Source organism: Acomys minous (assembly GCF_964271855.1).
Source record: "Acomys minous genome assembly, chromosome: 14".
Classification (NCBI taxonomy): domain Eukaryota; kingdom Metazoa; phylum Chordata; class Mammalia; order Rodentia; family Muridae; genus Acomys; species Acomys minous.
Genome location: NC_140496.1, coordinates 46,135,999 through 46,196,946, shown reverse-complemented (window position 1 = coordinate 46,196,946; position 60,948 = coordinate 46,135,999). Strand labels below are relative to the sequence as shown.

The following is a 60,948-nucleotide window of genomic DNA, read 5'->3' as shown; positions in this document are numbered from 1 at the left end:
AGAGGTTTATTAGCAATACAAAGGCAACTACAACAAAAGGCAGCGGCTAAGGCTCCAAGGCCAAGCCACCAATACCATTTCATTACACTCTTAAAACTATCCTAAAACTATCTTAATTCTAATAGGAGTAGCATTTAGCATCTTATAACATCAATGTTCTGGGAGCTTATGCCATTAGGGTATACGACCTGATATCGCGAAGTTCTGCCGAACAGGTTCGCTGCTGCGACTTGAATCGGTTCTCGGGTTGTTATCTGACAGCATGTCTGTCTGCTCCGTCCTGGGAGAGCTGGTAGCATTTTAGGTAATCATGGTGACAGCGAGAGAGAGAGAGCTAGCGAGCGAAGAGAGCGAAGAGAAGAGCTAAGAGAGCTGGCTGCTTCTTCTCAGGGTTTTTATACTTACTTTAGCCTTACCCTCTCTAATTCACACATCTAGCTTTCTGCGGCACTCTTATCACTAACTTGCAGTCCTGGCTGCTCCTAGGTCAGAACTTACTACTAAGGTTTTATCTATCACTCACACATCTGGTCAGACGTCAGCTTTTTGGGCTGTCAGCTATTTTCTACGCTGGGCTTTGAAACAAGCCCTGACATGTAGCTGCTTCCTACACTGGGCTTTGAAACAAGCCCTGACATGTTTATTACACAGCTTCTGCTTTGGTTCCTGTTGATACTTCTGTGTAGTGTGTGTCTGACACACAACAGATATATGGTGACGTCCCAATGACTGCTCATGGACAGTGATTTGGGTTTTCTAGGGCTCTTCTGTGGGAAGGACTGTAAGCTTTGTCACAGGTGAAAACAATCTTGTCGGGCACACCATGGATACTCTCTGAGATTAACCTTGAGATAGACTAGGTGGAGCCATCCTGGACCTGGGGACTCCACCTGGACTATTGTTTTCTAATCAACCCTCAATGGGAGAAGGAGACCGCCCCTTGCACGTGACAGACAGGCAGGCGGAGAGGCTGGGCTTGAGCGCACTTGAACAGCCACGCAGGCCAGAGACACCAAAAGACTCGTCCCGTGGAATGGATACCGGAAGGTTCATTCTTGTTTCCCTTTAACCTCTTTTCCCTCTTGTGTGAGCTAGTTGGGTTGTATAATAAAGTTTAATTGTTAAGAAACAGAGTCAACACTCTTCCATTCCTGGACAGTCTGTAAACCAAGTGCAGTGACAAATCCATTTCTAGCACTTTTTGTGTGGGTGTAAATTTCTTCCTGGTAGCAAGCATTTTCCACCATTGGCCTGAAGACCTTTCCATCACACAGAACAAACATCTGAGGAAAGTTCTCTCTCTCTCTCTCTCTCTCTCTCTCTCTCTCTCTCTCTCTCTCTCTCTCTCTCTCTCTCTCTCTCTCTGTGTGTGTATGTAATGCTGCTATCCTTGGCTTGGATAAGATGCTCATGTATTTGTCACTTTGTAGTGAGAATTCCCAGTTTCTTTAAAAAAACATAAAAATGTTGTGTATGATTTTGTTTTAATCCCAGTTATGGGATATGAGGCTGCCTCAGACCCACCACAGTAGGTAACTATGATTTGTCTCGTGCTGTAGCAGGGGCATGATTTTGCCGGCTGAGAGTAGTTTGTGTTTGGAAGTCTGGGGACTCTTGATAAATGCCAGAGGCCCGAGAGGCACAGCAGCTCTTGTTGTCCTGATGCTCTTTCAGTATTGGTAATTGGAAATCTCCTGTGGAAGATGAAGCTTGCCCCAAGGAGCTTGACGCACCTAATCAGCAGGAAGTAATCTAATGAGATAGATGTCCTCTCTCCCCTCTATCCTTCTTCCTCCCCTGTGTTGGGGCGTTGGAAGGCATGGGGTAGAGAAGGGCAGTAGGAAAAAGAACCCAATAAACTAGTCATAAGTCCTGTTACAGGACTCGGTCAGTCCCCAGGTGGTGGCGCTCTTTTGGGAAATAGTGGCACCTTTAAAGGGCAGGGCCTAGATGAAAATGGGCCACTGGCTAGGGACAAGACTTAAATTCTACAGGCTGCTCCCACTTGCTGCTCTGTCTTTGTTTCCCAGAGTTGAGCAAGAAGCCTCAAGCCTCTAGAGGCCAGAGCCATCTGCACAACCATGCCTTCCCATCCACAATGGCCTGCCTTGTCAGACTGAGTCAAAGCAAGTCCATCTTTGTTTACGTTGCTTGTTCAGTGTTTGTCATCAATAAATACAATAACTAATACTTCTAAAAATTACTTCCTTTCCACTTTGAAAGTTTCCCAGGATACATTCCCTGGGAGTTTTTCTTTCCATGTTTTTTTGGAGGTCATTTTCCTGCCTTCTAGCTTGTGTGCTCTGACAGCTCTTGTCTTTATTGAGTCAGTTTTTGTATACTCTGATAACTATGCTATTGACAATTTGCTACAAGCACTCAAAGCTGCCATCATAGCACAGAAACAAAGACAGTGCGCAAATCAGCAGGGACTAGTGTTTCTTTAAGTCTAGCTTCGTGAAAAGGTGACAGGAAAGCCCTGATAGTTTCAGATAGTTTGCTGAACTTGGGTGCATGCGTGTTTTTTATAGGTGCTCTACGATTTTCTCTATTACTGTTTCTAAGTCACAAGAAGGCAGTGCCCTTAGTGTATTTCATGGTCTCTAGCCTTAGTTAACTCTTGTACCTTTCATCTCTTCTTTTTCTTTACATTTAAGCTTCTCATTTGCAAATTCTCTCCTTTAATTTTTGGATTTAATAGATTTTCACCTGTGAGAAGATGTCTTCCTGACTTTGAATGGTAATTTTGGTCATTATGCATTTACTTTCCTAAATGTTTATTCTTGAAAATGTTGACCTTTGTTCTACTGCTCACAAAGTGAACTAAGTATCTGACACTTTCAGGGTTTACTCTGACCTGTTGCTGAGTATAAAAGATCCTTTAGTGGGGCTGGAGAGACGGCTCAGCAGTTAAGAGCACTGTCTGCTCTTCCAAAGGTCCTGAGTCCAAGTCCCAGCAACCATATGGTGGCTCACAGCCATCTATAATGAGTTCTAGTGCCCTCTTCTGGCCTGCAGGCCTAATGCAGGCAGAGCATTGTATACATAATAAATAAATCTTAAAAGAAAAAAAAAAGATCCTTTAGGGCCAATTCCCCTCTACTGTTAAAGCTTCTCCTACTTGACCAGGAAATAGTCACTGAAAGCGGGGGTGGGGAGGGGTGGGGAGGGGTGGGAGAGAGAGAGAGAGAGAGAGAGAGAGAGAGAGAGAGAGAGAGAGAGAGAGAGAGAGAGAGAGAGAGGACGATGGTATGATGCACCAAGTCTCACGTACACAAAGGCCACGTATGGGTGATATGCCCCCCAGGTAGACCGGTGGACAGTGAGAAAGGCTTCCATATTGCTCTATAGTATGCGTGCCCATGTCTGCTGACATACCAAGCAACAAAATAACAGAACCTCAGAATGGGCCCAGAACACGGCTGTGGCTGCTTCCGGTCTTCACGGAACTCTCTAGGTACTGCCAGGCCTCCCCATCGTGACAGGCAGGGCCAGCTACCTCAGAGCTTGCGTTGATTCACCAGTGGTCCAAAGGCTGTATAAAAATGCTTGCTGCTGTACAATAAAAGTAGATCTGCACCTAGGTGCAGGTCTCCGGAGTCTGCTTCCTGGGTTTGTGACTCTGCCTCCCTCACCCCCTCCTGGGTCCTGGTTCCCACATCTAGGCAGACTAGAAATGCTCCATCAAACTTACTGTGAGCCTTTACTAATATGTGGTTCTGGAAAGTTCTGTTTAACTTATTGTATCTCGTTCTACGAGTATTGATGATAGTTTTGAAGACTAGGGTAAAATCTTCAATCTGATGTTTGTGGGCACAAGGCCACTACCCAGCTAGCATGAATTAAAAAGCAAAAATATCTGTCACTATACAGCACACAGGGGAACACTTAACATTGCGCTAATTTCCCTGGGGAAAAGCCCTAGGGAGATGACTCCTCCTCTGACTCCAAGCTCTCACCTCAGCCTACACATTAAAACCATATATCCTCAAACACAGATGTCCAGTGACCACATAACCTAGTCTGGGCTGAGCCATGAACAAAGATGATTCCTAAAAAGCTTTCCAAGTGATTTGTGGTTTTATTTATTTATTTTTGAGACAGGGTCTCTCTGTGCAGCCCTGGAACTCACTCTAGATGAGGCTGGCCTTGAACTCAAAGACCCACCTGCCTTTGTCTCCTGACTGCTGGGATTAAACATATGTGACTTTACACCTAGCTTCCAAGTGACTTTAACATGAGTGCAAATGTGCAAAAACAACAAAAACCAAAACCCACCATCAATTAAGAAAAACTTGTTGATGCAGCGAGTGAAAGCTAGTGTTTTCATAACCTCAAATCAATGCAGAGAGGTGTGTATATGTATGCTGGTGTGTAGCACACAAGGCAAAATGTATCTATTAAGAGCAACTGCAGCCTATAACAGACACTGACAAGAGCTGGCAATACATTTGGCTGACTTCTTAGATTCTATTTTTAATGTCAAACCCACACTGGTTACATAACATTGGGGCTAAAGGTTTTACATAATGACTTCTGAGTGCCTGAAACTTCGATTGTTGACTTTATAGAGATGCTGGTTCCATGTCTTGTCTTTGAAAATTACTTCTGTAGGAATTTCTCCTTGCCTGGGAAAGCTGCAGTTTAAAAAGCTATTTTTTTTTTTAAAGCACTGTTTACTTTTGAATTTTTTGGAAAAAAACCTTTCTACTCATTTTAAGGTTCATTCATTTCTAAAAAAGGACTCTGTACAAAAATTAACTTAGCCAAAGGAAGCGAGCCCAACAGTGAAGCAGGAGGCAGTTGGGCTCATTTGCTCAGTCCGTGAACAGCTTACTGTTTTTTTCATTTAGTGTGTCTTCTAATCCCAACTTCCTTGTCACTGCACTTAAGACCTCAGTTATGGATGCCATCTGAGTTAACACAGATAGAACAGTTAACACAAATAAAACATAGATAACTGTTTCCACCTCAGGAATTATTTCAGAAACCCAAACTCAGTAGAAACAAAAACACTATAGTGAAATACCTAGAGCAGAACTTTTTTTTCTTTTTAAAAAGATGGTCTCATTTGTCACAGGCTGGCCCTGAGCTATGTAGCTGAGGATGACCTTGAAATTTTCTCATCCTCTTGCCTCCACCTCCAAAGCACTGAGATTAAAGCCGTGGGCCGCGAAGACTGGCTTATGGGTGACGCTTGGAATAAAACCTAGGGATTGTGCATGCTAGGCAATCTCAGCCAGATGACTACAACCCTAGTCCTAGAGTATAGCATTTTTTTTTTAAGATTTATTATGTATACAGTTTTCTGCCTGCACGTACACCTGAGTGCCAGAAGAGGGCACCAGATCTCATTATAGATGGTTATGAGCCACCGTGTGGTTGCTGGGAATTGAACTACGGTCCTTTGAAGTGCAGCTAGTGCTCTCAAACTCTGGGCCATCTCTCCAGCCCAAGTATAGCATTCTTGAGAAAAGATGCTATGTACAAACATACAGTATCATTTTCTTTGAAACACTCCCTTAAAAAGTACTCTATAGTATATATAAACTATACTATGTAATGTACATGCCTTGAACAAAGGAAATGTCAAAGAGGTGACTTCCAGTAATGGGACAAGCTATATCACCTTTTTCCCCCCCTTTCAGTGTGCTGGGCACAGAAGAAGCATCAAATCTTCATAGAAGTATAACATTAAAGGGGTAGTATGTGAAAAGAAGTATTTTTGTAGACAACACCATCATAAAAGCACAGTTAAATGAACAAGGAAAACCATACATTTTTATTTCTCGTGTGCATGTGTGTGGAGTTGTTTCTTTCCCCCGTGTGGTCCCTGAAGGTTGGAGTCATGTCCTCAAGCTTGGTGGCAGGCGACTTCTCATTCACATGGACTTCTCAGTGATACCCAAAAGTACAGATTTAAGACTAAAAAAAATTTTTCCCTAGATGTGATAAGATGAACTGCTTGAAACGTCAGAAGAATTTCAGAACCTCTAAGACACACTGAGAGAGTCTGTGTCTCCACCAAAGGACTGTAATGGCATCTTTAAGGCATAGAGTCTCTGCCTATTCAAATGGAAGTTGATACTTAAAACCAGGATCATTCCTCCAACTGGCTACATAAATGTCAGGACTCAGACTTTTACACACTTACTAGCACGTATATTAAATGGGCTTGCAAGATGTATAAAAATTCCCCCCTCTCCTTGCATATGTTTTTTCCTTTGGGAAAATATTCAACTTTTTGCAGTGTATGAAGAGACATCTTTCCAAGGCACAGACTTACCTGTGCAGCTTTAGATTTTGGTTTGCAGTAAAGCCTAACACATGTTCTCTTAAGCAGTTCCATCTGAGCTAACTGTCCTGAACAGAAATAACAATGGTCCTCTGGTCAGCCTTCAGGAGACGTCAGCATTTATTTACAGGGAGCGTGAGGAGGACACAGGGGAGCCCTTGTTGGTGTGTAAATAAGGCAACAGTAACAGACGTGAGGGCACCGCTGTCTGGGGGACCCCATATTACATTCAGCTGGCTGGGTTTCTCAATGGGGCTCTCTCTCGTTTTTCAAACATATCAAATCTAGCAAGCCATTAATATGATACATTTCTGATCTTAAAAGAAAGCCCTCAACTTTGGTATTGGCTTGCCAACTAAAATTTGAATAATCCCAGTATTACTAGAATTTATACTTTCTCATCTACATTCAACACACATTATTTGACACACATAAAACTTTGGAAATATTTGATAGTCACAGGGAAAACTGGGGGCTTACTGCCTTTGTGGATATTCTAGAAGCACAAATTTTAATCCAAGTGTTGAATGATCAGTTTCAGCAGATACTAAGACTGACACAATCCAGTTTGTGGCTAATAGGACCCAGTGGGACCCAGGCAAGCACCATCAGGACCGGAGGAAGCCCATAGTCCTGCTCACTCACCGGGAGCAGCCTTCCCTCATCGGTGAGGCATCAGGCTCTGGACTAGCCTGCTCTCATCGGTGAGGCGTCCCGGCTCTGGACTAGCCTGCTCTCAGTCTTCCTGGTGACTGGAGTCAGGCCCGGGATGGGAGCAGCAGGATGGAGATGAGGACTTGGTTTTAGTCACTGCCACAAAAGCTTGGGAAAAAGATAAACCTTAAGTCACCAAAGACCATTATTTCCTTACAGTGTTTTCAAAATAAACATGTGACCGATCTTCAGAACAATAGATGCTCATAGATGTGTTAAAGCTGCCAGGAAGGAGGATATTTGGGACGAGACCTCAATGCTACATAATCAAGACCCAGGAGGACAGACATGTTTCCAGTTTCCTGTCAAAAAAACAAAGCATGCGCGCGCACACACACCACACACACACACATACACACACATGCTTTCTCTCCCCCCCCCCCTTTCTCTCTTAGCACCTTCAGGACCAAAAAGGAAAACCAAAAAAGGATGGTGGGGATGGTGGGGTGTGGCATTTTAATATTTTATGAAGCAGAAACTGTGTAAGGCATGTGTCTCAAACAAAGGAAGAAACCCCAAATATACAACTCTAAAAATGTTATCAATGTTTAATGTTTTGAGGATTAAGTAACAAATCAATTGAAGATTTTCTTTTTTTACTTAAACTAGCTTCATTTCTTCTGAATTTTTCTAAGAGTTAGAAATTTACCATTACACTTACTGGTTTAGAACCATCAGATTTTACTTCTGAAAAATCTAATACCTTTAAAAAATTATAATTTTACTGTTAGCACAAAATTACTTCCTAACGTTTTGTTTTAGAAAACGTTCTGTAGCCAAAGGTAGCCTCTTTTGAATTACAGCTCTGCAAGGCACATACAGGACTCAGCTCCTCTGAGACACACAGGAGTTTAACGTCCGCGACAACTGGAAACACTACAAAGGTAGGTTAAAAACGCTGCCCCACAGCGCCATGCATCTCCTGCAGCTCACGCACCCTGCGTGTGGCAACACTCTAAAAGACACTTGTTCTTGAAACTAAGAGCGATGCTGAGCCAGCATGACCAGAAGCCCCGAGACTGGCAGCTGAGGTCACAACGGTCACGGCCTCCATAGAGACTCATCACCTCTACTATTCTCAAAGGCTTGAATTTAAAAATGGGGTACTCAGACCAGAAACAAAGATTTTCATTTTTATCAAAACAACATATATATTGAATCTCTAGCATCACTTTTTTTTTTTTAATAAAGAATGCTAAGTGAGTTATTTTCGTTCAGTAAAACTGAAAATACACCACTTAGATCTCTCTACCTAATTTAATGCAGCTTAATTAGGGACCAGGTACACTCCTTTCCTCTCAACATTTTTGGTCAAGCATGTCCAACCATAAATGCAATGGAAGTTTAAGAGGTAGATTTTTTTTTTCCATGATGCATTTTATCAAGAAAATAAAAACAACCACTGAGTGTGTTTTCTGAAAGTATTCGGGTCTAATGAAAAGAAAAATAAATGATAGATAATGCTATCGGTTACAGCCTGACATTTTAACAGCCATAGTATTGGGTGTTTTGTGACCAGATGCATTTTCAATTCTCTCAGGGTCAAAATACGAGTCTGCCAACTGTATTGAACCCTCCCCCGCCACCCCCCCCAGTCGGCCCACAGCTCCCCGGTGGATCGTTGTCGTCAAATCCATTGGGCCGAAACGAACATGAAGCAGAGGCAGCTTGCAGAGCCCGGGCTCGAGCGTTCAACTCTTGTTCCTAAAGTTAAAAGAAATGTTTATGAAATTCAAAAGCTAAGAATAATGGCTGAGTAAGGCACATCTACAAATCTTCTTAGTCTTTCTTTACCAAGCAAGCATCCTTCATTGCCACTGTTTAAAAACACTGACATCAGGCACATGCCTTTAATCCCAGTACACAGGAGGCAATCTTTGAGGCCATCCTGGTCAACAGAGAGTTCTAGGACAGCCAGGGCTACACAGAGAAACCCTGTCTCAAAAGAACAAAACAAAACAAAACCAATGCTGACATGTCTCTTTGCTCACCCCCACTGAAGTACATAAGCACCTTCAGAGCAAACAAGGCAGAGAGGGCAGATTCCTCACGGATCTCCAGAGTGGCCCACGCTTTCCAACAGAGGGCAGTGAAACTCGTGCAAAATGCGCTAGCGCACACGGAATGGGATTCTTTACAGCTATAATCTAGTTTGGAAGTGTGTGAGAAACCACTACCAATGCCTGAATGACAACTGTGAATAGTAGTAGCAGATTCACACTGCAGGGTGTAAGACTGCACCCAACACCAACAAGGAAAAGAACGGCTGCTCATGGTCAAATACCATGTGGTCAGAGGGAGGGGTGGGTGAGGCAGACCGTGCAGATCCACACTACACTCCAAGTAGGAGTGGCTGCGGCTGTAACACCTGCTTGCCAGCTCCGCCGTGGAAGGCAGCTTCCTGTCTGATAAGCACGGTGAACACTGACAGTCTGTTTACCTCAGAAGGGAGGCTGTCCGGGGCCTTGCAGTGTGGGTTTGATGCTATCCACTTTCCTATTTCAACTTAGCCCTCTGCTCTTTACCCCACCTCTCCAACCGCTAAACACTGTGGTGATTTATAATGTTAAGTGAAACCAGGCCAGGAAGAGATGACTGCGTACATCTATTCCGTTTACCTGGATATTAAAAGCCACCTGAATGAGCAATAATGGTAATCAGTCCAGTTCTAAAATGCTAATTACTTTGTAAAGCTAATTAATTTTTATAACATTCTAGAACATTGCCATACCCTCTTAAAATCAATCATGTATCATTGTTTGTACACTTTATAATTCAGTACATTTGAAAGCCTTTGAAAAGTTTTCCATAAAAATCAGTACTAATGGCTCATTTTTCTCTTTTAGTATTTTATGAGTTCTGTGACTTTCATACATAAAACTTTAAGAAAGTTATCATTTAAGCTCATGAACTTACTTGAACTAGCCAATTACTACTCCTGTAATTTCATCTATAAGTTACTGCAGATCCGCTTTGTGTTTGGGGGGTAGGGTCTCCTCCAGCCATCCTCCTGCCTCCAGTCCTTTTGTGCTAGGCTTGCTAGCATGCACTCACTACCATTCCTAGCTGCTGCTGGCTCTTTTCACTGCAAGTTGGGGAATTTCACACAAAATTAACTTGAAGAAAGACTCTGATTAACATTAAAGGAAATAGTTTCTTGAAAAAAAATATATTCTTGGAAAAATATAGATAAATTCATCTCCTATGAACCTTTTACTCCCCAGCTTTCACTTGGTGTTCTCCACCCCTTGGCCAACACAAACATCTTTCACATATTCACCCAGCTCTTCATCTCATTCCTCGGAATGTCAACAAACTTTGCTTAAAATATTTGCAAAAAGAACCTGCAGGAATTAACATCAAATTTAGTTGAGGGGTGCCAGGCACAGTGGCACATGCCTGTAATCCCAGCACTTGGGAAGCAGAGGCAGAGGCAGGCAGATCTCTATGAGTTCGAGGCCAGCCTAGTCTACAAAGTGAGTCCAGGACAGGCAGGGGCTACACAGAGAAATCCTGTCTCAAAACAAAACAAAACAAAACAAAACAAAAGTTGTGGGTTGTTGATGTGGTTGTGTGTTTGCTGTCCAAACATGCAGGGTCTGAGTTCAGCAGAACCACACAGAGGTAGGAGGACAGAACTGACTCTATAGAGCTGTCCTTTACCTCCACACGCGCACCACCACTCCCCACAACAGATAAACATTGGGGGGGGGGGGCGGGGGGAGAAACAGCACCTGTTTTCTCTGCAGGTGGAACGAGGCCAAGGCAAGCAGGGCATTTACATGCCACTGACCTTTCTGTTTCTGTATGGCAGGATTCGATAATCTTTTCTAATTAAATGACATTTTTTGCAGCGATGAACAACTGGGGCAGTTTTGTAGTTAAAAACCAAGTCATCTATATTGCAGATAATTGGCACCTTTCATACTACATTTATGATGAGTTGAAATAAAGACATCCAGACTTAATGTGTCACAGTTAAAACTAGAGCGTCAGGTTAACTTCCTAGTGTTTATCCTGTCCAGAAAGCATACTCGTGATTGCAACTCACCTGTAAGTACAGTTTGTTGTCCTTTGTTATAGCATCCATCAGCTCCTTCTGTAGTGGGGGATCGCCACTGACCCAGACGCCACTGGCTGGATTGTCACTGTGTAAGCCATTAGCGCTGCTCTGTTTTTTGTACAAAAGCACGTAAGCTGTGTCTTTTGGAAACCTACTTGTGATTTTCTGGACTGACTGAAATGAAGTGAATGTCACTCTGCTGTCATTAAATAAAAACCACTCTTGGGACATTTCCTTGTTTTCCGAGTCCTGCTCAGTGACTGCGCTGGGGCTCTCCCCCCCCAGTAAGCAGCTCTGGGAGCGCGCTACCGCCAGACTTTCAGATTGGGGGCACATCTGCTGTGAAGACCCTGTACCCGCTATGTTTCTGGCGTACGAATAGTAATGCCCACTTTCAGAGGACACACCGGAGTGCACCACCACAGAGCTTAACAGGTAGGGCACTAATTTGGGGCAGAGGGCTTCTTCAGCCCCAGAAGGCTTTAATTTTTTAGCTAGGTTCTCATTAAGGTCAGTGAAGTCAACATCTACAGACCAGCTTTCCGACAAGGAAGTGAAGGAAGCAGTTCTTTTCACTGGCAACTCCAACACCAGCGGCAGCGACACATTGTCTAGGATTTTTCTTCTCACGTGGTACTTCTGGTCATACGAGAACCTCAGGAGCGTGAGGATGAGGTACTCAGGCTCCTCTGTGACTTGCATAGTTTTCTCAGCGTTCTGCAGAGAGGCACAGTTTTCACAGTAATACTGGTTGTCACCAGTAAGGATCTCTGGAGCCAAGAAATAGTTCAGTAAGTCAGCTACTGAAGGCGTGCTCTCGCCTCCTGGGTTCTGAGGTACATCTTTACTGATGAGAATCTCTGCAGATTCACTGGGGACAGAAGTGTTTTCTGCGCAGTGAAACTCAACAGGACTGCCCAAGAGTCTCGGGTTGACAACTGAGTCACAGACAAAGGCAGCTGTTGCTGGGTTATAAACAACTGGCTCTTCTTCTTCTGGATCTGCAACACTGGTTTGCATTAGCCCATCATCGTGTGCACCGGGTATCGAAGCTGGATCTTGGAAAGACAAGTCTTCCACAGAAGGGGAAGGGCAGAAGGCTAGTGAAAGGTCAGTGAAAGCCTCCACCTTCTGTGAGGTACTCCTGCAGTTCAGGCAGCAGACGTGAGTCTGGAGTTTCCCTCCGAACATCTTCTCTATCAGAGTCTTCTCACCCACGTCCCCTGTGCTGGGAGACTCTGTTGTTGGCACGGCTACCTTACCGGTCACGTCTTGTAAAGAAGACCCAGAGCAGCCCAGACCTTCAGGAGGCTTGTGTGAGGCCTCAACTCGCAGGATTTTCTCTTCTTCATGGAGTCTGCAAGAGGGTACGTCAGCACATAGCAAAGGGTAATGTCATTTATATTTTGAGATCTTGGTGGCTTACATAAACATTAATTTAATCAAGTAAAAAGCTTACTTTAAAGTCATTTTTTCTCCTTTAACCAAAAGTATTAAGAGGCAGAGTCTAGGAAAGCCTTAGAACACTGTGTCCACTCTACACAGCCGTCTCACTGCACTCACTCACAGCCTGCTGAACTGTCTCACATGTATTTCCACGGGCTTGGCATCTCAGTAGCCTAGCACCAAGAAACCAAGACTAGCTGAAAAAAGGGAGGCTGTACAGGGTGACTAGCCTTATTAGTTATTCAGAAGGGAAGAGAGGAGAAATATGGAGCTATAATAGGTTTTATTAATAATTAAGTGGTAAAAAAAAAAAGACACCATGACATACGAAGCCCTTAGAATTACAAACTGGCCTTTAAAGATTTTGGTCTTAGGGCCCCTTAATAGTTGTTTAAAACAAAACCAGAATGAGCATTATTGAACCAGAGTCCCTAGCTGGTGACGTTGTTCTGGAAAGCCATGGGATATCCAGCCTCACTGGAGTACAGTGCTGAGGGCAGGCTTTGAAGGTTTTACAGCCTGGCCCCCCGTTTTGCTCTCTCTCTGCTTCCCAACTGCCAGGCTGGTCTTAAACTCCCGCTGTACTGCCTTCTCTGCCATGACAAAGTGTATGCTCTCTGAAACTCTGAGGGTATAAATAACATAGTAAAATAAACTTTTCTCCTCTGTGTTGACTTTGGCCATGGTATTTTATCAAGCAATAGAAAACACACACACACACACACACACACACACACACACACACACACACACACAATTTCCATTTTTATCACAGATTAGTTTATAGCATTTTTAAATAAGTGGCATTGCTTTATACTTTGGCTTCACAGAAGATGGCTGGACACTGCTATCTGTGCCATATTCTTTATTGATATCTGCTGCTTTTTATAGATGAAATCTGTGAAGAAAACCTGAGCTCCTAAAGATATGGAGTTAAAAGGGAACTCAACTGATTTCTGAGGTTTTGGTGGCTCCTTAGGAACCCTGCTACTATACTTTGATAACAGGTACTCTGAAGTGAAAGCATCCAGAAGAAAAACCAAACAAGAACAAGTAACACAGGCTGTTTTAAAAATCAGCCCTGAAAATGTGCTTTAAAGCTAAAAATCACTATTAAGGGGAAGTACTGAAGTACTAAGAGAAAAATACACAGTTCAAATGAAGTTTAAAATACTTTATACCTGTCCAGCAGAAACCTGAGGTACTCAGAGCAGTCTTGCTGTGACCTGGGAGTAAACCACGGAGGTCTGGAAGCCTCAAAGAATATCCGAGGCGCATACGCTTCCCTCTTGACGGCAGAAAGGAAAATGCAAGAAAGTGACTTGTACAGTAACAGAACCTGCTAAAGATACTTGAAGACTATCCTGCACTCCATTTCCACCCAGTGTGCTAGGCACAGGTGCAACTCAGAGGCAGAGACACCTTAACATGACCAACCTCCAGTCACAAGTGAATTCTGTATAGAACTGACAGCCAGACCAGCCATGGGAGCTGCTCAGATCAAACAAGCAAGTGGCCAGCAGGTGTGATCACAGCAGGACTCAGATGTCCCCAATTCTTGACATACTTACTGTGCCTGGTACTTATCCCTCTGTGACACTCATGTGTTTGAGTCCCTGAATTTGCTGAAAAGCCCAGTGTGAGAATGATGTTAACGAATGAGAACTGTGTGTGTGTTGTGCAGCGCTAGAGCAACAGGAGCCACGCACATCTACTTTGCTGACAGTTTCTGTCTGGATAAGTCACACATGTATGGATTGAAAGCATGCTGGCTGAGACCCTGATAACATTTCACTCTCTATTGCTCTCTGCTTGCTTCCTTCTTTCGTTCTTTCTTTCCCTTCCTTCCTCTCTGTCTTTCTTTCAGAAGTATGACAGCAGTTGGTAATGGACTGTAGGGTCACCCAGGCTCAAAGCCCAGGCATTTTCACAAGCACTGCACAGACATATACAAGGACCTGATTATGATCGGAAAAACCTGGATTCTCTCAGTATTTTCCATATGTGTGGTATAAGCAGCAGTCAGGTCAGGGCTAGGGCTGCTCTACTGAACTGTGAGGGGAGAAGGGTCAGCATCCTAGTGGTCCAAGCTCAGGAGAAGCTCATTTTCTCTCAGCCGACTCGAAACATATTTCTATCAGTAAACACTGCTTTTGAGGATGAAGAAAGAAAAGACTTTGCAAGTGGGCTAGAAAAATGTTAATGCTTGGTAAGCAAGCATCAGCTTTACTAATAAGAGAAAAAGTCTTTCAAGTATGTGAAGAAATCCACCTACCTAAAGTAACCACGCTGTTGTGCTACCCAACAAGGGCTCAATAGTGACAGAACTGTAGTCAGGCTTTCTGGGTAATCCACATCCCAATCCCTGCATTTTGTTTTGTTTTTTATTTGATGCAGGGTCTCACTACGTAGCCTTGGCTGTCCTGGAACACAGTGTGTAAATCAAGCTGGCTCTGAATTCAAGATCTACCTGCCTCTGCCTCTTGAGTGATGGCATTAAAGGCATGTGCTACCTTGCCCAGCAATTTCTTTTCTTTTTGTTGGGGTTTGTCTGTGTAGTCTTGGCTGTCCTGGATTTGCTTTGTAGACCAGGCTGGCCTCAAACTCACAGAGATCCACCTGCCTCTGCCTCCTCAAGTGCTGGGATTACAGGCGTGTACCACTACCGCCCGGTTCTTCTTTTCTTAAAAGCATGGAACACTCCTAAGATTTTCTTTCCTACTAGTTCTGATATAGTAAGTAATGTACACATATCTGCACAGAGGCACATACATGTTTATGTAAAAGTAAATACAGACTAATAATTTGTAAATCAGTAGAAGACAATAGGAGAGGGGAGAGAGAGGTTTTTGGTTTTGGTTATGGTCTAATACTGCTTTTGTGGTCATGATCGGCCTAAGATTTTTGTCTGATGCTTTTGTCCCCAGAAATGTGCCATCACAGCTGGCTAAGAGGCAGTGTTCACTTCCCCGGGTCCTGACATGTTAATCTGCTGACATGTTCTCCAGGCGGGCAGCAGCTCTCTGGCTGTGTCATCAGTTTGAAGCCATCACTGTCATCACATCCGTGCCTTTATTCTTTCCATTTAAGACACTAATTTCAGCTCTAACAACTGCCCTTTCTTGACGACAGGTCACACTGTGAGACCATGGCAGTTAGAGCGAGCCAGCCCTTTCCTGACGACAGGTCACACTGTGAGACCACGGCAGTTAGAGCGAGCCAGGAAAACGATGATTTATGTTCTACGAGTAACACACACAAATACTATGTATGCCCAAGCCTTAGCTACACATTCCTTGGAAGCAGGATCCCCACTTGATTCTCAACACAGACTACACACAGAACCTCTCAATGTGTCTGTTCAACGAATCCACTACATGACGTTTAGCCACTGCAAGTTGACTTCTCTCAATTAATTTGTGGGTATAAAGGACACTGCAAAGTTTCAAGTTCTAGAGCTTAAGATATGAATAATGATCTATAATTGCAATAAAAAGATACATAAAAGAAAACAGAGAAAAGCTGAGCAGTGGTGGAGCACATCTTTAATCCCAGCACTTAGGAGGCAGAGGCAGGAGGATTGCTGTGAGTTCCAGGACAGCCAGGGCTACACGGAGAAACCCTGTTTCAAAAAACCAACCAACCAAAACAAGCAGACAAACCAAAACAAAATCCTCCCCACCCGCCAAAGACTCATTAGGACAATATGTAGTTTAAAGCACATGATCATGCAGGTAATGTGTACATATCACAAACATACTCACTTGTGTATGAGCCAAAAAAGCAAATAGATGTTGCAATTTTTTCATTAATGAATTACACCCATTTAGATTTAAAGATAATACTTGTCTTCTGAAACTGAAAAACAACAAAACATCATGTTATATACGTATATATGCACTTATTTTGAAAAAGCTAAAAGGAAACTGATTTAAGAATTGATTATCCTCCATATTACCTGACTCACAGGATAACTATTTTCCTAACAAAGTTACTAGGACACCTGTATGGTAAAAGGGCAGGATGACAATAAATGGATGGACTCTTGCTACATGGCCTGGTCTACGGCTGTCTTATTTCTGTTTTCTGGGTTAGCACATGTAAATTGGCTAAAGTACTAACTTTAACTTATAAAATCAATTTTTCAGTTATTTCAAAATAATCACCAAGTACAAAATATTCTTCTATCAAAACACAACATAAATCAGGGTGATTTAAAAAGAATAGGAGCGTGGCTGGAGAGGTGGCTCAGAGTTAAGAGCATCAGTTTCTTTCCCAAAGGACCTGGGTTGAACTCGCGGCACCCACATGTCACTAACAACCATCTGAGTTCCAGGGGCTCTGATGCCGTCTTGTGGCCTCCACAGCACCAGGCCCTAAAGTGGGGGCACAAACAGACAAGCAGGCAAACCATCAATACAGATAAAATAAACAAGGCGGCCCAGAGAGAAGGCTCAGCTGTTACAGGCGTCACCCGTGTCAGGCAGCTGACAGCCACCGGTAACTCTAGCTCCTAGGGATGCTACAGCCTCCACGGGCATCTAAATTCATTTCTCTCTCTCTCAAATTAAAAGTAAGTCTTAAAAATAAAAATAAAAGGAGTGTGCTGTAAGCCAGGTCTAGTGGCATATACTGTAATCCAGCACTCAGGAGGCAGAGGCAAAATTTGAGTGAGGTCAGTCTAAGCTTTAGAATGAGTTCTATGCCAACACTGGAGGGGAGGGAGGGAGGGAGGGAGAGGGGTGAGGGGGGCATAATATGAATTTGCTCAAGTAAACAAAAAAGAAACAAACAAACAAACAACAACAACAAAAAAAGACAAACTATCCCCCTGAAAAGTATCTGGGGGGAAAACACTTAAAGTTAAAAAAAAAATTTTTTTTTTTGGGGTGGATCTAAAATCTAGACGATACAAAAATTAAAGATGTGGCCGGGCGGTGATGGCGCACGCCTTTAATCCCAGCACTTGGGAGGCAGAGGCTGGTGGATCGCTGTGAGTTCGAGGCCAGCCTGATCTACAAAGTGAGTCCAGGGCAGCCAAGGTTACACAGAGAAGCCCTGTCTTGAATAAACAAAGAGAAACAAAAACAACAAAATTAAAGATGTGATTACATAAAACAAAACTATATAAATGAAACACTATACATTTGAATTACATGACTGGGAGAAAGTAAGTACCACAAGATTATTATACAAAGTTTATATAAATAGACATGAAAAACAAAAAGCCCAAAGAAAGACACAGAAAGAAATCATAGCTCATGTACTTCATTTTGCTCTGAGTCAAGAGGGGAAAATTCTACAGTGGTCAGCAACGCTCAGATAAAAACAGCGACCGCCTGGGTGCAGGGTGTGCATCTGTGGCCCTCACCCTCAGGGGCTGTGGCGGGAGGATCATGAGTTTGAGGGCAGTCCGGGCAAGACCCTACCTTTTTTAAATTAAGAAAAGAAGATATTAGCCAAACTGTGCACAATTTAAGACTGGTTAAATCAAGTGTTGCCAAAAGGTATAGGGTCACAGGTGCAATCATATATTGGCACATTGGGTCACTGTGGGCCAGAGAGACGGCCATGGGTAAGGTGAGGACTTAAGTTCATGTCTCCAGCACTCATGTGAAAGCTGGGCAAGGTGCCTCTCCTGCCACCCTAATGCTATGGGGTAGACAAGTGGACTCTGGGAGGCTGCTGGCCAGTCAGGCTAGCTGAAGTGGAGTGCTCCAGGGAGCTCCTGCCACCCATCTCCCATGTGTAAGGGAAAGTCTCACCTGTACATGGTCGGAGAAATGTTAACTATGAGCAAAACAACACGATGCTGACCAATGTACAGGGCAGGAAACATCAGGCTGGCAGACGGCTCGTGGAACAGGTGCTGGCCACACTAGCTAATGCTCTGAGCTCTCTAAGCCTGGAACCCACGCAAAGGAGGACGGAGAGACCTGACTCCACAGCGTTTTCTTCTGGCTTCTACACTTGCGTCATGTCATGCATGTATGCCCCTACCCAACATTAACAAATACATTTAAAGAAAAAAGATAAAACCATGTCCTAGTCACTCAAGAGTAACAGACCCACACTGCTGTCACTTAAGCGCTAAAAGCAAATGACTGACAAAAAAAAAATTCCAACAGGATTGCTTCCAGATGTGTGTGTACACATATTAATTATATGCAACTGTTTTTGTATTAGATAACTGTACAAAAAAGATCTGCGATGCATGTAGTTGACATTTTTGAGGATGTATGCATTTTTTTAATAGATAATTTTTTTTTTAACCATGAAAAAGAAGTCACATATCCCTTAAGAGATCTTCCTGTTCCTGTTGTGGCCATTATTGGCCACTACAATTGCTTTGGGTTCCTACTTTCCATCAAGACATGGCTGGCAAGGCGACCTCTGGTGGTGAGATACGGACTCATCTAATACCACTTGTGTCTCAGAGTACACTTTTATTTTAAAAGAACAACAAAAGTTGTCAAATACAAATGAACCAACAACAAAACTGAATGGAACCCCCAAAACCTGGGTTCTTATAACAGCTTCCATCTTTGGGTCAGCTCAATTTTAATGGCACTAAAAGATTTTTTTAAAAAAAATTTTGTGTCTTCAAGAACAGTGTGTGTGTGTGTGTGTGTGTGTGTGTGTGTGTGACAAAGCCTCATGTCGTCCAGGAGAGCCTTCATGTAGACAAGGATCACCATGAAGTGTTGCTCTTCCTGCCTCCAGCCCAAGTGCTGGGATTACAGATGTGCACCAGCAAGCTGGATGTGAGTCTAGGGACGGCACGGGCTTCGTGCCTGCCAGGCAGGTGCTCTAGCAGCCGTGCCTGCAGCCCATGCATTTTCACACCTGCTCAGGAACCAACATGGTGGCATGGAAGCAAAGCATAAATTTCCTAAAAGCAAAACAGAAGCTGCTGAGATGACCAACACCAAGTACCTAGGCTCGAGAAAACTAGAAGTGACTCTTCCAAAGACATGAGTAAAAAAAACACAGTGCAACTGCAGATGCAAAGAAACGGCAAAATGCAGAAGTGCTGCACAGCACGCGAACACTTAAGAGTGGGCTCAGTTAGTACCTCAGTTACATTACAAAATATGAAGCCATACTGACTTAAAACAAAACAAAACAGTGGCTCTGTACACAGAACACACAGTCTAACTGGGCAGGATTTACATGTTGGCATTTCAGCAGTCCTAAGCACTGAGGCAAGTGGATGGCAGACAGCTCTGTTGCAGACGTGGAAGGAGGGCGAGTCTCCCCTCTCCCAGCTCCTCAGCACGTACTCACGTCTAGTTAAACCACAAAGTCCACACTGAAACTTACTCTGTCGCCATAAACAATGCTTGCAAAACACTGTTCATGTAACATGTGTTTCCCAGGTTAATAAGACCAGTTTTCCCAGTTTCAGATTTTCCAGAAAGTCTAGACAAACAAGATGCCAAAGCATTGGATTGAGAAGTCCAGGCACTTTGATTGAGAATTAGCTTAATCTTCTCTTCACTGGGCTTAGGAAAATCCTAGATCATAAAGAAAAAACATTTTTAGAGTAAAACAACTTTTTAGAAAATCACACACACTAACAACATACTGAGGTTCTTCCTCACTGACATTTAAGCTTTCTTTGTTGGAGGATGGTCTGATGTATTTTGATGCTAATTAATAAAAAGCCATCCCACCTGGGCAAGGCAAATGAGATAGGTGTGGCTAAGGAGAGAGGGGGGGAGGGAGGGAGAGAGAACGGGAGGGGGGGTGGGGGGGGGGCAGGGATCCTGGGGAAGAAGAAAAAGATCGCCATGAGGAGATGAGGAGAGAGGAAGGCTGCCATGGGTTAGATGGAAGAGAAGCATATGGCAAGCATGGATGGAGAATTTGGCCCAGATGAAGAACATTAACAAGTATTTGGGATTATGGACGGGAGGCAGCTTGATAGAAATTATTAGAAGCAGATGGCATGGGACTGAGGCAGGGATCCCATGTCTGCCCCACTATGGGAAGTCGGGAAGTCGTTTAGAGGAATAATGTCTGCCCTGCCCCAGGATAACTACGGCTATTTTAAAATATAACAAGTGTCTGTGTCTTAATTGATTGCTAGCTCTGCATACTATAATACAGATACTTTAAAAACAGTATTTCTTTGTTCTCACTCCTTTTGTACATTACAGACAGCATTCAGTCAGCCTTTTCAAAAGAGTCAATTATACTACAGGGTGACAGTTAACTCCAATTGCCAACTTTCCTGAACTGGAAACAAGGAAGCCATTCATTGGGCACACTTTTGGGCATGTCCGGGAGGGATCTCTAGAGAGGATAGACTGAGGGGGAGCTGACCCTGAATATGGGCTCAGCCACCCTACAGGTTGAGGCCGAGGACTAGTAACAGACAGGGAAGAGGAAGAAGCCAGCTGAGTGCTGATAGTCACCTTTCTCTGCTTCTTGCTCGGCTCAAGATTTGTAGCGGAGAGCGGCTCTTGCTCCCAGGACTTGCTAACAGTGATGGAGTAGAGGCCCTCAGACGGTGAGCTGAGACAGTCCTCCCTCCTTACCAGGCTCCCTGCCACTAACTTCATCAGCGCATCCAAAAAGTTAATAGACTCAGGAAATAAATGCCTCTGAGCATCTTAAAGTGTCTTATTGATTGATTGATTGGGTGTGGTGGCACATCCCTTTAATCCCAGCACTTGGGAGGCAGAGGCAGGTGGAGCTTTGTGAATTTGAGGCCAGCCTGGTCTATAAAGCAAGTCCAGGATGCCAAGGCTACAAAGAGAAACCCCATCTCAAAAAAAAAAAAAAAAAAAAAAGGATTTTTCTTCTATTTATTTATGAGACAAAATCACACATGAGATAACATGCTTGCCGTATAACACTTTAAAAGTCAACAGAACAAGGAATTCAAGTTACATGTGCAGTACTTGTATTCAAATCCTATGATGAAAACAGAAGTTGACACTGGTTCACCTAGTACCAGCCCTAAGAAATGGTGGCCTACAGTGGGGATGAAAGCTTTGCAGAATGACCTGACTGTGAAAAGTAAAACTCAATCTCATGGTTTGCCATCTAGAAAATTACTATTACACACAGTCCTCTCACTTACTAAAGCAGGAAATAATGAAATAAAAATTTAAGTGTAAATGATTTCATGCCCGAGCAGAGCAATGGACAATAAGCAATACTAGAAAGGTTGCTTACGCTTAAAACGATTGGCTGTTCTGGACCAAGTGTGGTGGTTTGAAAGAAAATGGCCCCCTTAGGCCCCAGGGAGTGGCACTATTAGGAGGCGTGGCCTTGTTGAATGAGGTGTGTCACTGAGGGGCCGCACACGGGCTTTGAGGTCTCAGATGCTCAAACCAGTTCTCTTCCTGCTGCCTGCCGATCCAGACATACAACTCTCAGCTCCTTCTCCAGCAACCATGTCTTCCTGCATGCTGCCACATTTCCCACCATAAAAATAATGGACTAAACCTCTGAATATAAGCCAGGCCCAATTAAATATTTTCATTTATAAGAGTCACTGTGGTCATGGTGTCTCTTCACAGCAATAGCAACCCCAACTAAGACACCAAGATTACCACAGAAAACTATCGCTTTGAAATAGCATTTGTGGGTGTGTTGGGGGGTGGGGGGTGGGAGACAGGGTTTCTCTGTGTAGCCTTGACTGTACTGGATTAACTTTGTAGGCCTCAAATTCACAGAGATCTGCCCTGCCTCTGCGCCTCCCAGAGTGCTGGGATTATAGGCATGTGCCACCACACCTGGCTTTGAAATGGCATTTTAAGCTGTGTTTGTCTTGTTTTATTTTTGCACAGGCAGGTATTTCCTTGCTTTCAAGATGGACTGAATTGTTCAACATTTCTGATACTGAGATACAAAACTGATGTCTATACGCATTTTATGTAGCATACTTTCCCTAATTTCTTTAACAGCTCTTATAAGTTTAAAGTGACACCTTTTATTCACTGGCACTACAGAACTAAGAAATGTGGCTATTGACTTAGAATGGTGATAGCACATAGGAGATCATGCCTTGGCATTAATGAAACCACCATCTTAGAAATAGCTCATTACTGTAAAACAATACATTTTACCAGACTTGTCCATTGCATTGTGTGCAGAAAGCCTTCATACCTTTATTGCCTCCAGAATAGGGTCATAGAGATCTGGGAATCCGGAATAGTGGTACATCATACAGTGAACCAGCTCTGTTAATTGCACTAAGAAGGCTGTGCTAGAAGGCAGGCCATCACTTTTGAAAGAGTGAACCAAATTAACTACATGAGGGACAATCTGAAGAGAAAACAGACAATGCACTCTTAATTCACACATGTTGACAGCACATCCCCAGCCAATAGACAAAACACAATTATTATAAACACATACTTTTCTACACCTGTAGTCCATGCTTTCTTTTAAAGAAGTCAGACACTATTCTACTAGTAAGATAAATCTAGTTTATAAAGTCTCAGAATTGTAACTGCATTAAAATTTTACTTTTTATTTGTGTGTGTGTGTGTGTATCTGTCTGAGCGTGTGGGGGTGCCCACAGAGGAAGGGAGAGGGAGCTGGAGTTACAGGTGGTTGTGAGCCACACAGCTGTGAGTGCAGGGCCCTGCATCTGGTTCTCTGGAAAGCACTCTGAACTGCTGAACCATCTCTGCGGCCTCTGGAATTGCATCTAACAGGCTTCTCCAGCTCAGCAGTAAAGGGCCTGTCATCCAGCCCAACAACTCAGTTCAAGCCTTGCCAGCTATAGGTGGAAGGAGAGAACTCACTGTCAGCTGTCCTCTGACTTACACACACACACACACACACACATGCAAATAAAATACTTTTTAAAAAATAGGGCCGTAAGATGCTACCAAGCCCGAGGGATGTTAATTTGAATCTCAGAACCCATGTGGTATAAAAAAAGAACCAACTTCCATAAGTTGTCTTTTGACCTCTGTATGGATGCCATGGTATGCACCCAATCCACCTAAAATACAAACTAAATGTAATATAGGACTTTCAGTAATTGTTGCACTCAAAAACACTTTCAGCTGAAATATGCTATGGGTATTCTACTGAACAGACATTTGTTTTTAAAAAATTGTTTTTGCGTCCTCTGGCTCAAGCCTTACCTTTGTGAATGGCAGGCAAGTGCCCTATCAGTAAGTTCCACCGGCAACAGGACAATGCTAAAACTCCCACAAAAACAACACAATGAAAACCCTCAAACTGGAACTAGGGAAAGAGCTCCATCTAGTGTTAGTTTAAAGTTTTCAATTCAAAAATATATACACACTTTGCATAGCAATGTGTACTTCAAGGAAGTCTCTGAAATAAATATGTAAATAAAATTACACTCAGGTAACAGGATTATATTGTGTGATACTCACAGGAATGATAGCTTAGATAAAATCTTTATTAACAAAACAGCTACTCCAAAAATAAAGCTAATCAAAAACATCTACTTTTTTGTTTTATTTTGTTTTTTGTTTTTGTTTTGACACAGGGTCTCTTTGTATAGCCCTGGCTATCCTTGAACTCACTGTGTATACCTGGGTGACCTCGAACCTAGCTCTGCCTCCCTGAGTGCTGGGATTAAAGGAGTGTGCCACCACCTGACAACATCTACTATTTTTAAGAAACTGGAAATAAAAGTAAATTGAAAAATTTAAATGCTCATTACTGATAAAAATCTTGAGAACATTTAATATTGGTAATTGGTACAATAATGCTCTTTTCTTTAAAATTAGTCTAAAAGCCAACACTTATACAATCAAAGACTTCAAACATAACCAAAATGAAATATTCTATTTTATAGAAATGGCTGTTATCAAGATAGAATATTCTTTCAGCTAATTACTAATCATATTCTGATACTATATACACACTTCTGAAACTGCAGGTGTCTCAGGGTCCCTATGCACAGCATCTTTGCGGCCACATGTCCTGACACACTACAGTCACAGCTCCATCAGGGTTGTCTCACCAAACAGTACTAACGACAGCTGGAACTGGTCCAGTCCATTCCCGTTCTTGCCACTGCTGCCCCCAGGCAGATTCTTCAGGCAACAGTGGTTTCTGCCCTGCAGTGTCTGGATTAACTCAGTGTCAAATGCATGAAGTGCACGGTAGATTTTACGTCACCTTCTTTAGGTGACGTACTACACCTACTACAATTCTACTACAGTTTCCGATGTGGCTACACTTCAGCAGGTGTGTGAAATGCCACACTGTCACCTACTAGGTGTGTGTTCCAGAACTGGGGGTTTGGGAAGGAGGAGGCACAAAAATCTCATAGTGTTTTACATTTATGATTTAAATTTTTATTTTTTCCTAATTAAATTTGTCCTTGGACATTTCAAAAGCATACACAAACATTCTAATTTTTCTTATTCGCCACCCTCTCTCTCTCTTTTAAATTTTATTTTACGAATTTGAGTATTTTGCCTGAAAGTATGCCCATATATCCCTGGTCTGGTGGCCACAGAGACCAGAAGAGAGCACCAGATTTCCTGGAACTGGAATTGTCACTTGTGAGTCCTATGTGCATTGGGAATTAAAGCAGGTCCACCGCAAGAGCAGCTGAGCTCTTAAGTGCTGAGTCACAGCAAACCCTCTTGCACCTCGCCTGGACCCTACCAATTCCCTTAGGCTTATGATTTTGTGCTGGGCTCTGAGCTCAGACTTCCTCAGTTCCATGTGTCTGCATGCAGTGTGGACACGCCTGCTGCCAGCTTCTAATGGGATTGGTCTTGTGCCACCATGTCTGCTTTCCCTCCCTCACCCTGAGGCTACAACCTAGAGACACCAGCATCTTACAGGACCATCCCAGGCTACTGCTCAGACTGACCTATCCTACACAAACCCCTCTACTCAGTTACTTGGAGTCACTGTTAATTAACCACCACATGCTTTGTTCCTGGACCTCCAAGCTCCTTTACGTGAGCTTTGCAGGATACTTACACAGTACTAGGCCTTGGTTTTCATGTTTTACTAAGTCATATAAAAAATTTCCAATTTCAAAAAAAAATTTCCAATTTCAAACCTTGATATTTGTTAAGTAGATGAGTTAAAACTACTTTAATCCAATAGCTAAAATTTCAAAGTCAAGCATGTTATTTCAATTCCCCTTTTCAGAAAGAGAGAAAAAGCAATACAAATTTTAACAAATTGTGAAAGAAATATCAAATGAAGTGACTTTTGGCCAAGGTTTCCTTGAAACAAAGTCTGTGGATTTCCCCCAAAGGAAGAGCCCCTGAGCAGCCCACGGGAGGCCACGCCGCAGAGGCTACTTTGCTAGCTGAGCACAAGCAAGAGGAACTAGTTCTGCACCTCATCAGGGTCCCCTGCCTTGTCCTGGTGCCCGAGTGTCTCTAAGGTCTTGGGTGCTGCTGTAGTTTCTAATGCTCTGACAAATAAGGAGACCTTGGAGAATCAAACAATAAGTCAAAATTTCCTGAGACGACAGATTCCCAAATAATACTTGTCATTCCTCACTGGTAGTAACTGCAATCACACTGTAGACAGTGCAAGCAAACCGAAGGCAGCAAGCCACTGGCAGGGGTGGTAGGCAAAAGTGTGGCTATAGTTTAAGATGGAGTTGCGTACTGAGACAGAGAGAAAAGCCCTATGTCTGGAGTTACATTGTTTTTGTGCTTTCCAGTGCTGTTGCCTGTACTTTCTGCTCCTTTGAACCTGCATGTTGGTGTGGAAAGGCACCTGTGGTGACAGCTCTATCTACAGCAATAACCTGTACAGCTGCTGGCAGTGCTTGTGACTGGGGCAGTTTTGGTAATGTACAAATCTTTCTGAAAATATATTTTTTGAAAAATATATTCTTTGCCAGGGTATTTTACAAATTTAATCTGTTAAGAATTATAAAGTTACATGAGATAATACAAAGCTAACCTACAGTCTTTTCATTAAGCATACAACGTGCGGCACACTTGGAGAACAAGTGTCTCTCATATTGAGAGCTTACGCTGTACTCACCGAATGGAACGCCTCTGGAGAGTGCTGAAAGCTAAGCAGCATGTGAGAGAGAACTGCAAGAGCACCGGGTCTCACCAGGGGAAACCAAAGTCGGTTAAAAACCTGCCAACGAGACACCATCCTCAGAGCTGACAGGAAAAGCATTAGCCCTTTCCCACAGTTGATAGTTCTTTATGTCAACGTCCCCTTCTTCTCTGAAAGCCCTGTCATAATACATGATTAGGCTTTAAGAGAAGAACAAGGAAACAACCACAGGACTGCAATCAAAGAGAACTTCATGGTCTAAACAATTCCCCAGCTTCCCTCCCCCTCCCTACTATTCACTCAGTGAACTCAACTGATATTTACTGAGCACCCACTATTATTTGGCACTGTAGGTCATACGTGGTTTATGGTTGGAGGACATGTAGAAGACAAGAGAAAATAACAAACAGTAATACATGCTAAAAATACAAAGTAGCACACAGTGCCAGGAAACACTGGGTGGCAAAGGAATCTTGTCATTTTGTAGAGTGTTAAAATGACCCAGGAAAACGGAGCACCTGCGTGTGAACTGACAGGATACCAGCTTCACAGTTAGGACAAAAGCATTTATAAACAGGCAGACAGTATTGCAGAGGCTCCAGGTCCTCCCGACAACTAAGGTCAGTGTCACTCGAGTAAGAGGTGAAGGCAAGAAGACTTGGAGCTGAGATGACAAAGGCAGAAAGGAGCCCTTGTGAAACATTTATAAGGAACCACAGGCAGGAGCAAGGAAGCTGCTGAGATCAGTGCAACAAGAAATGATGGGGACAACTTTGGACCAAGGTAAAGTGGTGTAACTGGTTACAAGTGGTAGGATTCTGGGTATAATTTAAAGGCCAGTGGTTGAGAGACAGTGGAAAGAGATAAGGGTCTAAGGGAGTGGAGGCTACTTGAGATAGCTATTTATCAAGAGGCAGAGGACCAGGCATGGGAGTGAAAATCAGTAGTGAGAGTGTAGACAGTGTGACCTGAACATTTTTGAGTATAGCCTACTCACTTCTTGAGTTAGAAACTGTGTCTTTGTAATATATTTTAGCTTTCTTTTGCTGCAAAAACAAACAAACAAACAAACAAAAACAAACCCTTTTTGTGGAAACAAACAATCCCAAACACCCCCACAAGCACTCTATACCCCACCAAAAGAAAAGCAAAGCAAAAGACGAAGATCTGAGTTTAGATTAAGAAATAAAAGTGTGACAGTTTGAGTAAGAACGGCCTTCATAGGCATATTTGAATGTTCCGTCACCAGGGAGTGGAAACGTTTGAGGACTAGAAGGATTGGGAGGTGTGTCCCTGGAGGGGGGCCCCGCCACCCTAATCTGAGTGAGGATCAGGATGCAAAGCTCTCAGCTACTGCTCCAGAGCCATGCCTGTCTATCTCCTGCCATGATGACCACGGGCTGACCCTGGTCAGGGTTGTAAACCAACCCCAACTAAGTGCATTCTTTTCTAAGAGTTTGTTTTGGTCATTGTCTTAGGGTTTTCTTGCTGTGAAGAGACACCATGACCACAGCAGTCTTGTAAAGGAATCCTTTAACTGGGGCTGGCTTCCAGTTGCAGAGGTTCAGTCCATTACCAGCATGGCGGGAGGCTTGGCAGCGTGCAGGCAGACACGGTGCTGGAGGAGCCGAGGGCTCTACATACTGCTCAGCACGGGACCTTTTCTGGATGTAGCTTGAGCATAGACCTCAAAGCCTGCCCCCACAGTGACACACTTCTTTCAACAAGGCCACATCTCTTAACAGTGCCACTCCCCATGGGCCAAGCATTCCAACACACAGTCTACAGGGTCATAGCTATTCAAGCCAGCACAGTCACAGTGTCTCCTCCCAGCAATAGAGCGGTAAATGGATATGGAACTAAAGGGCAAACAAAGAGCTAAGACGTAACCCTGTCAGTCATTAAGTTAGACACCGTATATATAAAGCCACAGAACGTTTATGATTACCTCATGGTATAGAGCACTGCTGCTGCTGTGTGCACGTGCACCATTATAACCACCATCAGCAACGACAAAGAACAACAAAACTGAAGACAGTAAAGGAGTTCGCGGGTGGACTGTCTTCACAGTGTTTGAGAACAGCGCGCTGGTTTCAATGGCCTGTCCCCATGCTGCACTGGCTTTTGCTCCCTAAAACCGAGCTAAGACAGAAGCCAGACTAGAAGCACGGTGAGCATCCTGCGCACCCTAACGGGCTGCTCCGCCTCCACTTACCAGTTCTATTTTCAGCAAAGTAACATCTATCAAAATGGTAAACTTCTGGACAGCTGCCAGGCCTTTCAGGAGAGCAATTACCCACGTATCCACATGCTGAGCCAATGGCCAAGACAGCCAGTCAATCATTCTGGAAAGTGAAGGAAAACACAATTATCAGGACTAAAAATATTTTCAACATAATTAGAAGTAGCAAGAGTTACAGTAAGTAACCATTTACTTTGTGAGTCAGTTTTTACTAAGCTTCTAGTAAAAAGTAATAGGGCAGAAGTGAGCGTAACTATGACCCGCCTTCACGTATTTTCTGGTCATGTAAGCTGACAGCTTCTTCTTTTTAAGATTTATTTATTTATTATTATGTTTTCAGTGCTCTGTGTGCATGCACACCTTCAGGCCAGAAGAGGGCATCAGATCACATCCTGGTGAGCCACCATGTGGTTTCTGGGAATTGAACTTACGACCTTTGGAAAAGCAGTCAGTGCTCTTAACCTCTGAGCCATCTCTTCAGTCAATATATTCCCACAAGACTTTATAATAAATGATCATGTCTCATAAATGCCAAATTTCAAATGGATGCTTGATACAGGGATACCAAGAGCTTGTTCAACAGTAATTGTTTTAAGAGGAGTTAAAATCAGACATCTGAACTGAGATGTACGAGCATCAGCCAAAATTTGTTATGAGCAGTGTAAGCAATGTAACGCGAAACACACTGTTAAAAGACGCTACATTCGGAATCCTGGAGCAGGGGTCTCCATCTTTTTCAAAACCTACAATAGAAGAAAACTTCCAATCATAAAAAATACCAACGGTGCAAATATTCTAACAACCTGATTTTCTATCACTGTGTATTTCCTTTCTTAAATATCAAGGCAGTTCAATGGGAAAAACGAAAAAGTGCTCTGGGTTCTGACAGAGCCTCTTCTATAGCTGATATACAGCACACACTGAAGACCAGCACAAACCTATGGAGAGCAGCCAGGCTGTGCTTATGTACCCTGATAAAGAACTCTAGTTAGATGGTCAGATACTAATAAAAGCGTGAGAAAAAATTCTCAGGTTTCTGAAGTCAGAGTAACTGGTTTAAAAATCTCACCTTACAATATATTAGTTGGGAGAATCTAAATCCCTTGTCTTCTCTTTCTTACTTCCTTTTACCTCCAGGTTATAGGCAAACTTATTTACAGGGCGGGTCTGAAGATGAAATGAACTAGTAAGACTGGAAATACCCATCATGAATGCAAGCCTCTACCAAACAGTAACGCAGGGAGCAATTAGCATCTTTCTAAAGCTTATTTCTTATTATCCACGAGAAAGTGTGTGTGTGTGTGTGTGTGTGTGTGTGCGCGCGCACACACGCATGTGTGCCTTAACACACACAGGGAGGCCAAAGTGTGGGTTCTGAGAAATGAACTTAGGTTGCCAGACTTGTGCAGCAAGTACATTTACTCCAGTGAGCCATCTCTTCAGCCCAGCAATAAACACTTTGATTGTACAAAATGGTAACTACAAATACTGAGCACATAAACTTGTGACCGTAAGAATGCTACCACGACTCAGGGACTACATAATCATCTACCTTAAGACTGGAGTTTCATCTTTACCAGTCTTTATTTTTCTTTTGGCTTTTAAGACAGGGTCTCACTCTGTTACCCAGGCTAGCCTTAAACTTGCGGCAATCCTTCTGTCTCAGGCTGCCAAGTGTTGGGTTTATAGGAATGGACAACCGTGTCTTTTGTTTGCGTGTTTTGTTTTTGCTTTTAAGATTTAAATGTTTGTGCCCGGTGTGGTGGCGCACGCCTTTAATCCCAGCACTCGGGAGGCAGAGGCAGGTGGATCACTGTGAGTTCGAGGCTAGCCTCGTCTACAAAGCGAGTCCAAGACAGCCAAGGCTACAAAGAGAAACTCTGTCTCAAAAACAAACAAACAAACAAACAAACAACAAAAAAAACCAAACAAAAAAGATTTAAATGTTTGTAAAAGTCTAAAGTGAGGATTCCAAGTATACACTAACTGCCAGTTATCTGGGTGCCCTCCATACATTTTCTTAATTTTCTCCTTTTTCTGGCTCCTTACCACAGTGAGGGTTCCCGGTCACTGAGGTAGCTGCTACTGCTATTTTCTACTTTCCAACTGCGCAGGGCTGCCAGTCAGGACAACTGTAGCCATCATACAGAGACACATGTCATCACTGAAGAGTGAGTGCATGCTGGGGGTGGGGGTACGGAGCTGAGCTAGGGCAGTGCTGGCTGGGGGTGGGGGTACGGAGCTGAGCTAGTGCAGTGCTGGCTGGGGGTGGGGGTACGGAGCTGAGCTAGGGCAGTGCTGGCTGGGGGTGGGGGTACGGAGCTGAGCTAGGGCAGTGCTGGCTGGGGGTGGGGGTACGGAGCTGAGCTAGGGCAGTGCTGGCTGGGGGTGGGGGTACGGAGCTGAGCTAGGGCAGTGCTGGCTGGGGGTGGGGGTACGGAGCTGAGCTAGTGCAGTGCTGCCTGGTCTACCATGCACAAAGTGGGTTTGCCCACCAGCACTCCATAAATTAGATACAGTGGCACGTGCCTATAAACGCCAGCACTTGAGAGGAGGGTGGGAAACTAAAGATCATCCTCAGGTACCAGGAAGTTGGGGGCAGGGGGCCTGTGATACATGAGATGTTGTCTGAAAAAGGAAAAGGCAAGCTGAGTGCAGTGGTACACGCCTTTAATTCCTGCACCTGGGAGGCAGAGGCAAGAAGATCTCTATAAATTAAAGGCCAGAATTACAAGAGGAAAAAAAAAAGAGGCAAAATAAAACCTACAAGAGACCATACCTTAGTGGTAGAGTGCTTGCCCAGTGTATGCCAGGCCTTGGGTTTGTCCACAGCATTGCAATGCTCACCCCCAAATGTCTGTCCCTAGCATTGCTTATGACATGGTAAAATTGCAAAGAATGGAAACGGCCACCCACAACACTGTGGTACTGCCAATGCAGAGTACCGTGGAGGTATTGGTACCAACAAGGCTCTGTACAAACCTACCCAAGACAACGTAAATAGGAAAGTTGTGAGCAGGGCATGGCGGCTCACCTGCACTCTTAGCACTTAAGAGCCCAAGGCAGGAAGACGGCCGTAAGTTTGAGGATAGCCTGGACCACAGAGTGAGTTCTAAGTCAGCCTGGGCTAGACAGTCTCAACCTGTTTCCTTCTTCCCCCCTAAATAAGAGATCTGAGATATTATTAAATTAAAAATGAATGCCAGTTGTCCACAAATTTTGGGATTTCCTTGTTTTTAATAGCTGAGTAGTATTCCATAGTGTAAATGTACCACAATTTCTTAATCCATTCTTCTACTGAGGGATACTTAGGCTGTTTCCATGTTCTGGCTATTATGTATAAATCAGCTATGAACATGGTTGAGCATATGTTCCTGTTGTGTGGTAGGGCATTTTCTGGGTATATTCTAAGGAGTGGGATAGCTGGGTCTTGAGGAAGCCCTATTCCCATTTTTCTGAGAAAGGACCAAGAAGAGACTCGATATTCTAAGAGCATATATAGGGGTAGGAGGTCTCCCTCAATCACAGACATAGGGGAGGGGAGAAGGGGGGAAGTGGGAGGGAGGGAGGAATGGGAGGAAACAGGGGAAGGGCTAACAACCGAGATGTAATATGAATAAATTAATTTAAAAAAACAAAAAACAAAATAAATAAATAAATATGTACATATTGATATTTCATATTAATTAACACTGAAATAGGACAAAATTTAATAAAACTAAAAATATAAAAAAAATGAATGCCAGTAAGCTAAAAACACCCAACAACTTGTGTAAATGGAAATATGCACATGAAAATGAGGTAGTGTGAGCACTTCCCTCTGGCTCTGTGGACTCGCTGCCTTGTGGACAGCTGCCCTGCCAGAGCACATCAAATGCACTCAAGGCCAGAGCCTTCACTTCAGTGTGAAGCCGCATGGAAGGAGGTGAAATGTCCGCTTGGCAATGGGCAATGGCTCTTTATTACTATTAATCTGCCTTTTCCCTGAAGCCTCCTCTTCAAGCTTCTCATTTTATAATAAGTCTCCATTCCACCTTACCCCAGACATTAGAAAGAGCAATGGTCTGACTGTCTGCATCTGCCTTATCCTCATGTGCTGAAATCCAATCCTGAATTGGGAAGGAAGGCCTCCGGGAGGTACCAAGCATGACGGGGCTCCTTGTGACTGGATTAGTACTCTATTAGTGTTAAAGGTGAGTGTCCTGCACCTTCCACCACACAAGAACATGTAGAAGGTTCCACGGTGTCTTGAGCTCAGACTTGCAAGGATTGTTAAATTACCCAAGATAAGGTTTTTTTTTTTCTTTTTTCTTTTCTTCCAACAGCAGCCTAAACAAACTAAAGCAGAAGCCGTCCATGAGACAAATATTGAGTGTGTACTCTATAGCTAGTAAGGAATTAGGTACTGAGAATGTTATGGTCAGATGTGCTCTCTGCCCTCAAACTGGAAGGAAAGGTGAGGAAGTCTGTCACCTGCCAGCAGTCATCGTGCAGGGTTACTGTGTAACGCAGCTCTGGGCTGGACTTGGCTTTAGCTCTGGTAGTCCTTTATGCATTTCAGCCTTCTCTTGTCCATAGACAGCTGTTCCTATCAAACACCTTGGATTCCACTGTTTATAAGGAAGACATTTATCCTGAGAGCTCAAAAAACCGCAGCTTTAAAATGGTAGCATTAAAACTGTCAGATGGCACGCCTTTAATCCCAGCACTCGGGAGGCAGGGGCAGGTGGATCTCTGTGAGTCTGAGGTCAGCCTGGTCCACAGAGCTAGTCCAGGACAGCCAGGGCTACACAGAGAGACACTGTCTCCAAACACCAACCAGCAACCAACCAAAAAACTCAAAACAAGACAAAAAACCAGGCAATATTCATAAAGTAAGGACTAAAAAACCAACTTCCATTTTTATAAGGCAGCTTGGGGACTCCATCTAGCTCTCTTATTTGGCCCAATGTTCTATAGGTTGGAAAATTTTCACAGATAATTTGACTTGTGGCTTCTTCTGAAAATTTTGATGAAGGAAGAGCCGAACCAGGTTTCTCTGTATAAATAGCCACCTGGAGGCGAGGCCCATCTTTCTCTCTCAGAAGCTGCTTATCCAGCCCAGCCCCTCATCTCACTGATGCCTGGCCTGTCTCATAGTAAACGCCATCCATGTTCTTGGGATATATTTACATCTGACTAACTAGCAGACTATTGTATAAATACAGGTTTGATTTCCACGAATGGTAGAGACGAAAAATGACACTCTAAGAAGTAAAGACAGAATTTAAAGGACTTGGATACTAATCAGTGAGTAAGAAAAAGGATGGAGTTACACTTGTTTCTAGATCTGTATCTAGATATTGGTAGTGCAGTTACAGATTAATTGGCTCCATTAACTAAGCACAAAGAAGCAGCCAGAATGAGTCTTCGTCATAGAGAGCGGTGTTAGCGCACATGGCACTTCCTAAGAGACTGCCATAGAATACTCCAGTTCATGGGACTGTAATAGAGACACAGAAGCCACTGTAATCTCCTGCTTAGACAGGCTGAGTACACAAGACAGAAAAACTTAAGAAACAGAAATTAAGCAGCTAAGAAAGAAGAGAAAGTTCAAGCTCATTTAGAAAGCAATATTGCCACTGAAATACAGAATCACCACAGCTGGAACAAGCACTGTGGATGGGCACCTTCACAGAGAAAACCGAGCAGGGTGTTAGGACAAGGCAGGTTCCTAATGACAGTGGTGGAAACTTACTGTAAATTGAAAATACCACAAGGAGTAAAGCCTTCAATACAACAGCCTACCAAACACCCTGAGTTAGCAACACAATCTGCTGCAGAATAGCAGACTCGGAGCTGTGGCTGTGTCTATCCACCACTTCAAGGAAGATTAACAACTTATATGGTAGCCCAGGAAAAGAGCACTCAAAGCTCAAAGCATGCCTTCTACTGACTGCTTGTTTCTGGTACCATCAGAAAGCCGAGAAATCATAAACTAAGCCAACCTAAGTCAGACACTGTTTGTGCTGGTATAATCCTCCTAATATAGTACGCATTGCGTGCTTCCTCTTTTACTTTAGTGCCATGGTCACCTCAATAGATCCTTCCTTAGACATCTTACTGAAAATTGCAAACTATCTATTTATAGCTTACCCCTCTTCTAGTCTACCTTTTTCAATAGATACCATTTAATATACTAAATCATTCACTGTATATTCTAAAAAAAAAAAAAAAATCTAAATCCAAACCAAAATCCATTTCATTATGTGGCAGTACGCCAAGAATGCCACAGTGCCAGGCCTATACAACTAGAGCACTCATTTCTACACATTTTAACATTTTACAAATCAGGATAAATGCTGAACTCAGTGAAGTGCTATCACATTACTGTTGGTCTGACTATAATGAAAGCAGCTATTTTCATCGATTTGCTGGGGGTATTCTGAATGCTGCCTGACACTCTGACTAAGTGCTCAGTAAGTCCCTTCTGATGAACACCTGAGTACAAGGATAAAAGTGCTGCCAAGGGCAAACTGACTCACATCCGGACATGGGAGAGTAACTACAGATCACTTAGGACAAAAAGAAAAACAAGGTCTGAGAAACACCTCACAATCAGACTGGTAACAGCTCCCAACAACAACAGTAGATGCTCAGTGACAATGAGCTATTTTCAATATTGGGAAAAAAAAAAAAAGGTTGTCAAACCAGAATTCTGTATCTGGCCAAATTCATGTAGTTGAGAACAAGGGAGAGAAAACAAACTCCAAAGAGGCAAAAGTAGGGGCTGGAGACAAGGCTCAGCGGCTAAGCGCACTTGCTGCTCTTGCAGAAGACCCAGGTTTGATTCCCAGCACACACCTGGTGGATCACAAGCATCCGTAACTCCAGTTGCAGGAGCTGACACCAAGCATGCAGGTGGCACAAATACACACGTGAAGACAAAGCACACACATAAAATAAATCCAAAGAAGCAAGGGCAAAGCTATCCCCCACTAAGTACAGTTGAGAGAAAATACAACCCTACCTAGCTACGAGAAAGCCCAAACCCAGAACCAAACAACGGTAACAAGCACCACCCCACACGGAAGTAGGCGACAGGAAATAGTCAGGAGCTGCCTCTCTAGAAAAACAATCCAACCAAACACCACCAGAGGAGACTATAAAAAGGCCAAGTCACTCTAATTACTACTCTGAATCTTCCACTCTTCAAAGAATCAGCGCATCTGCTGTAGAGCAGCAGCGGAAGTTACCTGCAGAGTGCTTGGGTCATGCTTGCATCTCTGACGTTTGGGTCCGTGGTCAGGCTCCTGATGAGAACTGTGATCATCTGCAGAGGAATATGCTGCACAAGGCTTGCCAAGGCGACCGACGGCTCAAAGGACGCATCTAGGTTTTAGTGAAAAAGACAGACAAATAAAGCATGGAGAGTCAAAGGGGGGAAAAAAAACCCCAAACACGTGTAATAAAGGTGCTACATACAACACGTTGTAGTGTTAGATACACCATGGGTAGATCACACAAACGAGAGGTCAAGAGAAAATAGCAATAGCCACAGCACTGAATTAAAAAACTTTTCAGTCAACAGCTACTTCATTGTTAACATTACAGCTTTGGGTTTAGATAATAACGCTGTTTGAGGCAGGCATGGGGGTGAGGTGGGGGAAGAACCAGTCAAGCATCATTCTAATTTTCATGTCAGAGGCTCTAAAATAATTACAAAAAATATTATATAGTAGTCCTTACACGACTGTGAGACTTGAAAAAACTTGAGAGTAGAAATTAGGGTTAAGGGGTCTGGCTTTTCTTCTCTACTACAGTGAAAAAATGTACTTGGAAAATGTATCTAAGAGCTCTGAGAAGCTACAGGTAACACTACAGAAAGGGGAAGGAAGACACTGTGCCTGGGGTATGTTAAATGCATTAGACCATGTGAGTTTTTAAAACTCAAGCCTCATTTCTGGGTAAGGTAAAAAAGAGGACAGTTTCACAGTTCACCTGGAACCCTGGCTGTGAGCTGATTGACTCACAACCCACAGATTCTAAAGCACCTTCAAGACACAGACACAGACACAAGTCTTAGGTGAGAGGTCATCCAAGCGCGACGCTTTGACCTTTCCCTGGATTCTGAGGGTGTGGTTCGTGATAAAGACAAGCATCTACCTAAGCTGACATGTTCCCTTGTCTTCATGCTGCCCGGATCTCTGGTCACATACACTGTGTGGAGTGAAAATGCTGATACTTGCCGGGCATGGTGGTGCACACCTTTAATCCCAGCACCCGGGAGGCAGAGGCAGGCGGATCGCTGTGAGTTCGAGGCCAGCCTGGTCTACAAAGTGAGTCCAGGACAGCCAAGGCTACACAGAGAAACCCTGCCTCGGAAAAAAAAAAAACCCAAAAACGAAAATGCTGATACTTAATCAAACAAACAAACAAACAAACAAAAAGCCGTGATCTGGGAGAATCTTTTAATAGACTGTGCACGACCCATGAATATAAAATACACACACACACACACACACACACACACACACACACACAGGAAAACAAAAAACTGCAACAGGTGATAGGCTACACATAGTAATAATAATGCGGCAAGCATCATATATGGCCATTAGTCAGTTATGACTAGATGCTTTTCACAGTGGCTGTCAGCCTGTAGGCATTTCAGAACTGGAGCAGAGGCTGCGTAATTAAGTGACTTGTTCAGTGACTAAGACAAAGGTCTTTGGACTTAGGCACCCACAACATACCATTCTGAACAAGGTACAGAAGTGGAGTAAATTTTGAATTTAGATTCCTCCCCACATCAAGAATGCCTCTTACTGGAGGATCTAATAAAATATACTTGCTGACCTTCCAGTCCCTTCCCCCTCACACACAAAGGAATGTTTTTTTAGGGCAGAAAGCGTAGTGTGTTTACGAGAAACAAGTGCTGAATTTCTAAGGCACATTCTCCTGAAATGATGACCCTTACCTGTGGAAGAGATGCTTGCAAAAACTTCTTGCAGAGAAGGTAGCAGCGTGGAGGGCTCAGCCTTCCATATACTCTGCAGTAAGTTACTCACTTTTGTTACCTGGGAGACATACTCCCGTAGTTCCTTCTCCTGGGTGGACACGCACTGAAAATGACCTATCGTTCGCACCAGCTGTTGACAGAAGGTAATGGACAGTTTCCCTTTGGGGACGCACTGCACGAAATCCGTCAGAAGGTCGCTGAGCCGGGCACAGAGCTGCGGCTCCGGCCTCTCACAAACCACTCGCAGCACCTCCACCTGTAGCAAGCTGAAGAGGTCCAGCACCGACGGGCAGCTCATGATCAGCTTCAGGCCGTTGTGGATGTAGTCCAGGATGGCTACGTCCTTCCTGTCTAGCGAGTGGTAGCCCTGTTGAAGGAGGCCCAACACGAAAGTCTTGTTGAAGAAGGATTCGAACTCCGGCCGGTGGTACCGCGCGTAGGCCTCCAGCACCTGGTGGCCCACTTGACGCTGGAAATGGTCCTGGCCCTCCAGGATGAGGCGGGTCGTCAGGTCAAACATGGCCTCGCACTGCGCCTCGTCGAGCCAGTGCTCCGCGGATTCCACCACCTTCCGCACAATCATCCGCTTGAGGGGCAGCGGGTGTGAGGAACTCACCAGACCCTCCAGAATCTTGTCCATCGTCGCCACGCTGCAAGGCCAGGCCCGGGGGATAAGGAAGTGACGGTGACGGCGGCGGCGGCGGCGGCAGCCCCGGGAGGGTAGCAAAGCGCCGCGGCGGGGGTGAACTTGGAGCCAAGCAGCAGCAGGTCCGGCCACCGCCACCGCCGCCTCAGCAGCCACATTTATTGAGCGGGAAGGCCCATCCGAGCTGGGACGGGAGCCGGCGATTTTGGGGTGCCGAAAGGCAGCAGGTCCCTGCGGATCGCCTAAGGGGCCGGAGGCCGGCACACGGCTGCCTCGATGGGCCCACGGCCCCTCTCAGCATCCGGGTGCAAGAACCTTCCAGGTCCCCAGGATGAGCCGGAAGGTAAGGAGCGCCTTCGCGTTCCGGGGCGGTGAGGGGGGGGTCCAGGCTCCCGCGGTTGGGCAAAAAAAAAACCACCCCAAAACCAAAGCTGTCCCGAGTTGAGTCAGGAGGCGCTGTCACTGTGTACCGCGATCGGTCAGGGAGAGGAGCTGGAGGCGGCGAACACCCTTGATCCGGAAGCAGAAATGCCGGCAAACAGGAAGTGAAGCTTTGGGGTACCGCAGATAGGCCGGACCTCGCCCCGCCTACTTTCTTCCGGTCCTTTCGCCTACATTCGACCCACTTCCTGATTGCCCCCTCCCTTCCCTCCTCTCCATCTAGCTCCTCCCCTCCCCTCCCGGCCGCGCCCCCTTCCTTGTCGCGCAGGCGCCGAGGTCGAGCCAGGCTAGCGTCACTGGCGAGTGGCACGTCATAGGCGGAGTTCTCTGAGCCGCTTGCTCAGGGAACCCAGTAGGGGACCGTCGCTACTCGGAGGTTCTTGTCGCCTAACTTGGATTCCGTCAGTGTTGCTGGTTAAAGTCTCGGAGCCCACTCGGTATGGCCGAACTGAGAATCTGTATTAAGCCGCCGGCGAGAAGCACTTTTCACAGTGCAGCCCTATTGCATTTTTACTGGGGCGCTTTTAAAGGCAGAGAACGCAGACAAACTACATCCTTGTTTGCAGGTGGCAGGGGGAAGTAAAGTAGGCGAGCAGCGTAACAGAAGTAAAAAAAAAAAAAACCAAAACCGTGTCATTAGCTGGGGCATTTCCCCGAGTTTGAGTTTCTAGAACAGTGTTGGATATAGGACTTTTAAGTGTAAACCGAAGAAGCCTCGAGCTGAGACAAACAGGAGGAACCTTTGACCCTGTCACAGTCTGGGGTCACATTCCTTATGGAAATTCGAGGAAGTGCTGTTTATTTGAAATCTTGTGTCTGAGAAAGTTTTGGAAACTGGAGAAGAGCACTAGATGAGGAAGTGAGAAAAGTATAAGGAAAACCAAGCTTTGGGGGGAGGGGGGGAATCTTTTAAAAGACCCTGTTGGGTCAAGACATGCTCCAGTGCCTTGAATGGCTGAGCTTTTCCTATGGAGCGATTGCTAAAGAGTAGTGGTAGGGCATACGTTTAGCGACGATTGCAAACAAGGCTGAGGTAAAAACCATAGCTAGTGAGCGTTTGTGTCCCGTGCACACAGTGCCTATAGGCTGTGCCTCAAGTAGGCTGGAGTGTAAAGTTGTGAATTAAAGTATGTCTGTGTGCTTGTATAAAAAGAGGGTTTTGACGAGAGAAAAACTTGAAGATACAATAAAACTTACATTAGAGATATTTTACAGCAAGGAAGGACAGATGGGGTCATCATACATGTGTCCTTTCAAATTAAGTCTCATCTCAGAGATTCAAAACGAGTTTAAACTCTAGGCCTGGGTATGTGACCCAGCGTTAAAAGTACCTGACAAGGTCCTGGATTTGACCCCCTGGTACTGTAAAAACAAAAAACAAAAAACGAAAACTTTACTCATAGGCTTTTAGTTTGGAAAAGGTAGTCTGACTGTAGCTTCCTTCAATCCTGTTTGCTATCGCTGTGAAATGACACATTGTGAGTTATCACTATACAGCTTTGTAAATGTCCAGTAGAGGGCAAAGGGTAAGTTGTTTCCATTCGCTCGAACCTTCCTTTTTTTTTTTCTTGCCACAAACATAATCGCATCAATATATTTAACATACACATTTTCATAGTATTAAAAATAGCAGTTGAGAGGAGATAGGAGCTGGGTGAACAGGGACCAGAGACTTAATTGATTTGTAAGAAGAGATGGAAAAAATGAAAGAGTAAAGTGGTCAGATCTAGACCCAGGAATTGCTTTCAGCCCCACCCCGGGTTTACTTTTCCTGCTAAATTTGGAAACAAATAAAAAAGTGAAGTTTCTAGAAGTGTCAGTTCTAATGCTTTTTCTTTGAAACTCTACTTTATTTGGGGGTGTTTAGACCTCAACTTCCCTTCCAACCTCCCAACCTTACATAGGAGAGAGAAGGTTAGTGGGGTGAGGGGTCCCCTTCTCTCAGCTGGTTGGGGTCAGTTGGTTCTTTTGGACGGTACTCGTCTCTGTCAACAGCAGACACAGCCCGCAGTCTCCTCCAAGCTGCTGTGCCCTCCTCCCCCAAGCCTTTCTCTCCAACTGTCTCCTCCAAACCGCCACACCATCGTCTCTGGTCACTGCAAACAGCTACACACCAACACTGCATGCCACACCACTCCACACCACGCCACGCTCTCTCTATGCTCTTATTTGTATCCCTAGAGCCCTATCTTGACCATGCCCCTCTCCAAGCTGCTGGAGGAAGGCCTTACTTACCAGCTGGCAAAAGCCACGCCCCTCACAAGACAGTTAACAGGTGTGGACAAGCTAAAAGGTCAAACTAAAATCCCACACTTGGGATTAGAGCAAAAACATATTTATGTAACATAACTGTGTTTTAAAAAGAAACCAAAACGTCTACTACAGCCAGGATTGTGCATTCGTTGTTGCTTTTGTCCAGGCTGCCCACCCCCCCACCCACCCAGGAAGGCTTAATTAAGTACTACCTTAACTTACTGATTCCTCCTGCCTCCCACCTCTCAAATGCCAGGCTTACCTGTCTTTGCCTGTATGCTCCATTTCATTAAGAGTTTAAACATGGAAAACGCTGGGCGGTGGTGGCTCACGCCTTTAATCCCAGCACTTGGGAGGCAGAGGCAGGCGGATTGCTGTGAGTTCGAGGCCAGCCTGGTCTACAAAAGTGAGTCCAGGATAGTCAAGGCTACACAGAGAGACTCTGTCTCGAAAAACAAAAAAAAAAAAAAAAAGTTTAAACATGGAGTAGTTCCATTTCTAGGCATATACATCAAAGAATAAAAGGCATTAACTAACTATATCAATGTTCATAGCATCATTATTAAAAACGGCCTAAAGGTGGAAACAATCTATTTAGGAACAGGTGAGTGGTTAAGTAAACTGTGATTCATAAAAGGGAACACTGTTCAACCTTAAAAGAATGAGCTTTGTTACACGGATGAACTCTGAACATACTAGCCCAAATGGAAGAGGCTACTCAGAAAACAATGAATGCTGTATGATTCCATCTTTGTACAATAACTGTAATAGTGAAGTTAATACAGAGAGTAAAGTGGAGGTTTCTACAAAGGTGGGGAGGGGAGATGGACATTTAGAGAGTGTACAGTATCTGCTTGGGACGATGAAGGGATCTGGAAATGAGCAGCAGTAGTGACTGTACGGTGATGTGAAAGTATTTTCCACTGAACTTGAAAGTCTGGCTGGAGATCAGCTGGTAGAGTGCTTGCTTGCTTGCCTGGGTGTGTTAAGCCCTGTGCCTCACTTGGTAAACTGTTATATCAACCTGTTAATATCAACATTTGGGACATAGATGCAGGAACATCAGGAGCTTGGGTTAGTTTCTTTTATATAGATCCACCCAGTGTATATGAAACCGCAAATAAAAAAATTTATGTAGGGGCTGGAGAGATGGCTCAGTGGTTAAGAGCACTGCCTGCTCTTCCAAAGGACCTGGGTTCAATTCCCAGTACCCACATGGCAGCTCACAACTGTCCGTAACTCCAAGATCTGACACCCCTACACCAATGCACATAAATTAAAAATTAAATAAAATATTTTAAAAAAATTTATGTATTAAGAAGCAATTCAGCTAAAACAGAAAAATACATGAAACACATTTAGCTGAAAAGAGCATACAGGCGGCAAATAAGCACAGGAAAAGATATTCATTATCACTAGCCACAAAGGCAATGCAAATTAAAAACATTAGATACCACAATACACTTGTTATAACAGTGGACTTTAAAGTTGGTGGCTGTAGAGCAATGTTAATTCAGGACATGACTTTTGACAAGAGAGCACATCCAAAGATCTTCTAGGTCTGTGTGATCCTGCTGGATACAAACATGCCTTTAATCCAGGAGACAGAGGCAAACGGATCTGAGTTCAAGGCCAGCCTGGTATAGAGCAAATATCAGGTAAAGAAACGCTTAGGTCTAGGCATGGTAGCACATGCCTTTAATCCCAAATGAAGGTAAAGCTAGTTTGTAGAAGGAAGCACCCATGTTTGAAAGTGATGTTTAATTGAGTGGCAGAAAAGGTGACAAATCAGAGATGATTTGACAGAATAGGACATGCCCAACTCTCATGAGCCTAGAGAGGAAAGAAGGCAGTTTTATGGCACAGTAATAGAGAGATGGGGTGCAGAGAGAGAACTCAGGTGAAGACAGAGCAAGCCAGAAAATGAGGAGGAGCCAGATTAGAGCAGATTGCTGAGTTAGTTTGAGGCTAAACAGAACAATTCCGGGCTGAGAGAGAAGCCAGATTAAATAAATCAGCTGGGAGAGGAGTTTGAGCCAGAACAGCTGAGCTGAACCAGGCAGCCCAGAGCTCAGAAAGAAGTAAGGGTGAGCTTATTCAGCATTAAGTCTCTTAGGCTGAGAACATTCTAGGCCTAGGTTAGATTGTATGGGGGCTTGAAGCTTCCAGGACTAGGCCTTGGTTAGCAGAAGCGGGTAGTAAGTCTCCAAGTCAACAATTGAAACAAGAGAATAAAAGATCCTTTTACGGGTGACAGTTTTGGTCAGTATGCAGAGAAAATAGATGTACATTAATGGTGTTAATACAAAATGGTTTAACTCCTCTGAAAAAAATTATTTAGCAGTTTCTTTTTCATTTTTAAGTAGGGTCTTGTTCTGTCACGTGGATTTGCCTCAACCTGTAATCTTTCTGCCTCAGCCTCTGAAGTACTAGAGTTTACAGCCGTGTTTCCCCACAGCCATCTTATTTGGCAGCTTCTTAAGATTAAACCCGTTGGCTGGAGCGATGGCTCAGCAGTGAAGAGTGCCTCCTGCCAGCATTTGGATTGAAGTGCCCTCATAGGCTGGCTCACAGCAGCCTCTAATTCCAGCTCTAAAGAGACCCAGTGCCTGTGGCCTCAGTGCACACTTGCACATACCCACCCAAAGTTACCCATATATGTTTGTGTGGGTAACTTTAAAAATCCTTCAAAATTAAATGTGTAGTTCCCATATGACCATGCAGTTGAACACCAAGATATTTATTTCAGAGAAATGAGAACTTATATTAAAATATTAAAATAAAGACAAATACACACAGATGTTTACAGTAGATTTATGGGTAATAGTCAACAGTGATGGTAATCAATGGAATGGTTAAGCTGGGTAAATACACTGGTTCATTCAAAACATAGACTACCAACAAGAAAAAACAACAGGCTGGATAGGCACACCTACTTGACCCATTTCAGGGGCGTTAATGCCAAATTAAAATCTCCCAGGCCATACACTAAGTCTCTTTATATAGTGTTGTCAAAAAGAATTTTTAGAGAGCAAAGCCTGGTGATTGCTAGGGTTTAGAATGGTAGAGTAGGTGGGTATGTCTATAAAGGAGTAGCCTGGGTCTCTGTGATGAGCTGGTTCTACACCTTGGCAAAGTGGTATGTAACTATACATACATACATCACAGCAATGTTAATTTCCAGATTTTTAAATTGTGCTATATGTATGTAAGATGTATAACAAGGGTTCACAGGATCTCCATATTTGTAATCTACTTCAAAATAAAAAGAGACAAATGACCTCCCACTCAAATCTGGCTGTAAGTAGCCAGAGCTTATGATTAGGTGATTCTGTTGCACCAAGTGCTGTTTTCCCAACAACGGCAGTAGTGCAGCCTCCTGAATGTTTAGAAACAGTAGTGCTGAGGCCAGGCGTGGTGGTCACGCCTTTAATCCCAGCACTCGGGAGGCAGAGGCAGGCGGATTGCTGTGAGTTCGAGGCCAGCCTGGTCTACAAAGTGAGTTCAGGACAGCCCAGGCTAACACAGAGAGACCCTGTCTCAAAAAACAAAAACAAAAACAACAACAACAAAAAAGAAACAGTGGTGCTGGAGCTTTTCTTCAAATATTTTAAAAGACAAATGTAAATGCATACACGATGGACTAACTAATTGCGGAGGAAAAGTGGGAGGGCACGGGCTAAAATCTTTGGATGATGTTCGGGCACTGTGTGGCAGAATATTACATAATATTCTATGTGGGTACTGAAGTCAGCTGAGAGCTGTGGCAAAAATAAGGTCTGAGGCCATATTCATAAGTCAGGAGCAAAAATCTAAAGGAATGCTGTTGAGAGGGAGTGCCGCAGAAACGGCGCCACAAGAGGGGAGTGTGGCACTCACGTAGCTTACGCTAAATGATGCTTCTTTGAAGAAAAAAAACAAGAGTCCAAAGGACTTGAGACTGGACTTTGGCTTTTTGAGGTAACTAAAATTAACAGGTGTGAAAGGAGAAAGCCACTTCCTCCTCCTCTTCCTCCTCCTCCTCCTCCTCCTCCTCCTCCTCTATGTCCTCCCTTTTTTTTCTATTTTGAGAATGGGTTTCACTGTATAACACAGGCTTCTTTGAACTCACTGTCCTGTCTCACCTAAGAAATGACATCACACATGTGCCCATACACATGTACACATATGAAAATAATAAAAACATTCTAACACAATACAATCTAAAGATATGCTTTGTTGCTTACATGCTCATGAGTGAGAGCAAAACTTAAAAAATGTCCATTTTCTATAATTAAACCAATGTTCATATAAGAGCAAAGAATTTTGTATGCACAGCAAAAACTTGATACCATAAAATAGTTTGAAGTTGTTTCAGGCAGTGTCCATTGGCACTGTGTATGTGGTACTTCATGTGTGAAGTATGTACCATCCTCTACTTTTTTTTTTGTTTTTTGTTTTTGTTTTTTTTTTCGAGACAGGGTCTCTCTGTTTAGCCTTGGCTGTCCTAGACTCACTTTGTAGACCAGGCTGGCTTTGAACTTACAGCGATCCGCCTGCCTCTGCCTCCCAAGTGCTGGGATTAAAGGTGTGCGCCACCACTGCCCGGCCCCATCCTCTAATTTAGAAACAAGACTACAGTGAAATTCTGTGATGTAACATAGGCAGACACACTAGAAACACTTGTCTTTACTAAGCATTTGGCTTTCAATTTATTTTTGGTCATATTTTCAGAAACCTTTTACTCATGGCAGAATTTTCATTGACCCCCCCCCCTCTTAGTTTAATGACTCTGTATGGGCTTAGAAATCCCACTTTAGGAAGATGGACAAGCTGGGTGGAGCACGCCTTTAATCCCAGCACTCGGGAGGCAGAGGCAGGCTGATATCTGTGAGTTCGAGGCCAGCCTGGTCTACAAAGTGAGTCCAGAAAAGCCAAGGCTACACAGAGAAACCCTGTCTTGAAAACAAACAACACAAAAGAAGCTGAGCAATAGAAGATGGAAAGGCCTCCCACGCGCATCGACTAACAGAACGACGTGAAAATGATTATCTCTATCAAGATGTCAATGCTGTTTTTCAGAGCAAGAAAAAAAAATCTTTAAATTTATATTTAAGGTTGAAAGACTCCATATAACCAGAGCAATCTTAAGCAGAGAGATCAAGGCTGAAGGCATTACAGTAGCTGATCTCAACTTACAGTACAGAGCTATAGTAATAGAGATTTTAGGGGATCGGTACATAAGCAGATATATAAGCAAACAGAATAGAAGGCCCAGAAACAAGCCCATATAACCATCTTGTTTCTGACAAAAGCATTTCTGTTTTTCTAGTGTGTTGACATATTAGAGGTCAGACAGCCTCTTTATCAAATAGTACTGGGAAACCGGATTTCCATGTGTAGAAAGTGAAACTAGACCCATATCTCTCACCCTGTACAAAAAGTCAAGTCAAAATTGCTCAGTGATTATAAGACCTGAAACAAACCGCTAGATATAAACAGCAGTGAGACACTTCAAGGTATAAACACAGGTAAGAGTTTTCTGGAAAGGACCCTAACTCAGGAAATAGTCACAAGAGCTGAAATGAAGTTTCTATACAGTGAAGGAAACAGTCACCAGAGTACAGAGAGTCTACAGAATGAGGGGAAATATTTGCCAACAGCGGCTAGCTTAGTAAGAATATGTAAAGAGCTATACAATTTAAAAAATCATTTCATGACTGAATAAGCTAGTGAGTGGAATGGACAATTTTCAAAAGAAGGAATACAAATGGTCAATAAATAGTTTTAAAATTGTTCAACATCCTTAGCCATCAATGAAGTTTTTTTTCAGATTTCCTCACACACCAGTCAAATGGCTGTCATCAAGAAAACAATGAAAACATGCTGGTGAAAATGTGGGGAAGGGGGACCCATGTGGATTGCTTATGTGTGGCCACTATGACAACATTTAGATTTTGCAGAAAACTGAAAAACTAACAACAAAAGCCCCTATATGATTCAGCCATGCCATTTCTGGGTATGTACTTAAAAGATCCTAAGTCAATATGCTACATAATTTCACACCCACATGTATTGTTGCCTTATTTATAACAGCTAGGAAATGGAACTAGCCTAGATGCCCATCAGCTGGCGAATGGAAAATGAAGATACACTACATATTTCCAAAACAAAGAATGTGGAACTATTGTGAGCAAGGTAGCTTTGCTCAAATTTGATGTTTTCTGAAAGAATAAATGATAAAGGAGTTGAATCACCAAAAAGAAAAAAAAAAGTATGATGAAGTGAATGTGACATGAAAACAGAAAACAGGACTACTTGATGGAGGACCAGAAATGGGTGGAGAGGCCAAGGGACAAGCAAAGATAATGCGGGAAAGAGTACATTGCAATAAAGTGTATGAATCAAGTAAAGTAAAGTTGCTTCTGCTGCAGTAACTCTCTGGCTAGTCCGAAGAGCCCTTCTCTGTTTGGGAGCAGTAAGCACTGGCTTTCTTTGTAACTCAGCCGTGATCTGCTCTGTCCTGGTTCCTTTCTTCTGGCCTTGTTAACTCATCCTTCAGGGTGTCAGATCAGATGGCTCCATGTTTTAGCCTTTCTGTCATTGGGACAGACTATCTGATGTAAATAACCTCAAAGGAGGAACGATTTGTTATCGCTCAGTTTGAGGCTTCAGATCGTGGTCACTTGGCCCTTTGTGCTTGGTCAGAATATCATGGAAGTGACAGGATGACAGGACCTAGGGAAAGGAGCACAGGAAGGTGTACGTCACTAGAGCTGGGGAAAGGGAGAGTGTGGGGCCTAGATGACACAGGTCACTGGGCACATCCCCGACGGCTTTGATGTACACCTTCCTGTGCATACTGACCTACACTGCACTCATCCCTTCTTCAGCCTCTGTCATCTAGTTGTCTTTAGAAATCACAGATACTTAGAACTCACATATGTCTGCCTGCCTCTGCCTCCAAGCACTGGGATTGAAAGCATGCCCCAGCCTGCCCAGCCCTCCTTCAGATTTCTTAATCCACCCAAACTGACAACTCTAATTAACCATCTCACCCATCGTCAGGGACACTTTATCAAACTTATGCAATAGCCAATTATTCTATAAGATATCCTCATAATGTCCTATATCCCTAGCATTTCCCACAGTTAGATCTCTGTAGTTCCGCCTGTCTGTATTTTGTGCTAGGGTGCAAGCTTCCTTATAGGTAAGAATCAACCCTCCTGCCCATTGTCCAGCACCCAGCACAAATCTCCTAGCACTTAGCACTCAAAGATTATTTAAAATATTGATCTTTGTTCTAACAAAAGTCCTTTTGGGTATGTGCTCATATATCCATTTTCAAAGAAGTATTTTCCAAGAAGATTTTACTATTGTAAAATTTCTTTATTGTAACATATACACAATTTATAGGCAGATCCTATTAAAGCTCACTTGTCTGAATAAGGTAAACATTTAGTTTGATTTTTTAAAAAAATTGCATCTGGACATGAAGTTTGAGCAAAGTAGTGATTATTGGGATTTATATACAGGTTCACCAACAGTAAAACAAACAAGCAAGTCAAACTTCTTAATCACGTTCAAACACAATAAATGATAATTTCTAGTGAAACCTGTTTCTATGCTAATACATTTATTTTTATCTTTTTACTCTTTGATACTTTTTCTTTGAATGTGTATTGAAAATAATCTTTTGCATTATCTTTCTCCTTGATACTAAAGTCACATTTCTTGCATTGGTTATATTTTTATCTTTAAGGCAGGATACACTTAGTAAGCAAGTTATACTTCATAATTATGTGAATAAAAATATTAGAGGTTAATGAACAAATAATAGTGCAATTATTCTCATATAATTTTAGGAAAATCACTTCTATAAGCCAGTAATTCTGTCTGATAAATTCTTTTCATATTAGAAAGACGAAGTTGTGGGAAGTCTATCATAGTTTGCTGTATAATGTGTTTTTACAGTTTGTCACTGGTGCCACTCTATAATTAAATTATTATACTAGGACTTAAATTATACTCTAATAGGTATAGAATATATACGTAATTAGGGTAAGTATATGAAGAAGCTGAGCAAGATATTTAAATTGTGAGATATAAGTATCCACCTAAAATTTTCATTTTTCACCCTTTCTAGAATTTTTATTAAAAATGTGTTGTTCCTGGGATTCTGAGTCCCAGCATACCCTTCCACTTGAATACCAGAAAGGCAAACCAAACAACGACATTTGGAGCCATGGCTTGGATACCCTTACCTTGGGACACTACCCCACCTCAGAGCTGGGATACCTTCCCAGGCCTCTGAGCTGTTTCCTGGATACTTTCCTACCTGATCAGGAAGACCAAAACAATGACACACATTGTACACGTTTCACCTCTTTTCCAACTGTTTCCCTCTATATTTCTGAGGTGATTTTTTTTTTTGTTACTTCTTCAGTGTCTAGTGGATCCCATTGTCTCAGCAGATCAGGTGATCAGCTTCATTTGGAATGCTGGGAAATTTCAGAAGCTTGAGATGGAAGCCCTGCTGATGTGGGAACTTCTCTCGCACCGAGTGCAGAACTGTGCTTCTATCAGAGAGTCCTGTTGACGTGGTGTGTAGTCTGACTATCAGCACGTCTCTGCTGGCCTATATACCTTCTTGTCACCCATCATGACCCATGGGAAGGGGCATCTCTGCCAAACAGTTTTGGTAACAGACCTTGCTAACCTTTGTAATAATAAATATACTGTGCGATGTGTTAGTACCCTTTCCCCCCTAATTTACTTATTTTATGTACATTGCTGTTTTGCCTGAATGTATGTCAGTGTGAGCATATAAAAAACTCTGGAACTAGAGTTACTGACAGCTGTGAGTAGCTATGTGGGTGCTGGGAATCACCCTGAATCCTCTGGAAGAGCAGCCAGTGCTCTTAACCTCTGAGGCTTCAACCAGGAACATTCGTTTCTTAGACTAAACACAATGTTGTTGTTGTTGTTTGCAGTGTGTATGTGCATCTATCTCCATGACGGAGGCCTTGATCTTGGTGGCCTCAATCTGGGGGAGGTGGCAGCCGCTGCAGTCTTTGATGTGGCTGCACCTCTGTCTGACCTTTGATCTGTCGAAATCCCCACGTTCCCTCCTTTTAGGTTTCATAAAAAAAAGGGGGTTTGAAGGGGGCTTTGAACGAGGCAGGGTACAATTAGTAGGATTAAGAAAACGAGGAGTAGTGGGGTCAAGAAAGAAAATATCAGATGCCGCGCTGGACTGTCAGCAATCCATTGGCCAGGGGCTTCTATTTGTTTTTTATGGTTTTGGAGATCTGTCTGAAGTTGTCGGATCTTATCCTTTACTATTCCTGACTGATTAACATAAAAGTAACCTTCCTCCCCAAGGAAGAGACAAAGGCCCCCTCTCTCTGCTGCTAGTAAATCTAATCCTCGCCGATATTGTAATACTGCTGGAGCCAGAGAGTCTATCTGGCCTCGGAGGGTAAGGATGGTTTGGTCCACGCGCTGGAGATTCTGGATGATAAACTGGGAGCATAGCTTCTGGTAAATAGTTACTGAAGTAGTCAGTCCTGCTGTCCCGCAGGTGTCACCAGCAGCCATGCCCAGGACTGCTAGAAATGGTATGACTTGAATTGCTCACTTATTGTGCCTTGCTGCTATAAACGTGGTGACGGGAATTTGCAATGGTCCTTCACCCTAGTTCTGGAAAAAGGAACACCAGGGCACAAGTTCTAGACCATCTAAAATGTAGGCAAATGGTATACGTGAGTGCTGCACATAATTGAGGCATTGTAAATGTGTGGACACAAGGGATCAGTGGTACCACTAATGGTTAGGGCATTATTACAGTCTTCAGACTCTATGGTGCCCACAAAGTGTGCTCCTGAAGAATTAAGGCAGCTTGATACCCAGGAGAGAAGTGGGGAGATAAGAGGTGGCAGAGATATTGGGCCTTGTGGATTTTACAAGCGTCAAAGTGAAAGAGTCTAGTAAGACAATGGGTGAGGCCACAAAGGGTGTTTGTAAATTTGACCCAGGGAGGACACACATTCCCCCAAAGAGGTTAGGCAGAGCATCATTTAACAGTTTATGTGCAGAGGTTAAGGTCTGAAACAAGAGACCATAGCACATGGAAGTGGGATCAATATTATAAAAAACAGATGTGAGGGCCTTGGGCTTTGGCCCTCTTTGGCCCTTCTTCTACCGCATCTATGTATACCTAGGGATTGAGAGAGTGGAATGTGTTCTGTGTTTTTATTGTGCCTGATGGGTGACTGTAGTAAATACTGTAGTAAAGTTTACCAATGACCCCTGTCTCCCATCTGGGCTGCCATGGGTCCTTAATTAGGATGTAAAAGATTCCCAATTCTGTATAAAAGGTAGAAATCCTTTTAAGTATGCGCTATGTCTCCTACAGGACCAATAATGCAGCCTCCGTAAGTCTCTGGCCAATGTCAACAGTAAGTTTTAGTTTGATTATAGAGAAAGCAAGCATAGGGGACAGGTGTTCTAGAAATGGATTTGGGGGTTATAGGGATAAAGCATCTCCTTTTTGCTACCTGTTAGTGAGCAGTCTCCAGACCCTACCACAGAGTGGTCTGGTTGAACTGCTGAGTAGAGGCTTCCTGGACCTCAAATCTCTATAATATAGTTCATTACTATGGGTGTGAGCAAGAGGAAATATAAGAAGAGCTATAGCATGACCCAATGAGGTCAGGCTTGAGTTTCAGCAGATGTGTGAGGCCTCGTTCTTCTGAGACTGGAGACAGGCTGGTCAACCTTGGTGTCTTCTGAAACTTAAGAGGGCAAGGTCCTGTTGGGGTTGCAATGTAAAAAGGAGGATTACTGTGGGTTAATGGTATGAAGGGCTGGAGAGGAGAGAGGTGAATCCAGTGGGGGAAGCCATCAAGCTTGGCTGCAGTTGGGGTAGGAAGGTTGACCCTGAAGGGGCCTGTCCATTTAGGAGAAGGAGGAGGCGGAGTTTGACCTGCAGGAGAACGGAGGACTAAACCCCTGATATTGGTTGAAAAGGGGAAGAGGATCAGGGTGAGGGAGGCAAATGGTGGTGGTGGGGGGTAAAGTTCCAAAGGAGAAGTGTGAAGGGCGCGTACTAGGGGGCTAAGAAGGTCATCAGGGAGAGGTGACGGTGGAGACGTGAGGCCAGGAGGCCGAACTGCTCAGCCATACATGAGCTCAGAAGGGGAGATCGGGAGGGGTTCCTTTGGGAGGGCTCCTAATCTCAGGAGAGCTTTACCCAATCTGTATGACATTCTTCGGAAAGTTTAATCCGATTGTTTTTGAGAGAGTGGTTGGTTCATTTGACCTTGCCTGAGGACTGGGGATGGTAAGGGATATGGTAATGCCACGGGCTGTTAAGGGCTGTGGCTAAAGTCTGAGAAATCTGAGAGGTTAATTCAGGGCCATTATTTGACTGAAGGGAAGCTGGGAACTACAAGACGGGATGATTTCTCTAAGGAGGAGATCAGAGACTGTCTGTGATCTCTTATTAGTGGTGGGCAATGCCTCTGCCCATCCTGAGAATGTGTCTACCTGGACCAAGAGGTATTTGAAATGCCTAACTGTGGGCATTTGGGTGAAGATGAGTTGCCAGTCTGACCTTCCTTCCTGGGAAGGAAAGGAAGACTCCTATACAAGAGGTGGGATTAGAAGTTTGGCAAATTCTACAAGAAGCAGCCATAGTTTTTAAGAAGGATATATATCTTTAGAGGTGGGCTGTAGATACATTTTAATAAAGTGAGACAAGTCCTGGCTATTTGAAAGATACAATGCAAATAAGATAAAGTTTGTTCAGTGTCTGGGGATGTGGATATGTGATGTACAACGAGAGTGCCTTGTGGGGTTTGGCAGGCACCTAAGCTTCTGAGAACCGCAGCTCTAGCTGCGTTGCCAGCTCCGTTATTTCCTTTAGCGATAATGGAATTGTTGCTTGGTGTGATCGGCAGCGTCCAGTTCCTATGGCTGGTGGGAAGATAAGAGGCCTCTGTCAGGGCCATAATCTGTTCTGAATCGGTTACGGATCCCCCCTTTAGCTGGTAGTAGCCCACATTCCTTCCAAATAGCTGCACGTGACAAGAGACTGTGAAAAGCATACTTGAAATCAGGTTGTGTGATTTGGAGAAGGAGAGGAATGGTTGGCGAGGCTGGAGTCGAGCGGATGTGGGGAGCAAAGGAAATAGAAGACCCCATTTTGGCTGAAAGCTCCTTTCCCAATAAAGGGATGGGACAGGTTGGCATCACTAGGAAGGGGTGAGTGACAGGAACACCTCTGGAAATGCAACTAAGTGATGGGGTGACACAAGAGGTTGATAATGCTGTCTCCCTACTCTGACAATAGGAGAACAAGAAGGAGAAACGGGCCCCCAAAACACCATTAGGACAGAAAAAGTGGCCTTGGTGTCGAAAAGGAAGGAGATGGGGCCATCCTGGTACAGTAATGTCTACCTGAGGCTCCGTGTCAGAGGTAGTGTTGGCTGGGCCAAGGGAGCCAGGGCCCTGCCAGTTGTTCATGGCCAGATCTAGGCGATCAACTGGCTGGGTCTTTGGTGCTGATGCCCTCACACCTCAAGGGCCATGAGGACAGTCACTAGCCTAATGTCCCCCTCCCCCCTTTTTTGAGATAGGGTTTCTCTGTGTAGCCCTGGCTGTCCTGGACTTGCTTTGTAGACCAAGCTGGCCTCGAACTCACAGTGATCCACCTGTCTCTGCCTCCCAAGTGCTGGGATTAAAGGCGTGCAACCACCACGTCTGGCTCCGGTGCCTCTCTTAATAGCACCTTGGACATGGTCAGAATGGCTTGTGAGGCCTTGGACAGGCTCTGGCCCAGTGTCCTTCCTGCCCACACTTAAAACAGAGGCCTAGAGGTTCTCAGGTTTTGAAAGACCTGGGAGCCTGGGCAGTTCCTGAGCCTGAGAAGGCTTAGATAGCATCAGGTATTTTTGCTTTGGGGCGTTTTCATCTCTATCGTGGTATAGTTTAAAGGCCACAGTTAAGGCTTCTGTGAGTTTGAGGCCAGCCTGGTCTACAAAGTGAGATAGCCAAGGCTACACAGAGAAACCTTGTCTCGAAAAACAAAATGAGAGAGGGTGGGGGGGGCTTGGACATAGGGAATTTCTTTCCATTTCCCTGATTGTTGGGTCCCAGCCTGTGGGAAAAATTGAATCAGGGTTCACCTGAAAGAGGGAGTGGGGATTGAAAGTAGGATACAGAGACGCAAGAAACAGCGAATCAAGTCAGGACATTTCTGATCAAGAGTCTCTTGATTGCCAACTCGCAGGAACATATATAGGGCAAGGTCAAGAGGATCTATTCTTATCTCACTCACCCTAGCCCCCGGGCAGGAATGCAATAGCCTAAATCACTCCCTGTAGAACTTCCTAGTTCTCTGAGTAGTTCCTTGTAAGAACTTCCTAGATCCTCTGGGTGGTTCCAAGTTGAGACTTCTCTACTTCTTTCAAAGGTCAATAGTCCAAGGATAGCCTAGAACACAAGACTTCGTGGTGAGGTAAAGGTCAGCAACTCGAAGGTCACAGCATACAGGCTAAGCACAGTATTTCTGACATGGCAGAATTTGGCACGGGTCCCCACACCTGATCACTCACAGTATTTGTAAAGATCTCTAATAATATTGGGATCTGGAGTGTTGTTATGGGGCCATTTGGAATGATTGTCTAAGGGGTACCGAGGCCAAACTCAATTGCAAAGGCAAATAAATTTGGAGTCCTTCAGGTTGGATGTCAGGTCAAGAGCTGGAGGTTTCCTAAAAGGCATCCCAAGGTGAGTGAGAGGGTATAGAAGACACTGTTTCCATGGATGAGAAAGGGGAGGAGGAATGACGTAAGCCATTCAGTGGGTCGTCACCCATCGTCATTTAGCTCAACTGAATGGGGGTCAGAGCTTAGCCTGGCCAAGCCTGGAATGGCAGAAGGGGTCACAAGGGCCTAGAAGAACTGTAGGGTTATTGGCAGCTTTCAGGGAAAGGAGACCAGAGGGCAGGTAGGGTCCCTAACTCAGGAAGGGCCACCATGGCACAGTGGGGCCTAAGGGAACTGCAGCTCCAATGGCTGGAGAATGGGTCAGGTGAAGAGGGCCAGCCATAGCCTTAAAGACTGGCTGGGTGAGTCAGCTGCAGGCCAGTTGAAGATGGCTAGGATCCTAGTACAGCCCAGACCACAAGGGGGAGCACAAGCACCAGGAGAGCCCATTGGAGTCCTGGCACCAGATGCTTGCGTTGTGTGGGTGGTGTAGCCTGCCTTCCTGCCTTCCGGTACTCAGATGGAGTGGTGTCCACAACTTTGAGGATTGGGAAGGTATCCCAGCTCTGAGCTGGGACAGTGTCTGAAGCACAAGAACCCAGGAACCTCACAGTTCTGGGGTGAGAGTCCCAAAGGTAGCCTGAGGCAGGAGCTCCAGGAACCTCACAGCTTTGAGAGGAGGCCTCCTCTGCAGAGACGATGCAGCTCCCAGGAAAGGGTTACTCCTAAACCCTGAGGAACGGAGGACCTTTGGAGCCTGAGCCCTGCTTCTTCTTTGTTTCTTCTCTCCTCCCCCTCCCTGTCCTCCTTCTCCCCCTCCTCCTCTTCCTCCCCCTCCCTGTCCTCCTCTTCCTCCTCCTCCTCCTTCTAATGAAAGAGTCACAGAAGGCAATATTTTAATTTAAAGTGTTCACCCCAGATTCCAGTCCTTGTGCCCAGTTGGTGGCGTTTCATTGGGAGGTGGGTCCTAGATGGTGGGACTAGGCCACCAGGTGCACTAGGTGCAGGGCTGTGAAGGCTACACTTGGCTCCAGGTTCTTTCTTTTTTTTTTTTTTTTTCCTGCTCACAGCTTCCTAATCTATCATGATGTGAGATCTTTCGCCACTAGCTCTCACCAGTGTGATCTAAGTCGCTTTGTGACACCTTCTCTGAAGAGATGAACTGCGCTCACAGGAAACTGTAGGACGAAACGAAGTCTTCCTTTCCTAACTTGTTTCTGTTGGGTCAGAGTGGCGCAGGAGGTGCTGATGAGGTGTCTCAGTTGTGCCGCGAACCCTGCTGCTAAGGTGACAGTCTGCCATCACTGGAAAGCCCTGAGCTCGGTGCAAAATAGAGGACTCCCTTTGCCAGCAAGGCTTTCCCTTCTCTGTCTGGGGGATCCTAGACCACCACACCTTCTACCTGAACCATCACATAGTCTATAGGGAATTACAGGCCCAACTCCCTTTCTCCCAGTATGAACCCATTCAGCAAGAGCCTGGGATTCCTGGAAAGCTTCCCCCATGCAAATGAGGCACCTCAGTACCTAATCCCACCCTGGATACCCTCCCCCTCCCCAAAGTCCTATACAACCTCCTTTACCCCAATAAAATTGATCTGCCTTGCTGAAGATGATCCCAGAGTGTTGTCATTTCCATCCAATGTCGAGGGGCTTCTGAACTCCCCATCTGTGGCCCCTGCTCTCGTTTGAATTCATGGACCAACACTGGTGATGATCCCCAGGGCAGGGAGAGTCACAGAGCACTTTCATGTGCTGAGCACTTTGGAGTGCTTACTTGAAGGGTTTTTAGCTCAAATATACAACTATGGGGGTGCCACGCAAAGAATCTGAGGATCAGGGGCCAAGCAGGCCATCTTTCTTTCTGTTTTCAGTCTTGTATGCTCTAGGTTGCAGATTCATGGAGATATATCCTTGCTTTCCAGCAAAACACACACACACACACACACACACACACACACACACACACACACTCACACATAGACACACACACAGACACACATACAGACACACAGACACATACACATACATACAAACACATACACACATACATACACACATACAAACACATACTCATACACAGACAGACACATACACATACATATAAACACATACATACACACAAACACACACACACACACAAATAGAAATGCTCAGAAAAGGGTATTCATGATTCTTATTGGGAATAAAATTTCTTGTCAGCTTGATGACACTAAGCAATTATAATAAAAGCATTGGCAATCACAAATATTAATACTTCAATTACAGTTTCTCTTACAAATGAGCTCATGAAAAGAGGGCTAAAGTTATCATTTTGTTTGTTTGAGATAAAGAAAGAATAATGTCATTTTAAAATTTGAGTATAATCCATAAATGCATTGTCATGAAGATGAAGACTGTTCTAATGATACTTACAGTTTAAAATCCATGTTGCTGTGTTTATCTAACCCAAACAATTTCCTTGTCTCACTATACTGTACAACTGGTCCACTGTCACGGCATTATCTGACAGTGATAGATCACAAGGACACAGTAATGAACATCTGTAGTTTGACTCACAGCAGGGAAATGCTAGTTTAAGTGAGCTAATTTTCTTTTCTGATTTTTACCAACATTGCATTAATGTCCTATAGCTTATTGTAAAACTAATAAGATATTTTGTAGAAAGATACGTTTCAACTAATCAGTAACTGCAGGACATACACATTATCAGATTCAGTTAAATTATGATTAAATTCAGATGTTGCAACAGTTTAACTAATTTTTTATGCTTTGTATCTCAGTGTCCCTTTTCCTCCACATCTCCTGCTGACCAGCTCCAGGAGTCAGTGAAGAGGAGAGAAGAGAAAGTCTTGGTGGCTCCCCAGTATGGAGAATTGAGCAGATGGTGAACAGCTGGCTAAGGTAAACCAACTGTTGGTTGAACAACTAGCTAAAGGAACTAGTTGTTGAGGAGAGATTGAAGAATGGAGGAAAAAAGAAATACTGAGACTCAGGCATATGTGGTGCAAACTGAACAGTCTTGTAGCCCAGGAGAATTTTCTTTTCTTCTGCTTTCCTTGTCTCTGTTACTTGCTTGCTTTTCTGTCTCTCCTGAGCCAACCCCAGTACTTTATTTTAAGTGAAGCTCAATTTTTTCATTACAGATTACATCATGATTTTCTCAATTTTTATAATCAATAGAGTATTTAAAAATCAACACAAGAGAACAGTCTAACAAAGGAATACAAACAGTTCTATATAATCTACAATAAAGCATACAACAAAAATCAATCAATTTCTAAGGGTCGACATGACCTGATTATTATTTCTTAAGCAATACTTTGGAAAGTTTAATCATAAATTTCCTTGAACTAAAGCCATTGTGTTTAACATGACTGTTATACAACATAGCTTGAGTTAAATTTTATCTAACAAAGAAAAAAAACTTGACTTACTCCCAGTCCTAAACCAACAGGTTTGCTATGTAAGTCTAGACTAACTACCAAGGGGTTCTCTGTTGTAAAATATCTGTAAAGCATGATGCTCCAATCCCACCTTCTATTGCTCTCAAAGCGGTTTCTAAAGAAATGTTTCTACAGGTAACAACATCTAGCAGGTACTGTTATGTCAAGGTCCTAACTTTCTTTCAAGCAGTTTCTGCCTGACTACACACAGTCAGAGCCAAGAACTCTCTCATTGTCTCAAGCCTTTGGCCAGATACCTTGTTTCAACATTCTCTGTGGGAAAAAGTTTTCCAGTGTAAAATTCATTAGGGCTGAGAAATAGAGAGAAAGACAGTTTTAAGAGAAAAAGTAGATTTCAAAGTAGTTTTTAGGCAAAAATTACACCCAGACCATACATAATTTTTAAGGGCAGTGGTGATCAGCCAGAGATCTTTGGAACTTTGTTAAGGAAACCCTTCACAGCTGTTCTGGATATCTAGAGATCATGCTGGACAGCCTGAAGTTTCTGGAACTTTGTCACATAAAGCCTCTATGACTTGTCCTCATGTCTCTGACACACATCCTTGACAGCATGTGCTGTCATTTGAGTTTTTGATCTTAGCCATCCTGATGGATATAAAATGGAATCTCAGAGTAATTTTGATTTGCATTTCCTTGATGGCTAAAGACATTGAACATTTCTTTAAGTGAATCTTTGCCATTAGATATTCATCTGTTGAGAATTCTCAGTTTATCTCTGTGCCCCATTTTTAAACTGGGTTATTTGGCTTATGGTGTCTAGTTTCTTGGAGTTCTTTATATATTTTGGATATTATCCCTCTGTTGGATGTAGGGTTGGTGAAGATCTTTTCCCAATCTGTCGGCTGCTGTTTTGATCTCTTGATAATTCCTTTGCCTTGCAAAAGTTACTCATGTGCGTATACCCAGAAGATGCTCCACGATACTAGAAGGACACTTCCTCTACTATGTCCATAGCAGCCGTATTTGTAACAGCCAGAAACTGGAAACAACCTAGATGTCCCTCAGCTGAAGAATAGATAAAGAAACTGTGGTACATTTACACAATGGAATACCACTCAGCTCTTAAAAACAAGGAAATCATGCAGTTTGCAGGCAAATGGATGGAACTAGAAAAGATCATCCTGAGTGAGGCAACCCAGACCCAAAAAGACACACATGGTCTGTACTCACTTATAAGCGGATATTAGCCATAATGTACAGGTTAACCATACTACAATCCACAGACCAAAGAAGCTAAGTAGCAAGGAGGGCCGAATCACCCTCAGAAGGAGAAATAGAAGACACATGGGAAATAGATGAAGAGAGGACACTGGGTGGGAGAGGGTGTGGGAAGGAGGAACTAGGATGGGGATCAGATGTGGCCAGAGTAGGGGTGGGTGAGAGAAGGGAAACCGAGGGGGGCATCTCTGAGACAAGCTGGAGATCTGCGACTGGGCAGGCTCCTAGGAGGATGTGGGGGTGATTCTACCTGACAGTCCTGGTTGCAGGGCACATGGAGACTAAAGATGCCACCTCTTAGCCAAGCAGGACTCCAGTTGAGGGAAGGGGACATCAACCTACATGCAAAGCCTTTGACCCACAATGTACTCTGCCTACGAAACACGCAGGGATAAAGATGGAGCAGAGATTGAGGGAATGGCCAACCAATGACTGGCCCAACCTGAGACCCACCCCATGGGAGGGAGCCCACTGCTGACATTATTAATGATGCTCTGCTATGCTTGCAGACAGGAACCTAGCATCATTGCCCTCTGAGAGGTTACACCCAGCAGCAGATCGAAACAGATTCTGAGACCAACAGCCAACAGGAAGTATAGAAGGTCCCAGAGGGGACAAGAACCCTTCAAGAAGATGAGCAGAGCCAACCAACCTAGGGTCTTACATTGACTCACCAGCCATAGAGAGCATCCGTGGACTGGGCCTAGGGTTCTGACACATATGTAACTGATGGCTATCTTGGTATTCACGTGGGTCCCCTAGCAAGTGGAGTGGGTTGTCTCTGACACAAACTCTGTTGCCTACTTTTTTTTTTTTTAATCACTTTCCCCTAGCTGGGCTGCCTTGTCTGGCCTCAGTGGAAGAGGATGTGCTTAGTCCTGATGAGACTTGATGTGCCAGGGTGGGTTGGTATGTGGAAAGCTTCTCTTTTTTGAGGAGACAGGAAGAGGGTAAAAGGGGAAGAGGGTGAGAGGGTGGGACCAGGTGGAGAGGAGGGAGAGGGCTGCAGTTGAGATGTAAAACAAATAAACTAACAAATTTAATAAAAACAAGAATAATGCAATAAGATAAAGTGATTATAAGAATATACTATGATTAACATTCTGTGAATATGTTTTTCTTTCTTTCTTTCTTTCTTTTTTATAATGTAGGTAGTATATGTACTGTGGGCAATGGAAGGATTCACAGTTCTGTGGGGATGAGATGGCCGAGTGCAAGATTTCACCAAGCTATTCACAATGGATATTTAAAGTGTATGAACTGTTTAAAAATATAAACAAGGCTGGGCAGGGTGGCGCACGCCTTTAATCCCAGCACTCAGGAGGCAGAGGCAGGTGTATTGCTGTGAGTTCAAGGCCAGCCTGGTCTGCCAATCTAGTCTAGGACAGCCAAGGCTACACAGAGAGACCCTGTC

The 60,948-nt window shown here is 43.9% G+C and overlaps 1 protein-coding gene across 1 annotated transcript; it reads right to left on the bottom strand.

The window, feature by feature from the left end:
- Positions 1 to 6,397: 6,397 nt before the first annotated feature.
- On the bottom strand, positions 6,398 to 39,003 carry USP38 (ubiquitin specific peptidase 38). Its single transcript, XM_084757471.1, has 10 exons — positions 37,718 to 39,003; positions 35,994 to 36,129; positions 28,732 to 28,861; positions 26,493 to 26,594; positions 22,641 to 22,799; positions 19,842 to 20,035; positions 16,283 to 16,376; positions 13,700 to 13,806; positions 11,061 to 12,429; positions 6,398 to 8,713 (listed from the first exon to the last, which is right to left on the bottom strand). Exons 1-10 carry the CDS (start codon positions 38,397 to 38,399, stop codon positions 8,552 to 8,554), a joined length of 3,135 nt encoding a protein of 1,044 aa, XP_084613597.1. The 5' UTR covers positions 38,400 to 39,003; the 3' UTR covers positions 6,398 to 8,551.
- Between the last annotated feature and the right edge of the window lie 21,945 nt (positions 39,004 to 60,948).

Bases quoted from the DNA above. Each gene is read 5' to 3' on its own strand.
- USP38 (XM_084757471.1), bottom strand. From the start codon at position 38,399: ATGGACAAGATTCTGGAGGGTCTGGTGAGTTCCTCACACCCGCTGCCC. The intron at 13,807-16,282 runs GTGAGTATGTTT...TCTGCCGTCAAG, and splicing joins CTTTTTTGGCTCATACACAA to AGGGAAGCGTATGCGCCTCG. The intron at 12,430-13,699 runs GTATAAAGTATT...ACCCTCTTGCAG, and splicing joins CTCAGGTTTCTGCTGGACAG to ACTCCATGAAGAAGAGAAAA.